Source organism: Uranotaenia lowii, chromosome 3 (assembly GCF_029784155.1).
Source record: "Uranotaenia lowii strain MFRU-FL chromosome 3, ASM2978415v1, whole genome shotgun sequence".
NCBI classification, from domain to species: Eukaryota; Metazoa; Arthropoda; class Insecta; order Diptera; family Culicidae; genus Uranotaenia; species Uranotaenia lowii.
In genome coordinates, this window is record NC_073693.1 from 365,481,200 (window position 1) to 365,553,288 (window position 72,089).

A 72,089-nucleotide genomic window follows, 5' to 3' on the forward strand; every position below is an offset into this window, starting at 1 on the left:
CTGCTGCTGGATGCGACAATGATTATTAGTGAATCACTTTTTGATACGAATTTGATTGGTTGAAAAGCCGGCGCCACAGCGCCCAAAAGTCAATGCATGGCGACGTGCCGTGCGTTCCGGTTGGATGAATGTTAGAATAATGTCAATGGTTTCGATTCCACCAGCCATCAAAAAGCACACACATAAAAAAAGAGTGAACGGAGTTCAGTCAGCTGTAAGAAGGAAATATGACACACATGAGCGGATATGAATAATGAATTGACAAGCTGACATTTTAAAATAGTAAGTACATTTCGGCAAAGGCAAGCTTCCGCGGGGGCTTATTTCATTTCAATGCGAGATGAATTCATGCTTGTTTTATGCTACTTTCTACCAACCTATTCTACTAGGTACATACAAAGTAGTTAGCTCTGGTAGACTGTTCAATTGCCATAGTGATGTAAACGAGGCAGCGGCAGACTGTGGATGGCAAGACAAAAGCTGTCCGGCCAGACGAATCCTATTGGTGACGGGGAGTGTTGCCAAAACCAATAATGTATGACAATTTTTAAATTTTTATGAATCAGGAAATATGTCATTTCACATTTTATTCTCTGTTCATCTAAATGGTGATACGGTCAAAATTTGGTCAATATCAACTGGACGTATTTCTTTCAATTTTGCCTTTAAATGCAAAATTGAAAGAAATACGACGATGCTGACGAAGTTTGACTGCGTGGTAATGGACGACGAAACCTACGTCAAAGCCGACTACAAGCAGCTTCCGGGACAGAAGTTTTATACGGCAAAAGGAAGGGGAAAGGTAGCAGATATTTTCAAGCACATGAAACTGTCAAAGTTTGCGAAAAAAATTTTGGTTTGGCAAGCCATCTGTACCTGTGGCTTGAAAAGCAGCATTTAGCAAGAAATTTATTTGAAAGAGTGTTTGAATAAAGGTTTGCTGCCTTTCCTGAAGAAACACGGTTGTTCCGTACTGTTTTGGCCGGATTTGGCATCTTGCCATTACGGTAAAAAGGCCATGGAGTGGTACGCCACCAACAACATGCAGGTGGTTCCCAAGGACAAGAACCCTACCAACACGCCAGAGCTCCGCCCAATTGAGAAATACTGGGCTATTGTCAAGCGGAACCTAAAGAAGACCAAAAAAACTGCTAGGGTTAAGCGTAAGGCCCGGCAATTCGGATTTGGAAAAGCGGAAGCCTTGCTGAATATTTTTCCTGAATTTTATACTAACTAAATTTGAAAAAGAAATTTACTTTGATTTTTTAAATAAACGATTTCACCGATTTACACGCGTTCTCCATTGACCAAAATTTGACCTATTACCCTTTAGTTTGATAAAACATAGCTATTTAAAATTCACGATTATTGAAACAAATTTAACTGTTTTTTGGCTATTGTTATTTTAATCTATAGTAGTTTAAAAATTAGGAAAAAAAGCTATCTCAAAATTTTAACACTTTCCTGTTCTTTAATTTGCTGTGGTCCAAAGTTACAGTTGTTTAATCTTAAAAAAATGGATCTGGAAACATTCATTTTCAGTTTTGAATAAATACTAAAGTAACAAATTAACTGCAAAACTGTATCAAACTCATGATCATTTCTTATCAAAATATTGATGTCATCTGCGTAAGCAAAAACTATTCTAAATTTATTGTTCCAGAAAATGCCATCAACATATTGATAAATCATTCTTATGAGTGGTTCGACGTTGAGTGTGAATAAAGCCATGCTTAATGGACATCCTTGTCTTACTGAACTACAAATTTGGAATGATGAAGTTAATAACCCATTCACTTAAACCTATGATGTTGCATTTAGATAAAGTCTTTTCAAAAAATTTATAGATTAAACTGGAAATCCAAAGTGATTCAAAATCTTCCACAAAAAATCATGATCAACACGATCAAAAGCCTTTTCTAAGTCTATTGTAAGTATTGCACATTTCAATTTTTCATTATCATTGACTTTGAGAAAAACATATCTTAAGTCCAATAATTTTTCAACACAATCTGATTGTCCATGATCTATTAATTCTGTTAATGAAGGCCGAAGACGCAGCATTTTAGTCAAAATTTTGTAATCTGTGTTTAACATGCTAATTGGTCTTTTATTGTGAATATCATACTGATCTCCTTTTTAAGGTACTAGGGTGATAATTCCTTCTGTAAATAAAGCTGGTGAATATTGACCATCAAGGAAATAATCGTTAAAAAGTTTCAACATTTCTTCTTTAACTTCTTCAAAGAAAATATTTTAAAACTCATAATTTATTCCATCTGGTCCTGGGGATGTTTTTGAAGATGCGCTTCATAACTAAAAGGGCGAGTTAGAATGTTAACCGATGCCTCATCTAGCTGTTTAGAGATGCAATCCAAAACGCCTTCTCTATCTTCAACAACTGTTGAGATTTTTTTTAAAGTCTCTGCAAAATGCGCATGAACAAATGATTTTAATTGTAAAGAATTATCAATTATTTCGTCATTTATTCTTAGTTTTAAAAATTTTGATGGATCGTGTCTCTATTCAAAAAGGATGTAAGCTAGACCAAAGAGATTTCATCTGAATGAATAGTACTTGCTTAATAATCTATGCTGCTCCAATTCAATAATTTTGGATTTAACAAGCTTCATTTCATCAAGGGGTCCTGAATTCTGTTCCTCAATCATTTCCTTGAGACAATTGTAATAGAAATTCTTTGAATCATGGGACTGTTCATTAATATTGAAATTTTCAAATTTAAATATTTTTTTTACATTTTTCTTGCAATCATTTTTCCACATAAAGCTCAAATTTACATAGGAATTTCGTAGTTTTAACTGCCTGTATATATTTTTGAATTTTTCTTTGACCGGATTATAATTCAATGACGAAACATTCATTTTCCAGAAACCACGTCCAATGAATTGGTTTTCAAAATTTATAGAATTATATTTCAAAACTATACCATGATGATCTGAAAATGGCAGAGAAATTGTTTCTATGTATATTGATAATAGAGGAAAAAATATCAGAAGATCCATAAACTCTATCTAATTTTGATTTGGAAGAACCACGACAAAATGTAAAGTGAGTTTTTTCTTTTTTTCAATTTGAACTCAAAATCGATCAGTGAGAGCGATTCTACTAGTGTTTTCAATCCGTAGCATAAGTTTATGACTAAGGAGTTGCAATCACTTTTCAATTAAAGTCTCCAAGCATGATATTTTTACTAGCGCTTTGTAAATAAATGAGCATTTTACCAATGATAAAATGAATTATCACGTTCTTTCCTAACATTTGTACCAGAATGGGCATAAACGTTGATAACATTCATTCCCTCAATTTCAACCGAAGTTATTCTGCCATTGGAATTTAAAATTGGGTTTCTGAATTCAAAATTTTTAAGTATCAGAATAGCTGTTTTTTTTATCCTCACTGATGTTTACAATTGCAAAATGGGTTGTTAGAAAGCTAAAATCTTTGAAAGACACCTCTTGAACGCAAACAATATCAATATCATGGTTCCATATAAATTCTCTTAAAATAGATTTTTTCAAATCTGAATTATTAGAATTTAAATTAAGTGCTACAAGTTTTCTGACTAAATTCATTTTTTAAAAAAATAGACTTAATAAGCAAAGATATCAAAAAATAAAAGAAATGTTAAAAGTTTTTAATAATTAATTTTCCAAATAAAAACTCACTAAGAACAAGGTTGAAAAGCAAAGAAGAAAAATTAAAAAAAAAACTTTATTTAGATCGTGTTTTCACTACGATCTTCGATAGCTTTTAAGACAGTATTTTTTGGTCGTCTTCTTTCCCCTTTTACCCCTTGCGACGACGTTTATTCGCGACGCTTCCCCCGTGGAGACGAAAAACAAACCCCCCAAAGGAAAGAAAATTTATTTTAAAAAATAGATGTCATGATTTTTCAAGTTCAGATTTTTCAACAAAAAAATGTATAAATTTATTTAGTGTGGGCAATTGTAATAAATTTATGTTTTTTTTAATTTGATAAAAACCTATTCTCATGCCTACAGAATATTCTAAAAATAATTTCGTGAGAATTGGTTTAGAATCTGTGATAAGATTCGAAATCAAGCTGCAGAATCAGGATCCAAGATCAGGCATCATGATCAGGAAGCGGGATCGAAATTCAGGATCCAGGATCCAGAATCAGTAGGGACTAATGGGAATGCTTGAACCCATTTCAAATTGTACATAATTATTTCATGAGTGAAACATTTTAAAGTGATCAATAAAAATAATCACAAGTCACATATTGTTAAATTTTTCAAACAATTTTTTTTTTAGATACCAGGTTTGTTGTTTTTTCCTATTTGGCAAATTTTTTTAGAACATTTGATTCATGGAAAAAAACCAGTATCGAGATACAGCTAAGGAATCAAGTATCCCCAGGGATCAAGTATCATCATTCTTCCCTATTCATTAACAATCTAAGAATCAGGTACAAGAATCCAGAAACCGGATCTGAACCTGGGATCAAGATTCACGATATGTGTCTATGATAAGGATTCAGAATCAAGATTTAAGATCCGAATAAAATTCCGAAATTGAGGATCATTATTCGGATCAGAAAACATGATTATTTAGGATACAGATAGTGGTCCAGATTCATGGTAACGGCCCATGTATAGGGGAGAGTGGGGATACTTGATCCCCTTTTCTTATTTTCACCATATCTTTTTGGAAAAATTTAGCAACTCGACGTCTTTGATATTTTCTGACAGCTTGTAACTTCAAGTTTCTATGCTCCAAAAATTAGAACGATACTTGAACCCGTTGATGAACTAGAAGCATTTTCGTGGGAGTAAAAAAACTGCGATTTTTCTGAAGTTAGGGGAGACTTGATTCCCCATTGAAGGAGACTTGATGTTTTATTCAGGAAGCCCTAATCCTTGTATAAAAATCAAACAAAACTCCAAGATAGAATGTTAATTAACTATTTTGGTCATGTTTGTTCTCATTTCACAATTTATACCAAACATAAGAAGAAAACTCTATAACTTTGTCTCAACGCTAATAACATTGCATACTGAAAGGCGCTATTTTTTATTACTAGGAAAAAATTAATTATTTTTGCTCTTTTCTTCAGACAATTGTTTGATAAATATTAGTATTTGGATAAATATTAGTAATTTCGTGATCAGCAATCATAACGGACAATTCAGAAGAAGAATATGCCGTTTGGAAGAGGGATCAATTGTACCCAACTCTAGGGGATCAATTATACCCATAATCAAGATTTTATAAAACTTTTTCTGAAAAAAGTTGAGAGTTTTCCATTGCTTTGAAAATATGGCATTATAAAGTTCATTTTACGCTCGAACGATTGATACATTGGAACAAATATTTTTTTCATAATTTTCCCATGTAAGGAACATTTTAAAGTGATGAAAAAAGATCTTCAAGTTACATTTTGTGAAATTTTTCAAACAAAGTTCAATTACTCAAACAATTATTTTGTTAAAATATTTTAAACTACAAGCATTGTTATTTTGCCCATTTTGGCACATTTTTCTAGAACATTTGATCTTCGTAAGACATTCCAGTTTCGAGATATAACGAAGGAATCAAGTATCCCCAGGGATCAAGTATCCTCATTCTCCCCTACAGAATCAGGACCCAGAATCAGGATTGAAATCAGGAATAGGATCACATTCTATTCTGGGTACCAGGCTCAGGATCCGAGATCCAACTAAGATCTCGAAACGAGCGCAGAATCGGATTCAGAGTTCAGAATAAGGATCGAGATTCAGAATTCGAGATCAGATCTAGAACGAGGCTCCAAAATGAAGATCCAGATGGATGCGAGAGTCAAAGATCGTGATAAGATTCAGAAAAAGGAACAAGATCAGCATCACTTTCGTCACCGACCGTGGCCTAGAGGATAGCGTTTAGGTCTTCTAAGCCAGAGGTCATGAGATCGAGTCTCGGTCACGGTACTCTTTCTGTGAGCTGGTGGTAGTCGTGATTATAGGATTCTTACAAATCTTGATGCAGAGATTCACTCAAACACGTCTTTCCCTCACAAGAATAGATCAATAACTAATTTTGTTTTGTTTGATTTGCCCTGTGTAGCCAAAATAACATAACAATATTAACTCTCATCAGCATTAGATTTCATTACCCCAATCAGCACTAGGAGTGTCAATTTGACACCACAAGCTCAAATAGTTATAACTTTTGGCGTGTTCAACCGATTTAAACAAAACTTATATCAATAGAAACCTCGTAACGTCAGTAGAATATGTTTAGAACATTATATATATAGCTAAAGTTACTAGTTTTCTCGTTATTCAGCATGAAAGAAAAAAAATCCGAAAAAACATGTCTCACGAAAACTGCTGTAGTTCATATATTACAAGTCCAAAAAAATATTTGCCTTATGCGTATGAAAGCTGAAGTAAATGCCTACATCATGAAGACAAAAAATATTTTTTTAAATTTTTTTTAATGAATTGGTCACAAAAAGTTCAAAAAAGTGGTCTAAAAAACCTACTTTTCATTCGATTGCTTGTAAATACTGTTTGAGCGATGGTAGAGTTTTGAAAAAAATATGACTACGAAATCTATTAAAATTCCAACGTTTTACTGTCTTTAGATTTTTGATGCAACAAAAATTGAAATTACTGGAATTTTCCAAAGTTCACTACTTTGCGCGATTTTTTTACAAACTGAAATTTCATCTATTTTTGTGTTCCACCGTCAGGTTGTACCCGGATTTTCAGTGCTTTTACTTTGTTTGGACCAATCAAAAGTATATGCATTGGAAAGCAAATTGAATCTACATTCTAGTGAGGTGCAACAAATCACGCTGTGAGATTTCACAAAAATATAAAATTTATAAACGTAAAATCATTCCTGAATTTCTAGAACTACAAGCAGCGAGTCCAGCAAAACGTGTTTGTTTGCTCTCCGAGTAGGTACGTTGGGTGGTGATTTGGGCAGAGAGCGAAGCCGACAGACCAAGAAATGCACAACACGCATCATTATTTAACTTCAGCTTTCATATGCATAAGGCAAATATTTTTTTGGACGTGTAATATATGAACTACAACAGTTTTCGTGAGGCATGTTTTTTCGGATTTTTTTTCTTTCATGCTGAATAACGAGAAAACTAGTAACTTTAGCTATATATAATGTTCTAAACATATTTTACTGACATTACAAGGTTTCTATTGATATAAGTTTTATATGAAGTTCATAATAATTCAAACGACTTAAATAGATTTTACTTTTGTGGTGTCAAAATGACACCCAAAGTCGGAAAAAGGAGTTTTTTTGTACAGGCTTCCAGGGTTCGTCCATAAAAACAGTAAAGATGCAATATTGAAGAACTTTTGAATTCATTTAGGGTCCCCAAAGAAATTTTTGTATTTTGAAGCTTCTGAAAAAAGTTACAAGCCTTCAAACCTGCAATGGTGTCAAAATGACACCCTAATGCGGATGAGGGTTAAATTTGATTTACATTCTGCATATCCTTCATCTAATCTCTTCACTTGATACGTGAGATATTTAAAAAAAATTATAATCAAGTAGGTCTTGGAATTTACTTTTCGACATTAAATTCAATGCTTTGAAGTAGTAATTTTCGATACTGTTTGTTTCCAGTGTCAAAATGTTCACTTCTCATCACCGAATTACAAAAAAGAATTCCAGCAACCCTTCGTGTGCCGAAAATGGCCCCGATGAAAACTGCCATACTCGTCCATGAGGATGAGAGTTATACAACATGCATGAAACATGTCTTCATTGAAATTCCAGTCAAAAAGCGACATAAAATACCGGGAGTTATTGGTTTTGAGCTCCTGGTTTCCCCATATTTTCGTGAATAGTTCAAATTCCAACCAAACGAGGTCCGCCAAAAACTGGACCAGGAGGACGAAAATATGTCGGTGATTCAGTTTCGTCAAAATACAACTTGAAAAAAAAAAAGAATAAATGTGATGGCATAAGGGGAGAGGCACACTATCGGTTGCCAATCGATGATGTGTTGAATATTTGATTGAATTTAATTTCTGAATATTGATTAAACCGCAGTATTTACATGATATCAATTAAGGCATCAATTTCCGCCTCCCTCGTAGCCACAACGATCAACTGGCGGAATGGGAGCAGAAAATCGGAAACGCGGAAGGGTTTGTCCATCACTGGCAGAAATTTCTCAGCTCCTGGAAGCTGGAGCATATTTTGCCAAAATTGAAAATATCGAATTCGAATTCAACGGATGCTCTATGCTAGTTTTTCGGATGTGGACGAACAACGATGGCGGCCAATTAGACTTTCGTGATAACGCGATGGCTTCTCGTGTTCACTTGAGGTCATGTAAATTAATTCGAACGATAAATGATGTTGATTTGTTTGTTGCGAGTCGAACGGCCGGAAATTTATTGTAAAGTGTATTTACGTTTGATTGGTGGTCATGCTGATCGGGTTTTCATAAAATTGTGTTTATTTGGGTCGAAGTTTGCTGTAGGGTGTTTTCGAATGTATGCATTTTCAAAAGAACTCATTTGTACTGTGGCTTATGCCAGAAAGATAGAACTTACAAGTTGTCCTTTTTGAGGCCGAAAAGAAAATTTCAAAAAATCAAGAAATCGAAAAGATCATAGGAAAACCGAGATCAGTAGAATAATCAAAAAAATAAGGGAAATAAAAAATAACAAGAAAACTTAGGAAACCAAGAAAATTATGAGAATGAAGAATATCAAAAAAATTAAGACAATCACAAAATTTGAGAAACTTATTTTACTCAGGAAGAAAAAAGCCGGAACAAATTTCAAATCGTTCAAGAATACAATCAAAAATACATTTTTTTCAACTTGATTTATTACAAAAATAAAAACAAAACCACTTTTATTAAAAATTCAAATAAATTCAACAAATCACAAATTTCAAAAAAATAACGAAAAACTAGAAAATTAAATAAAATCAAGAAAACCCAGAAAATCAAGGAAATAACAAAATCAAGAAAATCCAGAAAATCCAGAAACCAAGAAAATCAAAAAAATCAAGAATATCGAGAAAATCAAATAAATCAAGGAAATTACGAAAATTGAAAAAAAAATCAAGAAAATAAAGAAAATCAAGAAAATCGAGAAAATCATGAAAATCCAGAAAATCAAGAAAATCTAGTAAATTAAGAAGATCAAGATAATCAAGAAAATCTTTAAAATCAAGAAAATAAAGAAAAACAAGAAAATCAAGACACTTACACAAATCAAGAAATCTCAGAAACGAAGAAAATCTACAAAATCAAGAAACCAAGAAAGTCAAGAAAATCAAGAAAAAATCTATAATATTAAGAAAATAAAGAAAGTCAAGAAAATCAAAAAAATCAAGCAAATCAAGAAAGTTAAGAAAATCAAGAAAACAAGAAAATCAAGAAAATCAAGAAAATCAAGAAAATCAAGAAAATCAAAAAAAATCAAGAAAATCAAGAAAAACAAGAAAATCAAGAAAATCAAGAAAATCAAGAAAATCAAGAAAATCTAGAAAATCAAGAAAATCAAGATAATCAAGAAAATCAAGAAAATCAAGAAAATCCAGAAAATCAAGAAAATCAAGAAAATCAAGAAAATCAAGAACATCAAGAAAATCAAGAAAATCAAGAAAATCAAGAAAATCAAGAAAATCAAGAAAATCAAGAAAAACAAGAAAAACAAGAAAAACAAGAAAATCAAGAAAATTAAGAAAATCAAGAAAATCAAGAAGATCAAGATAATCAAGGAAATCTAAAAATCTAGAAAATCAAGATAATAAAGATAATGAAGAAAATCTAGAAAAATCAGAAAACCAAGAAAACCAAGAAAATCAAGAAAAGCAAGAAAATCTAAATAACCAAGAAATTAAAAAAAAAACTAGAAAATCAAGAAAATTAAGAAAATCAAACCAGAAAATCAAAATAGAAAATCAAACAAGAAAATCCAGAAACTAAGAAAATCAAAAAAATCAAGAATATCAAGTAAATCAAGAAAATAAAGAAAATTTAGAAAATTAACGAAATAAAGAAAATCATCAAGAAAATCTAAAAAATCCAGAAAATCTAAAACACCAAAAAAATCTAGAAAATTTAGAAAATCAAGGTTGTTCAGTCCGACAAGCGGACTGAGAAATGAGAATAGACGCGAGAGTAACACACCGAGAGAGCGAAACGGTTGCTCTCGCTGAAAGCGTCGAGAATGTTCTACGCGATTCCATCTGGCGCAAGCACGTGGTTGTGTGCTTGCTCGTCAGCCTATTTAAGGGCGCATTCTTTATGCGCCTAGGAGTCAGTCTATATCAAACCGTCAGACCGTCGAGATGGGACGGAGAAAAAGTGTATATAAAAAGTGTATATAGTAGAATATAAGTAAATAGAGAAATATAAGAAAGTAAACCGATACAAGTGCTTCTTTCTTCTGGTGCTTCGCTCCGATGCCTTGCTCCCGGGTCCAGCTGCCACAATCGGCTCTTTTCAGAGCCCCCTATCCAGAAAGAGTTTTGGATCTCGGTCAACCAGGCGACCGAGATCCCCCCCGAGCCTTGGCCGCCAGGCAGCGTCAAGAGGACCTGCCTCCACTGATGGGACAACCATGCGTGGTTGTCTCTTTAGGTCCAATCCCACAAGGGGAGCGGACTATCAGTGGTAGTTTCCCAAGCGCTCACACCGACCCGGCCTTGGCCTCCAGGTACAGTCCGAGGACTTGCCTCCACTGGTGAGACAGCCACCAGGGGTTGTCTAGGAGAGGCTCACTCCCACTAGGGGAATGAGTCCCACCAGTGGTCGTTTTGCCAAGCGCCGGACTCACAGTCCACCAATGGCTTTTCATGGCCACAACAAAGGTAATCAAGAAAATCTAGAAAATCTAGAAAATCAAGAAAGTAATGAAAACAAAGAAAATCAAAATACTCACATAAATCAAGAAAATCAAGAAAACTAAGAAACCAAGAAAATCAAGAAAATCAAGAAAATCAAGAAAATCAAGAAGATCAAGAAAATCAAGAAAATCAAAATAAATCAAATAAATCTAGAATATCAAGAAATAAAGAAAATTAAAATAAATCAAGATAATCAAGAAAATAAAAAAAGAGAAAAAAAACTAAATAGAAAAAATCAAGAAAACCGCGAAAATCAACAATATCAAGAAAGTCAACCAAATCAAAAAATCAAGAAAATCAAGATAATCAAGAGAATCAAGAAAATCAAGAAAATCAAGAAAATCAAGAAAATCAAGAAAATCAAGAAAATCAAGAAAATCAAGAAAATCAAGAAAATCAAGAAAATCAAGAAAATAAAAAAAAAGGAAATCAAGAAAATCAAGGAAATCAAGAAAATCAAGAAAATCATGAAAATCAAGAAAATCAAGAAAATCAAGAAAATCAAGAAAATCAACCAAATCAACCAAATCAAGAATATCAAGAAAATCAAGAAATGCAAAAAAAAATCAAAAAATCAGAAAACCAAGAAAATAAAAAAAAATCAAGAAAATCAAAAAATCAAGAAAATCAAGAAAATCAAGAAATCAAGAAAATTAAGAAACCAAGAAAAAAAATAAAAATACAAAAAAAAATAAAAATACCAAAAATTAAAATAAAAACTAAAAATACAAAAAATCAAGAAAATCAGGAAAAATAAAAAAAAATTAACAAAATCAACAAAATCACCAAAGTCAACCAAATAAAAAAAAATCAAAAAAAATCACAAAATCATTAAAATGAAAAATCATGAAATAAAAAATTTAAGAAAACGAAACACATTTGAAAAATTAATAAAATCAAAAAAAATAAAAAAAAAACAAAAATACCATGAAAACAGATAAATTAAAAAATGAAAAATTGAATTGAATAGCTCAGTTGGCAAGCCAGTTGCTTCCTGAGCCGATGTCCGCGAGTTCGAGGCCAAAAATTAACATCAAACACAGTTTTACCGGATAAGTTTTTCAAAAACTGTCCGCCATCTGCAACGTTGATATAAAGTCGGAATGCCATAAAGATGGTAAAACAACTATAACCGAAACAAAAAAAAACATGAAAAACTTGAAAAATGTCTTAAAAATTATCGAGTTTATCGATGAAACGTAAAGTCCTTTTAAGTAAGAGCATCTTGAGATTATGATTTTTTTTTAAATATTTTTCTACAGTGAATACTGGTGCTCAATTTAATTGAATCAGAACATCTCTCACTTTTTCTTTTGGCTGTAGACCTATCGATCCAGAATATTCAATCAAAACATCTTCTTAGTCCACTATCCTTTTCAAATGATGTTCAAGATAACATGTTTCTATTCACTCAGTCATCAAATGATAAAAAAAAAAACAAAGAACACCTTAAACCATGTTATAGCTAAGCCAATAGCCTTGGGCAATAACTTCGAACCAAATAAATCAATCAGCCCAACTCCTAATGTCAGAAATCTGTTCGTTAATCGGTTCCTCCAATTGCAAAATCTCGGTCTCAGGCGCCATCAAAAATGGCTCCCCTTGAAAAACCATAAGCAAATATTTACCCCCCCAGTTTCTAAATTGGATCCCACAAGGGAACAAATCAAAAAGCGATTTGCACGATCTCGAGAGTTGGTTTATAAACAGCATCCGGGGCATCTACACCGCCGTTTTCGTTGCCGTCAACATCGTCTTTTCCAACTCCGGCAAATCCCTCGCGTGTGTATCGTTTCAGGGCATCCCGACCGATCCTCATCCTCCTCTCTTCTTAGTCTTCATCCGGCACCGGAAGCTGCTGGAATGAAAATGTAAACAATTTTTCAAAGCTATCGAAATCAATTGGTCTCTTTCGAATCGCCGGTTCTTCACCATTTATCTTATCCCCAAATGGCGTTTCCTTCGTTCGTTGTGTACGATCTGTATTTTTTTATTTCGATTGATTTTCTTTGCTGTGGTTTCAAGATGCTAGCAAAGTCACAACTTTTGGAACGGTGAAGCTTGGAAACGAATCAACCTTTAAGAGCTTGCGGGAAAAAAATTTAAAAAAAAATTAAAACAAAACAAAAATACAAAAATGATAAATATTACAATAATGAAAACATATTACAAAAACAACAAACAATAAAAAAAGTAACTCAAAAAAAAAATAAAAAAATGACAAAAATTACAAAAATTACAAAACTTTAAAAAAAAAATACAAAAACAAAAATTACAAAACTTTAAAAAAAAAATACAAAAATTATAAAAATTATAAAAATTACAAAAATTACAAAAATCTCAAAAATTACAAAAATTACAAAATTTACAAAAATTACAAAAATTACAAAAATTACAAAAATTACAAAAATTACAAAAATTACAAAAATTACAAAAATTACAAAAATTACAAAAATTTCAAAAATTACAAAAATTACAAAAATTACAAAAATTACAAAAATTTCAAAAATTACAAAAATTACAAAAATTACAAAAATTACAAAAATTACAAAAATTACAAAAATTACAAAAATTACAAAAATTACAGAAATTACAAAAATTACAAAAATTACAAAAATTACAAAAATTACAAAAATTACAAAAATTACAAAAATTACAAAAATTACAAAAATTACAAAAATTACAAAAATTACAAAAATTACAAAAATTACAAAAATTACAAAAATTACAAAAATTACAAAAATTACAAAAATTACAAAAATTACAAAAATTACACAAAATTACAAAAATTACAAAAATTACAAAAATTACAAAAATGACAAAAATTACAAAAATTACAAAAATTACAAAAATTACAAAAATTACAAAAATTACAAAAATTACAAAAGTGACAAAATGACAAAAATGACAAAAATGACAAAAATGACAAAAATGACAAAAATGACAAAAATGACAAAAATGACAAAAATGACAAAAATGACAAAAATGACAAAAATGACAAAAATGACAAAAATGACAAAAATGACAAAAATGACAAAAATGACAAAAATGACAAAAATGACAAAAATGACAAAAATGACAAAAATGACAAAAATGACAAAAATGACAAAAATGACAAAAATGACAAAAATGACAAAAATGACAAAAATTACAAAAATTACAAAAATTACAAAAATTACAAAAATTACAAAAATGACAAAAATGACAAAAATTACAAAAATTACAAAAATTACAAAAATTACAAAAATTACAAAAATTACAAAAATGACAAAAATTACAAAAATTACAAAAATTACAAAAATTACAAAAATTACAAAAATTACAAAAATTACAAAAGTGACAAAATGACAAAAATGACAAAAATGACAAAAATGACAAAAATTACAAAAATGACAAAAATGACAAAAATGACAAAAATGACAAAAATGACAAAAATGACAAAAATGACAAAAATGACAAAAATGACAAAAATGACAAAAATGACAAAAATGACAAAAATGACAAAAATGACAAAAATGACAAAAATGACAAAAATGACAAAAATGACAAAAATGACAAAAATGACAAAAATGACAAAAATGACAAAAATGACAAAAATGACAAAAATGACAAAAATGACAAAAATGACAAAAATGACAAAAATGACAAAAATGACAAAAATGACAAAAATGACAAAAATGACAAAAATGACAAAAATGACAAAAATGACAAAAATGACAAAAATGACAAAAATGACAAAAATGACAAAAATGACAAAAATGACAAAAATGACAAAAATGACAAAAATGACAAAAATGACAAAAATGACAAAAATGACAAAAATGACAAAAATGACAAAAATGACAAAAATGACAAAAATGACAAAAATGACAAAAATGACAAAAATGACAAAAATGACAAAAATGACAAAAATGACAAAAATGACAAAAATGACAAAAATGACAAAAATTACAAAAATGACAAAAATTACAAAAATGACAAAAATTACAAAAATTACAAAAATTACAAAAATTACAAAAATTACAAAAATTACAAAAATTACAAAAATTACAAAAATTACAAAAATTACAAAAATTACAAAAATTACAAAAATTACAAAAATTACAAAAATTACAAAAATTACAAAAATTACAAAAATTACAAAAATTACAAAAATTACAAAAATTACAAAAATTACAAAAATTACAAAAATTACAAAAATTACAAAAATGACAAAAATTACAAAAATTACAAAAATTACAAAAATTACAAAAATTACAAAAATTACAAAAATTACAAAAATTACAAAAATGACAAAAATTACAAAAATTACAAAAATTACAAAAATTACAAAAATTACAAAAATTACAAAAATTACAAAAATGACAAAAATGACAAAAATTACAAAAATTACAAAAATTACAAAAATTACAAAAATTACAAAAATTACAAAAATTACAAAAATTACAAAAATTACAAAAATGACAAAAATTACAAAAATTACAAAAATTACAAAAATTACAAAAATTACAAAAATTACAAAAATTACAAAAATTACAAAAATTACAAAAATTACAAAAATTACAAAAATTACAAAAATTACAAAAATTACAAAAATTACAAAAATTACAAAAATTACAAAAATTACAAAAATTACAAAAATTACAAAAATTACAAAAACTACAAAAATTACAAAAATTACAAAAATAACAAAAATTACAAAAATTACGAAAATTACAAAAATGACAAAAATTACAAAAAATACAAAAATTACAAAAATTATAAAAGTTACAAAAATTACAAAAATTACAAAAATTACAAAAATTACAAAAATTACAAAAACTACAAAAATTACAAAAATTACAAAAATTACAAAAATTACAAAAATTACAAACATTACAAAAATTACAAAAATTACAAAAATTACAAAAATTACAAAAATTACAAAAATTACAAAAATTACAAAAATTACAAAAATTACAAAAATTACAAAAATTACAAAAATTACAAAAATTACAAAAATTACAAAAATTACAAAAATTACAAAAATTACAAAAATTACAAAAATTACAAAAATTACAAAAATTACAAAAATTACAAAAATTACAAAAATTACAAAAATTACAAAAATTACAAAAATTACAAAAATTACAAAAATTACAAAAATTACAAAAATGACAAAAATTACGAAAATTACAAAAATTACAAAAATTACAAAAATTACAAAAATTACAAAAATTACAAAAATAACAAAAATTACAAAAATTACAAAAATTACAAAAATTACAAAAATTACAAAATTACAAAAATTACAAAAATTACAAAAATTACAAAAATTACAAAAATGACAAAAATGACAAAAATGACAAAAATGACAAAAATGACAAAAATGACAAAAATGACAAAAATGACAAAAATGACAAAAATGACAAAAATGACAAAAATGACAAAAATGACAAAAATGACAAAAATGACAAAAATGACAAAAATGACAAAAATGACAAAAATGACAAAAATGACAAAAATGACAAAAATGACAAAAATGACAAAAATGACAAAAATGACAAAAATGACAAAAATGACAAAAATGACAAAAATGACAAAAATGACAAAAATGACAAAAATGACAAAAATGACAAAAATGACAAAAATGACAAAAATGACAAAAATGACAAAAATGACAAAAATGACAAAAATGACAAAAATGACAAAAATGACAAAAATGACAAAAATGACAAAAATGACAAAAATGACAAAAATGACAAAAATGACAAAAATGACAAAAATGACAAAAATGACAAAAATGACAAAAATGACAAAAATGACAAAAATGACAAAAATGACAAAAATGACAAAAATGACAAAAATGACAAAAATGACAAAAATGACAAAAATGACAAAAATGACAAAAATGACAAAAATGACAAAAATGACAAAAATGACAAAAATGACAAAAATGACAAAAATGACAAAAATGACAAAAATGACAAAAATGACAAAAATGACAAAAATGACAAAAATGACAAAAATGACAAAAATGACAAAAATGACAAAAATGACAAAAATGACAAAAATGACACAAATGACAAAAATGACAAAAATGACAAAAATGACAAAAATGACAAAAATGACAAAAATGACAAAAATGACAAAAATGACAAAAATGACAAAAATGACAAAAATGACAAAAATGACAAAAATGACAAAAATGACAAAAATGACAAAAATGACAAAAATGACAAAAATGACAAAAATGACAAAAATGACAAAAATGACAAAAATGACAAAAATGACAAAAATGACAAAAATGACAAAAATGACAAAAATGACAAAAATGACAAAAATGACAAAAATGACAAAAATGACAAAAATGACAAAAATGACAAAAATGACAAAAATTTCAAAAATTACAAAAATGACAAAATTTACAAAATTTATGAAAATGACAAATATGACAAAAATGACAAAAATGACAAAAATGACAAAAATTACAAAAATAACAAAAATTACAAAAATGACAAAAATGACAAAAATGACAAAAATGGCAAAAATGACAAAAATGACAAAAATGACAAAAATGACAAAAATGACAAAAATGACAATAATGACAAAAATGACAAAAATGACAAAAATGACAAAAATGACAAAAATGACAAAAATGACAAAAATGACAAAAATGACAAAAATGACAAAAATGACAAAAATGACAAAAATGACAAAAATGACAAAAATGACAAAAATGACAAAAATGACAAAAATGACAAAAATGACAAAAATGACAAAAATGACAAAAATGACAAAAATGACAAAAATGACAAAAATGACAAAAATGACAAAAATGACAAAAATGACAAAAATGACAAAAATGACAAAAATGACAAAAATGACAAAAATGACAAAAATGACAAAAATGACAAAAATGACAAAAATGACAAAAATGACAAAAATGACAAAAATGACAAAAATGACAAAAATGACAAAAATGACAAAAATGACAAAAATGACAAAAATGACAAAAATGACAAAAATGACAAAAATGACAAAAATGACAAAAATGACAAAAATGACAAAAATGACAAAAATGACAAAAATGACAAAAATGACAAAAATGACAAAAATGACAAAAATGACAAAAATGACAAAAATGACAAAAATGACAAAAATGACAAAAATGACAAAAATGACAAAAATGACAAAAATGACAAAAATGACAAAAATGACAAAAACGACAAAAATGACAAAAATGACAAAAATGACAAAAATGACAAAAATGACAAAAATGACAAAAATGACAAAAATGACAAAAAAGACAAAAAAGACAAAAATGACAAAAATGACAAAAATGACAAAAATGACAAAAATGACAAAAATGACAAAAATGACAAAAATGACAAAAATGACAAAAATGACAAAAATGACAAAAATGACAAAAATGACAAAAATGACAAAAATGACAAAAATGACAAAAATGACAAAAATTTCAAAAATTCAAAAAACTGACAAAAATGACAAAATTTAAAAAATTTATAAAAATGACAAATATGACAAAAATGACAAAAATGACAAAAATTACAAAAATAACAAAAATTACAAAAATGACAAAAATTAAAAAACAAATGAAATGAAAAAATGAAATGGAAAAAAAAAAAACAAAAATTTATATAACGCCAAAATTGACATCAAAAACTAAATTTTTGATTATAACCCAGATCTGCTTGAATGACTTTCAAGAAAAAATGACAAAAATGACAAAAATGACAAAAATGACAAAAATGACAAAAATGACAAAAATGACAAAAATGACAAAAATGACAAAAATGACAAAAATGACAAAAATGACAAAAATGACAAAAATTTCAAAAATTACAAAAATGACAAAAATGACAAAATTTACAAAATTTATTAAAATGACAATGACAAAAATGACAAAAATGACAAAAATGACAAAAATGACAAAAATGACAAAAATGACAAAAATGACAAAAATGACAAAAATGACAAAAATGACAAAAATGACAAAAATGACAAAAATGACAAAAATGACAAAAATGACAAAAATGACAAAAATGACAAAAATGACAAAAAATGACAAAAATGACAAAAATGACAAAAATGACAAAAATGACAAAAATGACAAAAATGACAAAAATGACAAAAATGACAAAAATGACAAAAATGACAAAAATGACAAAAATGACAAAAATGACAAAAATGACAAAAATGACAAAAATGACAAAAATGACAAAAATGACAAAAATGACAAAAATGACAAAAATGACAAAAATGACAAAAATGACAAAAATGACAAAAATGACAAAAATGACAAAAATGACAAAAATGACAAAAATGACAAAAATGACAAAAATGACAAAAATGACAAAAATGACAAAAATGACAAAAATGACAAAAATGACAAAAATGACAAAAATGACAAAAATGACAAAAATGACAAAAATGACAAAAATGACAAAAATGACAAAAATGACAAAAATTTCAAAAATTAAAAAAACTGACAAAAATGACAAAATTTAAAAAATTTATAAAAATGACAAATATGACAAAAATGACAAAAATGACAAAAATTACAAAAATAACAAAAATTACAAAAATGACAAAAATTAAAAAACAAATGAAATGAAAAAATGAAATGGAAAAAAAAAAAAAACAAAAATTTATATAACGCCAAAATTGACATCAAAAACTAAATTTTTGATTATAACCCAGATCTGCTTGAATGACTTTCAAGAAAAAATGACAAAAATGACAAAAATGACAAAAATGACAAAAATGACAAAAATGACAAAAATGACAAAAATGACAAAAATGACAAAAATGACAAAAATGACAAAAATGACAAAAATGACAAAAATGACAAAAATGACAAAAATTTCAAAAATTACAAAAATGACAAAAATGACAAAATTTACAAAATTTATTAAAATGACAATGACAAAAATGACAAAAATGACAAAAATGACAAAAATGACAAAAATGACAAAAATGACAAAAATGACAAAAATGACAAAAATGACAAAAATGACAAAAATGACAAAAATGACAAAAATGACAAAAATGACAAAAATGACAAAAATGACAAAAATGACAAAAATGACAAAAAATGACAAAAATGACAAAAATGACAAAAATGACAAAAATGACAAAAATGACAAAAATGACAAAAATGACAAAAATGACAAAAATGACAAAAATGACAAAAATGACAAAAATGACAAAAATGACAAAAATGACAAAAATGACAAAAATGACAAAAATGACAAAAATGACAAAAATGACAAAAATGACAAAAATGACAAAAATGACAAAAATGACAAAAAATGACAAAAATGACAAAAATGACAAAAATGACAAAAATGACAAAAATGACAAAAATGACAAAAATGACAAAAATGACAAAAATGACAAAAATGACAAAAATGACAAAAATGACAAAAATGACAAAAATGACAAAAATGACAAAAATGACAAAAATGACAAAAATGACAAAAATGACAAAATTGACAAAAATGACAAAAATGACAAAAATGACAAAAATGACAAAAATGACAAAAATGACAAAAATGACAAAAATGACAAAAATGACAAAAATGACAAAAATGACAAAAATGACAAAAATGACAAAAATGACAAAAATGACAAAAATGACAAAAATGACAAAAATGACAAAAATGACAAAAATGACAAAAATGACAAAAATGACAAAAATGACAAAAATGACAAAAATGACAAAAATGACAAAAATGACAAAAATGACAAAAATGACAAAAATGACAAAAATGACAAAAATGACAAAAATGACAAAAATGACAAAAATGACAAAAATGACAAAAATGACAAAAATGACAAAAATGACAAAAATGACAAAAATGACAAAAATGACAAAAATGACAAAAATGACAAAAATGACAAAAATGACAAAAATGACAAAAATGACAAAAATTTCTAAAATTACAAAAATGACAAAAATGACAAAATTTACAAAATTTATAAAAATGACAAAAATGACAAAAATGACAAAAATTACAAAAATAACAAAAATTACAAAAATGACAAAAATTAAAAAACAAATGAAATGAAAAAATGAAATGGAAAAATAAAAAAAAAAACAAAAATTTATATAATGCCAAAATTGACATCAAAAACTAAATTTTTGATTATAACCCAGATCTGCTTGAATGACTTTTAAGAAAAAAGTTAAAAAAGGTTTCCATTTGTTCGGTGCTAAATTTTTTATAAACTAAGGGAATTTATACAAAATTTAAAAAAAAATAATGAAATCCAAAAACATATAGGTCATTTTTAAGCAGAAGTCAAAGGGGTTTTCAGTGTTCAAATTCTCCCAAAATCAGTTTAAAAAAAAAATCTCCATGCATTGTCGAAATTTACAATAAAAGTTCAGAGGCTAGAACAAATGGCTTTCGTATTTTGAAATTCAAATAAATATCCAGGACAAAACTTTAGTTCTGCAAAAATAAAATCAGAGGCCAGAATCAAAACCAACAGGTTTTTAGGTTTGTTTTCAAAATCAATCCGATTAATCCAATTTTTATCACTTACAGTTTGTTCCCAAAAAATAATGACTAAATGGAGTTCAAGCCAATATATTCAGTTATATTTTTAACTAATTTCAATCGCTAGCTGGTAGAGACTTGAACTTTATATTTAAAATATTAGTTTTTCTAAAAGCTATCGATTTTAAGGAAACATGTTTGACAACATCGAAAACAATCTTAGGTTTTAGAATTGTATCTCAAATAATGTATTTTTCGTGACATAATTACCGTAAAAAGGTGCGTCGTGCAACAGCAGGGTTAGACGCAACATTTGTACCACAACACTTATTCAATTTTTATTTCAATAAAATGTAATTTAATAATAATTTAATGATAACAAAAAGATGATGACATGGTTTCCCACATCGTGAGATAGTTTTTTATCATAGAAAATTCAAAAGATCGAGCAAAAGATTGACAAATTTGTACATTTTTCGATGCCGTAAAAAACTTCACCCAGTATGACGGTTTGGCTTAATGATATCACCTATAAACTTTATATTGCTTTTATAACCCTATATCAACACTGTTGGTGTTAAAAATATTTTTCGAATAATCATCAATTTTTTTAAAATAAATCTTTTAATAATTTAGTTACTAGCCTGAGCTAAAATACATGAAAATGCAAATTAAAAATTCACTTTTCAAATCTCGTTTCCATATTCTGAAATATAAATCGTTTTGCATCACGCGATTGTTAAATTAAACAAATCCATCCATCCAAACATTATTTTTTATAATTTCTGCTAGTAGAAATTTTTGTAATATTTTTTACCCCTTAATGTATGCAGCACACTCATGCTTTTTCTCTAAAAACACTTTTGACAGAAGAATAAAAAATTAAATTCGAACAATACCAAAAATTATTGCAATTCGGTTGTTTTTTTCTCCTGATCAGGTTATGACATCACAAATATTTAAAAACCCAGTGAAGTTGAACTGTGATGCCACAGTTGACGGTATCTACTTTTGCTGAAAAACTCAAAAGCAAACTGCAATCCCCTTTACATTATTACGTTTTGATCAAAAAGTAAGGTTGTGACGTGAATTCACGCTAGAATTGATTATTGTTTTAACCAGCGTGCGACGATTACTGAATCGGTTAATCCGAAACAAAAGATAGCAAAGATAAACCTCGTGATTACGGTAACTTTGACTTTAAACGAAACGCTTCGCCAAAACGACGGGACAGTAGCGAAGTGATGTTCGAAGATGGAAGGTGAGCTGTAGACTTCAAACGTTAAAATTACATAAAATCTCCCTTTTTTCTCTTTTTTCCCCGAAACAGGTCTATGGCGACCGTTGGCAATAGCCTCTCTAATACTAATCCTCGTAGCTGCAGTCTACGGTGGTGACGATGATCAGGCACTTTGTTCCGGCAGGGATGATTTCAGCTACGTGAGAAATCCGGAGTTTTGTGCCCGATATTTCATTTGCATTTTCGGTTTCGCTTATCCGTTGCGATGTAGCGGATTGTTGTGGTTCGATGAGACGACCCAGAGTTGTAGGAACGCTACGTTGGTGAGCTGTGACCTGGAAGATGGACCGAGTACACCGGCTCCAACGCCAGGTATTTGCGAGGGTGCTAGGGACAGTGAGCTGGTGTTGCATCCCGGGTTTTGTAATACCTACTATTTATGCATTGGGGAAGTTGGAACGGCTGTGGTTTGCCCCTTTGGAATGTGGTTCGATCAGGAAAGGGGGATTTGTGCGGACGCTAGAGATGTGAGCTGTCCTCATGGGCCAACCGGGGCAGCACGATGTCGATTGGAGGAAAATTTCGAGCTAGTACCGAGTGAAGAATATTGCTATCGGTTTTATCAGTGCGTCAACGGATTTCCTTATCCGATGATTTGTCCAGATAAAATGTGGTTTGATGAAGATAGGGATGTCTGTGATTGGGAAGATAACGTCGAGTGTAGTGCTGATCCGGGTGAATCGGTTCGACCTCCTACAGCCGATATTTGTGCTTTCACTCCAAACGGATTGCAGAGGGCTAATCCGACAGCGTGCAATAAATTTTATGTGTGTGTTGGGCAAGTTGGGTGGCCTTTTGTTTGCCCTAGAAATCTTTGGTATGATTCAGTTGCACAAGCTTGTGTAACATCAGCGACAACCAACTGCCCTTTGGGCCCTGAAATACCTCCACCGACAGTAACGACTCCATTCACGCGTTGCGAAGACGTACCAAATCTGTCTTTTGTAGCTAGCGACGAATTCTGCTACCAATACTTCCAGTGCAGAAATGGAGTTCCGTTCCGTTTAGTTTGTCCAGTTGGACTGTGGTTTTCATTGGAGGCTCAACGCTGCTTAGACCGTGATCAAGTGGATTGTGAACTAGAACATCCACCTCAAACTTCTGACCCTACACCGGGTATTTGTTCCGGTATAACGGATGGTGTTCTCGTAGAACATCCGCTACACTGCAACCAGTATTATTTGTGCGTCAATAACAATGGGATTCCGACTCTCTGCCCTGTTGGTCTGTGGTTTAATGAAAAAACCCAATCCTGTGATAACCCACTGTTTGTGGACTGCCCGCATGCACCAGTGACACCCGCACCAGACCCGTTTGCCATTTGCAATAACGTGTTTGACTACCGATTCGTGAGAAGCGAATACTATTGCTACCGGTACTTCCAATGTATTCGAGGCACACCGTACCCCCTCGTTTGCCAGGAAGGTTTATGGTTCGACATACAAAGGCAAATTTGTGATAGCCCTACAAATGTTCAGTGTGATGCTATTGAACCTCCCGTCACTCGACCGCCGAATTTTGATGGAGCTTGTGAAGGCGTTCCCGATGGACGTCTGGTTCCGCATCCCGGTTTCTGCAATGAATACTTCCTGTGTGTTCGCGAAACTGGTTGGCCATTGATTTGCCCAGTTGGACTGTGGTTTGACTTTTTTGGTCAAACCTGCTCTTTAGCTGGAACTGTAGGCTGTGATGCAGCACCGGTTCGACCGACACCCGAAGTGGATCGCTACGCAGTTTGCCAAGGAATCCCCGACAATGCCTACGTCCGCGATCCGAACTTTTGCTACCGTTACTTCAAGTGTGTTAGTGGTTCACCTTTCCCGATGATCTGTCCTAACGAGCAGCGTTTTGATGAGCGTCAACAGCGCTGTAGACCTGCTGCGGATGTTGAGTGCCCTGTTGAAAATGAACCTCCGCGACCTCCAGCTACACCCGGTATTTGCAACGGTGTTCCCAATGCTATACAGGTAGCAAACCCAAGGGCTTGTAATCAGTTCTACACCTGCGTGAATCAGGTAGGATTCCCGCAAGTATGCGGGCCAGGTCTGTGGTTTGATGAAGCGCAACAGACGTGCTCACCACCGGAGATTACCATGTGTGATCTTGGTCCTCCGATTACCACCACACAAGCTCCACATCCCTGGGCGCTTTGTGACGATGTTCCAAACTATTCGTTTGTCCCAAGCCCTAACTACTGCTACCGGTTCTTCCAATGTATTGAGGGAGCACCATACCCTATGATTTGTCCCGGTAACCTATGGTTCGATCGTGATCGACAGATGTGTGCTGACCCTGATGACGTTTGGTGCCTCGTGAATCCGAATCCACCGGTTGTCCCTCCAACGCCCGGAATTTGTAACGGAGTAGCTGACGGACGTCAGGTGTTGAACCCACGAGCCTGCAACCATTTCTACATGTGCGTCGATCAGGTTGGGTACCCTCTGGTATGCCCGGCCAACCTTTGGTTCGACGAAGAACAACAAATTTGCTCCCCACCCGGTAGTGCCTACTGTCCACTGTCTCCTCAAACAACGACTCCATCGCCGTACGAACGCTGTCAGGGAGTCCCAGACTACGGAATGGTGCGAAGCGATTTCTACTGTTACCGGTTCTTCCAGTGTATCGATGGAGCGCCGTATCCTATGATATGCCGACCAGGCCTCTGGTTCGACTTGGAACGGCAGATGTGTGACCTGAGTAACAACGTTCAGTGTGATCTACGACCAGGTGACGAGGAACCAATTATTCCTTCACCCAACATTTGTGTGGACATTCCCGACGGTAGATTGCAACGGAACTGGAACTTTTGTAATCAGTAAGTTAAAGATTTATTTCCAAAAAAACGGAAACTTCACAAATGTTTTTTTACAGGTACTACCTATGCGTATCGGAGGTTGCCTTTCCGCTAATTTGCCCCGACGGACTGTGGTTCGATCAGAACAATCAAGTGTGTGACCTTCCGGAGAATTCCTTCTGCCCTTTGGGGTCTCCAACACCTCCACCGCCTACCGATGATCGCTGTGCCGGCGTGGATGACCTCGCATTGCTAGGGGATGACGAGTTCTGCTACCGCTACTTCCAATGTCGAAGCGGAATTGCCTACCCGTTGACCTGCAATGTGCTGGAGTGGTTCTCCGAGGAAACCCAGAGTTGTACTCTGTGGCTCAACGTCCAATGCGATGGAGAAGATCATCCGACCGAGAATCCCCCAACGGAAGGCATCTGTGAAGGTGTTCCAAGTGGAATTCAGGTCCAGCACCCCGAGTTCTGTAACCAGTTCTACGTTTGCAATAACAACCAAGCCTTCCGAGTGCTCTGCCCTCCGGGACTTTGGTTCCACGAACCGGATCAGACCTGTTCCAGTCCGAGGGATGCAGATTGTCCACACGGACTCTCGCCTACGGTTTCGCCCGTTGAAGATGTGTGCGTAGGAGTGGCCGATGGAGTTCGGGTGCCGGATCCTCGGGATTGTTCGTGGTTCTTCACTTGTTTTGGGGAGAGTGGTTTCGCAGAACCATGTCCGGAGGGTCAACTGTTTGACGGTTATCTGCTACGCTGTGTCTCCGCCGAGGAAGCCCAGTGCCCGGACACGGTTGTGACGAAATCAACTCTAGTTCGATAGAAGAATTGCTGATGTGTAACAAAATCGAAAAATGATTATGAGTTGCAGCTAGCAAGAGTGATAAATAGATAAAATAAAAATCAACGGTAATAAATTTTTGTTTTTCTATCAGCCGTTTCCCAGCTTATCAAACGAACAGCTGATTTCTCATTGTTTACAGGGTGACAAAAAAGTCCGGTCACACTTTTTTGGGGTCGCCTGTAGCCTACACGTTGCATCTCTCTGGTGCCATCTATACATCAAATGAAAGGGCTAACTCTGCTGCCCAAAGTGGCAGAGTTTCGTTTCTGTGCAGTTTGTTTACATTGAGTTGTGAGCCATGGCAGAGTTAAGGGCAGCTGTTATCGCTGCTCGGTTTGGCGCGCAGATGACGAGATTATTTTTTCGGACGAGAAGCTGTTCGATTTTATTTCGAAGGATGAATGGCCTCCGTCGTCTCTGGATCTGAATCCTCTGGATTATTTCGTGTGGGGCTACATGATGTCGAAGCTGAACGAGTATAAAATAACAAACTTGGAGCAATTCAAGCGAGTTATCACGAAAATCTGGGACGAGATGCCGATGGAGTTGCGCGCCGCTTGCGACGACTTTCCGAGATGTCTGAAGCTGGTTCGATCAGAGAAAGGTGGTGTAATTCCGAAAAATCGTCTGTGAAGTATCTTTATGAGTTACTGAATGAAGCTATGAAAGCCAAATTCAGATTTTCTTCTTTTTCTTTGAAATATTGAGATTTTGCTGTGTGACCGGACATTTTTGTCACCCTGTACAAGTTTTTTGGCAACCTCTGGTCCGCTGAAAAACAACAACATTAAGCATGTTCAGTGACCGCGCAGTATCTTATTGTGTTTCACGCCAAAATAAAATGCTAGTTAAACGATGTGTGCCACAAAAACTTTTTTTTCAGGTTGATATGAGTTTCTATAGGTTCATCGCATTTGAAAGTAATAAAAAATGCGAAATTTCTACTGAAAACGAACAAAAAAAAGACTTCAAATCATTCAACAAATCTTATCTTCACAGTTCAAAATCAAAATAAACTGTGATGTTATGATTTTTCAAAATAAAAAACATCAACAAAGCGGACCAACGTCTGTCTCAGGAATTCTCTAAACCAAGGGAAAAAATTCAGAGCTTTCTGGTGGTCTCGGAAAGAAACCATTTCGAATCCACGGGAAAAATCAAAACTCCCTGCAATTTGCGGGAGGGAATTGTTTCGAAATCACTGGACGGTTTGACAGTTGTTTTCCTGAGCTGTTTTGCTGTCCTGAAATCGTTCTGTAATTTCAGCTGTTGAAAATACAGGACATAATCATCCTGCACACAGGAGCAAAGATTAAGTGTGTAATTTCCTTTATTAAAAATCTCAATCGAAGTCAATTACTCCTATTCACAGTGGTTCTCTTTCTTCTTCAAAATAAAGACTTTCACTCGACTGTCTATTTTGAATGCTGCTTTTCACCTCTTCCAGTAAGGTTTCTCGTTTCGTGAATCTAGTAAGACTCAATGGAGCTCTTCTGTTCCACTGATTGTGGTGTAAGGTTGATACGGTTCAGCTGCTGGATTGAAAGACCAATAGATCTTAAAAATTCCTGACTTATTTTCCTAGTTTGTTCGAGTTCAACTGTTTACAAAAAGGTTATTGAACCGGAGTTCTTGATCTTGGGTTCCTCTACAAGACGTTACTAGGAACGTGGATGTTCTGTGGCAAATGAATTTGGTTTCGGCATAATATTTTGAACATCTCCATTCTCTCATGGATCGAATTCCAATTCGTTTGCATAGTGACTTGATGAACTCCTGTTTGTTTGGAAGCCGCACATTGTAGATGAGAACCACGAAAGATCTTGTTGTTGAATGACGTTGGTTGATTTTTTTCGGAGAACGAAATTGAACTGAAATTGATCCAAAGCCTGGTTTAAAAAATAAGAATGATTACGTTATTCTCTTTTTCTTACCATATACCCGAATCTCTTCGGAATAATAAAACAATTAACACCAAAACTATCAAATTTTCTTCAACGTTTTCTAAAATTCCCACGTGTTTTAACACTTGAATACGTAACATCATCACTTTGATCGCAAGGCCCTCCTATCGTCGTTTCGAGCTTCAAATCGCCAATCCTCATAAACAAAAATCTTGATTTTAAACAAAAAAGTGTCCAGTATCACATCAACAAGTGGAAAAAGTGTTATTCTGTAGAAATTCGTGGCCAACTAATCACCATAGTAGTAGTAAAATTTGCTTTATTTCTCTGTTTTATGGTTAACATTTAATTTTGACATTTTTGTTGGTCAGCCTAAATGGCTCTGCAACCCTGTATCTTAAGTGCTTGGATGATTTTTGATTTTTAATTTTCAATAATGACTACAAATTGTTTTCACCTTTTTGTGATTTTTTTAAAGAATTTGATAACCTACTTAACTAATATATACATAATTTGATAATGGGCTTGTGATATAGCTCAGTTGGCAAGTCTGTTGTCTCCTGAGCCGATGTCCGCGAGTTCGAGCCCAAGAGTAAATATCGAACACAGTTGTACCGGATAAGTTTTTCAATAACGATCCGCCAGCTGTAACGTTGATAAAGTCGCGAATGCCATAAAGATGGTAAAACGACTATAATCGAAACAAAAAAAAAATATAATTTGATAACCTAGGAAGTAACCAGCTCGCGAATAATCTGGTGTTCTGAATCTTGGCAACTTGCCTTGAACCTAAGGATAGTCTCACTGAATCTTTCGTCAAGAGGTTGGATTGAGGCCAGATTATGAACCTCAGATGTACGAGTCCTCGGGGGTGAGTTAAGGATAATACGGAGGAATTTGTTCTGAACTCGTTGGAGCTTAATGTGGTGTGTTTTAGCGCAGCTCTCCCAGACCGGCATACCGTATTCAATAACGGGAAGTACTATCTGCTTATAGACAGCAAGCTTGTTTTTCAAGGACAATGTTGATTTTCGATTTTTTAAGGGATATAACGATTTCAGCAAAATGTTACATTTAGTAACGATTTTTTCAATATGTTGTCTGAAAATCAACTTGCTGTCCAATGTAACACCCAAATATGTGAACTAATCACCATGGCACACTGCTTGCTTAGATACTTCATTAGATCTTCGCTTCAAGAATTAAGTTTCTCAAATTGCACACACTCAAGCAAGCAAGACGCGTGAAAAAAAACATAGTCAGCGGTTGCTTTGATTCAAGACCATCCTCGCACGATTCCGTTGAATGTGCAACAAAGATCGGAAATCCCTAAATTTACCACTTCAAACAGATTGCACCAAAAGTCTTGGCACTAGCTTTTCGAAAGTGAAGCGAAAGCTAAAGAGCAAATTGAATGAATAAGTGATTTTTCTTCGATGATCGTTTTTTTTTGTTCTCGTTATATTCTCATGCCACTCCAGTAAAGAATCTTTTGCGATGCTGAATGGCGTCGGTTTGGAAAATCCTTCGACATAATGTAGGAGCAAATAGAGCGGATAAGCGAGTTAGCTGGCTGGTCACGGTATGTGGCGAAAGTTTTTCTGCATTGAGACGGTTGATAGTTGTGTTTTTCCACCCGGTTCATCTTCTCTTCTTAAATCTTTGGAAAGATGTTACGGGGAGATGTGAGTCAATCGAATGACGGGTGATTGAATGTTTTCCCCGATGATAGTGCTAATTTTGTGGTGCAACTCGGTTAGTCCGATTTGAATTTATAGAATTTTTGGTGATAACTTGAAAGAGTGAGTTGTACGATTTAATATAAATAAAAATTATATTTAAAAAAAAACTAATATCCTGATTGCTTAAGTATGAGAAACGATACCACATTTTTTCATGATTTGCCGGAATATTTAGCAATTTTTCGTTGCAGTCATCTGTGGACATTTTATTTCCAAGGTGATTTTATATTGTTGACTCCAGCATGGCGTTTATCCACAATGTGACACCGTTGTTAAAAAAAAAAGTTAAGAGAATAACAAAAAAAAAAAAAATTTACCTAGAAGGTACAGATAAGCAAAAACTTACTCGCAGATAAAGCAATGACTATTATTGATATTGAACAAAATTTAATCTAATCTAAATTTCACATGAATTAAGCTATTTTGCATTATCAATAAGCTTGTCATTTCCGCTGTAACGTCAGCCGCTAACTCGAAAATTCAACTACACATGCTGAATTTGTTTTTATCAATCCAAGATTGATTCCATAATCGTTAAAATTGAACGAACGAGCCTCCGTTTTATTTTATTTTTTTCACATTGAGTGTTTCTCATAAAATTTCATTAAAAACGGTTTTTTAAAACAAAGCAAATTCCGGAACTCAAGAAGTCCGAATTTGATCCCCTCAATTGGCAATTCCTTCTAACCACTTAACAGTTTTGTTCTAACTCGTTCAATTATAAAGCAAATTAGGGCTAATGGCAAACATAAACCGCCAAATCCCGGAATAGAAGGGCAAGGTAGCTTCTTCAAACAAAATTTGCGCGAGAGCGTTCCCGGACAACAATTTCTCTCAATCGATATGACGTTGGTTTGCGCTAGAACCTTTTGCCTAACTTTTGGCGCTTTGTTAAATTTGCGGTCCAGCAAACAGTTAGTCGTCGTCGTTGGTCGTTCGATGCGGAAAAGGTCATCACACTGAGAGACCCCAATCCGCCAGTAGTTGTTGGCGAAAATGTGCTTTCCTGTGAATGGCTCAGAACGAGCGATCTAATTAAAAACTTTTGCAATTAATGTGTCCTATCATCTCCTTCTCGTGTAGAATGTACATATGATCTTCCTCGATTGGAGAGAAAGAAGGCTTTTTGCCCAAACACACATTCTGGACTGGATTTTGTGTCCGTGAGAGGGACAACTTGGATAGTGATAGCTGTTGGTTGAGCGCGAAGGATCTTCGAAGTCATTTGCGCTAAGCAGGTTGGCGTTATGGCTGATTAAGTTGTTCTCTCCTCGGAATTTGTCTATTTGATGAAGCCCGGAATCGTGCGAACTGTTAATTATCTTATCTCCCAAACGATTACCCTGGATACTCAGCCTTTGATTGACGTTTATTCTTATTCTGAAAGATAAAATCGCCGAGGGAAAATCGTTCTTTTATTTGAAACGTTTCCTCAAAAAAACTAAAAAACAATACAATTTGGTGTACATTATGTGTATAGAAAGTGAAAAAAAATTAATAATAATTAAAGAAAATAAAATAATTTCAATAAAACTACCTTTTATTTATACAATTGAAAGAAGAATAAAGACCAAAATGACAAAAATGACAAAAATGACAAAAGTGACAAAAATGACAAAAATGACACAAATTACAAAAATTACAAAAATGACAAAAATTACAAAAATTAAAAAAATTACAAAAATGACAAAAATGCCAAAAATGACAAAAATGCCAAAAATGACAAAAATGACAAAAATGACAAAAATGACAAAAATGACAAAAATGACAAAAATGACAAAAATGACAAAAATGACAAAAATGACAAAAATGACAAAAATGACAAAAATGACAAAAATGACAAAAATGACAAAAATGACAAAAATGACAAAAATGACAAAAATGACAAAAATGACAAAAATGACAAAAATGACAAAAATGACAAAAATGACAAAAATGACAAAAATGACAAAAATGACAAAAATGACAAAAATGACAAAAATGACAAAAATGACAAAAATGACAAAAATGACAAAAATGACAAAAATGACAAAAATGACAAAAATGACAAAAATGACAAAAATGACAAAAATGACAAAAATGACAAAAATGACAAAAATGACAAAAATGACAAAAATGACAAAAATGACAAAAATGACAAAAATGACAAAAATGACAAAAATGACAAAAATGACAAAAATGACAAAAATGACAAAAATGGCAAAAATGACAAAAATGGCAAAAATGGCAAAAATGACAAAAATGACAAAAATGACAAAAATGACAAAAATGACAAAAATGACAAAAATGACAAAAATGACAAAAATGGCAAAAACGACAAAAGTGACAAAAGTGACAAAAATGACAAAAGTGACAAAAATGACAAAAATGACAAAAATGACAAAAATGACAAAAATGACAAAAATGACAAAAATAACAAAAATGACAAAAATGACAAAAATGACAAAAATGACAAAAATTACAAAAATGACGAAAATGACAAAAATGACAAAAATGACAAAAATGACAAAAATGACAAAAATGACAAAAATGACAAAAATGACAAAAATGACAAAAATGACAAAAATGACAAAAATGACAAAAATGACAAAAATGACAAAAATGACAAAAATGACAAAAATGACAAAAATGACAAAAATGACAAAAATGACAAAAATGACAAAAATGACAAAAATGACAAAAATGACAAAAATGACAAAAATGACAAAAATGACAAAAATGACAAAAATGACAAAAATGACAAAAATGACAAAAATGACAAAAATGACAAAAATGACAAAAATGACAAAAATGACAAAAATGACAAAAATGACAAAAATGACAAAAATGACAAAAATGACAAAAATGACAAAAATGACAAAAATGACAAAAATGACAAAAATGACAAAAATGACAAAAATGACAAAAATGACAAAAATGACAAAAATGACAAAAATGACAAAAATGACAAAAATGACAAAAATGACAAAAATGACAAAAATGACAAAAATGACAAAAATGACAAAAATGACAAAAATGACAAAAATGACAAAAATGACAAAAATGACAAAAATGACAAAAATGACAAAAATGACAAAAATGACAAAAATGACAAAAATGACAAAAATGACAAAAATGACAAAAATGACAAAAATGACAAAAATGACAAAAATGACAAAAATGACAAAAATGACAAAAATGACAAAAATGACAAAAATGACAAAAATGACAAAAATGACAAAAATGACAAAAATGACAAAAATGACAAAAATGACAAAAATGACAAAAATGACAAAAATGACAAAAATGACAAAAATGACAAAAATGACAAAAATGACAAAAATGACAAAAATGACAAAAATGACAAAAATGACAAAAATGACAAAAATGACAAAAATGACAAAAATGACAAAAATGACAAAAATGACAAAAATGACAAAAATGACAAAAATGACAAAAATGACAAAAATGACAAAAATGACAAAAATGACAAAAATGACAAAAATGACAAAAATGACAAAAATGACAAAAATGACAAAAATGACAAAAATGACAAAAATGACAAAAATGACAAAAATGACAAAAATGACAAAAATGACAAAAATGACAAAAATGACAAAAATGACAAAAATGACAAAAATGACAAAAATGACAAAAATGACAAAAATGACAAAAATGACAAAAATGACAAAAATGACAAAAATGACAAAAATGACAAAAATGACAAAAATGACAAAAATGACAAAAATGACAAAAATGACAAAAATGACAAAAATGACAAAAATGACAAAAATGACAAAAATGACAAAAATGACAAAAATGACAAAAATGACAAAAATGACAAAAATGACAAAAATGACAAAAATGACAAAAATGACAAAAATGACAAAAATGACAAAAATGACAAAAATGACAAAAATGACAAAAATGACAAAAATGACAAAAATGACAAAAATGACAAAAATGACAAAAATGACAAAAATGACAAAAATGACAAAAATGACAAAAATGACAAAAATGACAAAAATGACAAAAATGACAAAAATGACAAAAATGACAAAAATGACAAAAATGACAAAAATGACAAAAATGACAAAAATGACAAAAATGACAAAAATGACAAAAATGACAAAAATGACAAAAATGACAAAAATGGCAAAAATGACAAAATGACAAAATGACAAAAATGACGAAATGTTGATAATGATTTTGTGTTTGGTAAATCAAAAGAAAATAACTCTCTGGGTTCGGGATGAATAAACCTACCTGGTTTAAAATCCCTGAGAAAAAAGAATAAAAAAAAAAATATAACTCTCTGGAGCCACCATTTTTTCACATTTTGTTTCCTTTAGTATGGGTAATTATTTGTCCTATTATCTCAAGTTTTATGAAATCTGTAATATTTGATACTTACATGCAGCTTAAATTATAAAATTTTAGCATTTCAAAGGGTATGCTGAGCTCAAAGATACGGCTATCAGCATTATTAAAAATCAATCTCAAAGTATCGTCTTGGGAAAAAAAACTGTGAAAAATGGAAAACTGCTCCCTGTTTATTTGCTCCGTCATGAAACCGAAAAATAATAATAATAATAATAAACACATCTGCAGCAAACCACAAGAACGCTTTTTGACGGAGTAGCAGTCCTCGAACTCTCATCAATCCCCAAACATGCCAATTCATCAGTAGCGCATAATTCACACCAACTTTCGGCTATCCGTTCTTTAATCCTAAAAATAAACTTCACTAAAAATCATTCATCCCTCTGGCGTTACCGGGATTAAACCAGAGAAGAGAAAAAAGAAACACTTCATCGGCAGCGAAAAAACCCAAAGTCATCAGCTTATTGACAGCTTTGTGCAAATTTCCAGCCCACGGGGAGTGGAAAAAAATAAACAAAACCAACACACTCATTCCGAAGGGCCACTTGGAAATTGAAATTTCCCTCCTATTGTTTTATCGCAACGCCACGTTTTTGTGTGCTTTTTTCGTTTTTTTTTTCTGTCTCTCACAAACCACCCCTATTCACCAAAGGCAACCTTTTCACATGATTGACGATGATTCATCATCATCATCATCATCAGACCGATGATGATCACCGTGTCGTAGTAGCCGTAGATTTTTTTCCCCTCCTCTAGCATTTATGCTCGTGTTGTTCTTGGTTTTGTTGATAAATAAACGAGAAAGCCTCACGTCATCCCATTCAATAAATCCGTCGATTCACCGTTTGCCTTGATGGGATGGACGAAACGAACGGATCTTTCTTTTCATTTCAACGGCCAACAACAACGAAGGTTCATCCCGACGAAAAATTCCGCAAAACTCCACACTGTGGAACAGAAACCATGCTTTGAAACAAATATTTTCGTTGTGGATTAATAAAAGTCCCGCTCCTCGCCCGGCAGCAGGAATTTCCGCGTACGGGTTCCGCGAAGTATTCATTTTTCAAGCGAATGTCAATATTATGGCGGGCCGGGGATAGCCCAACAAGTCTGGCAGTTCCACAAGGTTTTGTTTTACCGAGAACCCGCCCGGGAAAGGAGTTTAATGATGTTTCCCTTTGGCACCCGGAATAAATATTAGCAGAAGGGATTTTGCCGCGCGTAACCCCACGTAGATGAAGCTGTTATTGTCAAACTAGTAATATTTGCGTGGACTACTAAGAGCAAGTTCACTGATGTTGGGAAAAAGTGGTAGAAATTTTGACCCTTACGACACATTTTGAAAATTTTGCCATGCAAATACATTTTCAAGATCTGTGGCCTTCTAGTTTTTATACAACACGTGTTGTATTTTCGCATGCTGTGATGCAAAAATAGCAATATTTGTATCACATACGGCTGAATTAGAAACAGTGTTATAAAAAATACAACGCCCCAAGATCTTGAAAATATTTGTGCAAAATGTCAAAATTTCTACCACTTTTTCCCAACACCAGTGAACTTGCTCTAAGATGGAGTAAAGTTCCTAGCCTACTTATCTATGGAAACTCAATCAAACGCCTTTTTTTATTTGCTTTGTCGACTTCATGAGTATACAAAACTGAGTCGATACCATTTCGGATGAAAAACACAAATCCTTTACAGGGTGACAATAAAGTTCCTGTGCTTTTCTTTTAAATGCCTCAAATCCGTGACCCTGCTTAGTAAATGATCAAATCAAAATCCTGAATTACAAGCAACATTTTATTGAACCTATGGTAACAATATCAAATGAACAAAAATTCAAGATTGCATCGAAACTCTCTCTAACAATCTCAATACATTCCTTCAGTCAGTTGCAAATGCTTCCAACGATGCTCGCTGGTACTTTTTTTTGTAAATGTCGTTCTAGACTTTATCAGTGTCATTTTTCGGTCGTCTCCGGCACCACATCGTAAAGCTGGGATTTTTTTTCTGCAAGATGGTTAACATGAGATGTTCCTTTAGGTATAGATCTGTGAGTTTGGCAGGCGAATATTCTTGACCCTGAAGATCCACAAGCGAAAAAACAGCTTTTTTACAGATGACAATGCACAATGCACACTGAAGCTGTGAATATATCTGGACAGAGTTTCAACTTTGTGAGAGCTGTTGACCACGGCTATGCTGGGAAAACGATTGCATTTAGAGTAAGGTTGCCAGATTGCCCGGTTTTATCCGGATTTGCCCGGATATTTCATATATAATTTTAAAAAAGTTCGGTCCGGCCCGGGTGCCCGGATTCCATTGGAAAAGCCCGGATTTTGCCCTGATTTATTCTCATTTTCATTCTCAAATCACACTCTAATAAACAAATTGTGTTATGAATTGTTTTATTTATGCGCCCAAAACGAGATTTTCTGAGCAAGATTTATAAAAATACTCATGAAAGGTTTGATTTGATTTTTAATGAGTAATTGCTAGGTTTTGACCAAATTTGTCCGGTTATTGCCAGGATTTTGATCGATCATTTTGAAATTAAATGCCCGGATTTTGCCAGGGTTTTAAATAAAAATAGCCCGGTTTGTCCGGCCCGGATACGTGCTGAAAAAAATCTGACAGTTCTTATCGTGTCAATCGTTATGAAACATTGACTGATTTGCAACTTCCACAGATCGTCAGCCACCTCAAGTACTAGACATCAATTTTTCCATTTTTTTCCTCCTTGTAGGGGAAAACTGTACAAGACGCACCAGTTAAGCATAATCGCTATTTACAGCGATACCCATCATCTATGAACCAAATTGAAAGTTCACGACGGTTCAGGGATCACATTTACATCTTATCAAAAAGAAACAATATGTTATAAACACGATTTTGGTTATTTTTTTGTGAAAATCTTAAACAACCAGAAAACAAACCGCGGGGTAGAACGCCAAAACTAGTGGACAGAACGCACCGTACCGAATAGGTGGTGAGAAATGGAACAATGCTTTTACGGAATATAGTAATTGAAATATCAAATTTTTTACTACATGTTCATCGTATTTTTACAAACTAACCATACTTTGGCAAAAAATCATTTATTATTGATTAATTTAACAAAAATTTTGCTTTTCAAAATTCACTTTTTTATATCCTTATAGGTAAAACGCCTTCAGGTAGGCAATGAAATTCAATATCTTGACTGATATCGCGGCAAACATGGCGGCAGATAATTTTTGCGAGTCAAATAATGGTGCACCTTTTTAACTCAAACAAGGACGAAATTTGTTATAATTATGCATTCTTATCGTAATTTGGGAGTCAGCAAGTAAAAAGAAAGACATTTTTTTTTGACATTTGGTTTTTCTCAAAAGTTAACAGCACACAAAATTTGAGCCTAAAACACGTGGTTTTACGGGCATTCTGCCCCAATTTTGATAAGATTAATTTAAGTTAAAATTTGTGGGAAGTTAGTGAAATATTATAAAATATCAAAAGTCATTCGAAAGTGCATACGAGTGTTATAACGAAAAGCTGAAGTTGGATCAGAAAGCGCAGACTGGTTTACTATAAAACCTTATATGTTAATCATGAAAAATAACAAGTTTTAGGCAGAATTTATTAATCCTTCTATTTCTAAGAATTAAAGTCGTTTTTGTGAATTTTTCATCTAAAAAATTATGAAAAAGCTCGTTTGCTACAATGAAAAGGAAGAAAAACACCATTCGGAGCCAAAGGATAGTGTATTTTTGAGAAAGAATGGGATGGGCCATTTTACCTCGCTGGTGCGTCTTGTACAGTTCTCCCCTATAGTTGCTGGAAATACAGGCGAGACTTATCATCGAAAAGATTCTGGCTGGAAACCTGCCAGGTGCCCGCTAAAGAGTTCGTTTTACTGTCCATTACGATTTTTCTAAATACCTTCCCTCTAGCGATTGAACTATTTTGCTCATGATTTGACCACCGTATTTTGTTTATTTTACCAGCCGAAAGCTTTTCTACCTTTTAGAAAAAAAAAAGTTTATTAGTCAACTAGGTGAACCAGTCTGAAAAATTGACTTTTTATCACTCCCACCATTGGTATTCTAAGTTATGAATGTGTATAAAAACATAAAAATAAAGGCGGCACAAGATGTGTGGCCCACGATTCCCCACAAGCTATGATTTGCAAATTGGTTGCGTTTGTGTGACTTGTTGATGTTTCATTAAAAATTCCTTTTCCACGTGAAAGAACATGACAAAACTAAGATTATAATCGTATGAGCATATTTTTGTCATGAACTTTAGGTTCCCCGTCGATACAATAGCCGAGGAGATTTTTTATATAACTTAAAAAGTAATTTTAAAATCTTATAATATCTGGTTTTTTAAAGGCTCCCAAACAAACATCTTTCCTGATAAAATGATAGCATTTAGGGGCAAATGGGTTGTTTAATGTGAAAGTTCAACTTTTTTCTTGGTTTAGGTTTAGTTTAAGTGTTATTTTTGTGGTCATTTGATGATAATTTTTGGATATGGAAATAAAACGATCATTTTCCATGAAAAAGCCCGTGTAGAAAAAATGGCTTAAAACCTTATGAAAAAAGTTAAGTTTGAAGAAAAAATTAACATGGGAACAGTGCGTGGATTTAGGAAAATGATGGTAAAATTTAATTTGCTTTCGAGGCCAAAAAATATTGAGAAACGTATAAACGTTATAATAAAATTTTTGCCCCTATATGCACGCAGCAACATTGTCCGAGAATATTTGATTTTGAAAGAACACGTTGAAAAATTCAATTGAGTCCAAAAAAAAAATTACTGTTATCGATGTTTTGAGCCTTCTGAGCTAAAAAGCATCAAAACAATAAATTTGAGATACGTAAAAACCATAGTGATTAAAGTTACCCCGAAACTCGAGATCTGGTTTTGTAACAAACATTTAATTGTAGACACCAATGTCGTTTGAATTAACTGCTATCTATGATCATGTTTAATACTCCTCACCTCGGTAAGTGTTTTAAATAAAGCTTTTAGGTATCACGAAAAAAGGAATCTCTTAAAAAATATTCAAAACTGAATGAAAAAAGTGATCAAAGTTCCCCCAGTTTACGGTACTAATTTGAATTAAAAATTTTGAAGTCTTAGATTATTATTCCTATTTATTATGAACCAACAAACAATTCTGAGTTTTTCGGCTTTCGATATAAATTCTTTCTTCAATTATATATTTCAAATTAAACTTGTGAATTAAAATTAAAATTGAAATTATGAAACTAATTGAGATTTTTCAATTCTCGATAACCATTGTTAAATTTTCATTAGTTTCAATTCTACATAAGAACAAAATGTTAAAATTTTTATCTAAATCTCAAATTTTATTTGTAATATTAAATACTTTCTTTCATATTCCGAAATGATTAGTTTCCAAGATGGAAAATGCATCTAGTTTAAGTTTGAAATGCAATAGCAAGATTTGAATCAGGATTTTGTCCAAATGTGTCTAATCTGTGATTTAAATTCGATCATATCTGATTTTAAGGTTTATAATCGAATTTTTAGAATCCAAAACAATGTTCATGTTAATTTTGACAAAATTTGTTCGAAAAAATCGGAAGCAATCTACATTATTTTAATGACTCAATTTAAATTTCTGTTTGATTTTGAAAATAACGTGAAATTTCTGTTTAAATCTGGGCAATCTGGCAAGTTTAGTATAATCTTGTTGAAATTCGATATTCGATTCTAAATTTAAATCAACAAGTGTGAAATTTGTTGAAAAACTGTAGCAGAATTGGGATAAAATTTCGGGGTTTAGTTACTATTTATTCATTTACGTCGTTCATAATAATTTGATTAAGAATTTGAAATTTGGAGTTTGTAAAAAAAACAGTTCGCTTGACATTTTTGGACTCTCATGGATCTCGCAAACCCCCAAGATAAAAATAAAACCAGAAAACTCAAGTAATGAAAAAAAAAATTAATAAAATCAAGAGAGTTTAAAAAATACTGAAAAAATAAAGCAATCCAGAAAATAAAGTAAAACAAGAAACAAGAAAATCAAGTAGGATAAAGAAATCTTTTTAATACAAAAGAAATCAATAAAATCAAGACAATCAACAAATTAAAAATAAACAATAAAATCAAGCAATAAGAAGAAAAAGAAAAAATCGAAGGAAATCTAGAAAACAAGAAAATCAAACAAAATATATATAAAATCAACAAATCAGTGAAAATGTATAAAAAAATAAATATTAATTAGAAAAATCAATTAATTTAATTTAAATCAATCAATCAATCAACAATCAAAGTAATAGCAAAAATATTATCGAGAAAAAATAAAATGAAAATCTTCAAGAAAATCAAGAACAACAATGAAATTCAAATAAACAATTTCAAAATAATCAAGACAATCAATAAATTAAGGAGGGCCACGGTTCAAGAAAAGAAGGAAATCTTTAAAATAAGATAAACAATCTAGAAAAGGAATCATAAAATCAGTATAAGATTTGAAAATTGACATCAGTACAAGATAGGATCAGTACAAGATTTGGAAAGATTTTGACGAGATGAGAAAAGGTGTCAAGAAAATCTACCGCAGGAGAAAATCGCTACGGACTGGAGAAGTTGCATTATTTCGAGAAAAAAAAGAGTTGCAAACGCAAGCTGAACACTTTTGTCAATCTTTTCTTGAATTAATTGTTTACTTATTAAATGAAAATTTTTTAAATAAACATTGAGATATCAATTGCAATAAATTTATAAAGTACATAAAAAATCATGAATTTCGTTACACCTCCTCTTTATCTTAGCTCGGAGGCGCATCTTGTTTTGAAATTCATGTCAACTGAAAAATTAAAGAAAACACAAACAAGAGAATCGAGGTTATCGAGTTGGCAAACACACCTGACCAAGCGAGAGAAATATATTTCTCCAGAAGGTATATGTATGTAGTAGATTCACCTTCACAGAACACCTTGTCCTGGACCAATGTTCACCTGGATAGAAACAAATTGGTAACACATAGAAACAAAACAAGTGGAACGAAGTGAATGGAAGCAGAAACAAACGAAAAGGATTAAGCCAAGAGAAATTCGCTGCAGTGCACCTGAAATGTTTACTTTCCGAGATGCATACAAACATAGAGGTATAGAACCAAAGGTTTGAATGTTCACTGAGTGCCGGGTGTTGGTGTGACGATTGCATTTCTGCCTCAGATTTTCTTCAAAACTTTTAAAGGAGTTAAAGGATTTATTTGAATAGTTGGGTTAAGGTATTGATTCAAGTTTTTCAATTAATTGGTTTTTATTTTTGTGTTTTAGACCTCGTTAAGGCACTTAGGTTATGAATTCCTCACATGGGTTTTTTTAATTACTAAAATTGAAGAAAAAAGTTTACCGTGACACTTAATCCAGGTAGAAAATCGATGTTAAACATTTCATTGCCATGACGACACTAGGGTATCTTTCCATCGACCGGCTTCATTTTAAATTTACAATACCCAGACCGACTTTTGCACAACGAGACGATCAGTAGGCCATCTTAACGCTCCATTTACTTGCGAAGAAAACTGTGGAAAGTTCAACAGTAACAACAAAAGTCAGTACACTGTGGCGCCTACTTGGATGGGAAAAGTTACACCTGATAAAACACGAATACTTTTCAAACACAGCCTGCTGTCTTCTTTTCCTTAACAACAACAACAACAAGAATCGTCAACAAACACTCCTCGGAACACCAGGAACCTTAACGCCTACTCATGTTTCTTCGGTTTCTGTTTCCTTCCCCAAAAACCAGAAACGATGACCGCCCAACAGGTGAGAATCTGTTTGGAACTTTAAAAACCTAACCTTACCTTACGTTTGTGCTGCTGTCTGCTGCCGCCTAGCAAGAAGATTTTTCTCGGATAATGATAAAAGCGTCAGACGTCGTCGTCCGGATGCTTTGGGAAAATAAATAAAACAACAACCGCAAAATTATCATTTGAAATGTCAGGGGCAGCTTAAACAGAAACCTCCCTTTTGCATCTTCCTTTTATCGATTGAAATTGTACCAATGCGGTCAAAGTTCTCATTTTCAAATCAGGAACTAAAATTCGTCGGGTTCTCTTTTAGCATTTTGATTCCAAATTCAAACCCCAAAACTAAAAAAAATCGTTAGTTGGACTCCGAATTTCAATTTCAAGAAGTCAAACTGAAATCTTTTGGCAAGTTCTAATGAACAATAAACAGAAATTCATTGCTGTTGGCCAATGAAAGCTGCAGAATGACTTAGAAGCCAACAATTGGAGGATTTGTTTCGTTTTGCGCTCAACTGTATCCGGCGGATGTTCCACGGAACAAATCATCATCGTCTTCTTCCCTGTCGTCGCCTCAACCGTCAACTTTAGACGGATCGCGTGGATTGTTGCTGTAAAGGCGGGATTGTTTTGGGATTTTCCGCTTTCCCAACTACAGGTAACAGCAGCAATCTTCCGGATTTTACCTCCGTCATAAATAGGTATTTCAGGCGTCGTTGTTGGATCGGAAGATTCACTTTGTTTTGCTGCCGTTCTCTGGAAGTTTGTTCAGCCGAGGTAAATAATTGTTGTTTACTGCTCAGGAAACTGGAAAATGAGTAAACCTAAGCCAGGTTGGATAGAAGTATTATTACTCAAAGTCAATTGGCATCAGAAGGATCGACTTTTAAAAAACAAAATTTAATGAATACAAAATCAATAAAATCTCATGATGATTTAAAGTGGTTTACCAAAATTTGAGAAACAAGAACTTTCTATCAAACTTAGTAAAATTAAAAAATAATGAAATTTTATTATTTCCATGAATTTAGCGAAACGTTTCATTTTTATGAAATAATTGTTTTCTAATTAAAATTTCGGTGATCTCTGATTTCCTTAAATTAATGAGTTTTTTTTTTAATTTCTACTTATATTTTATTCCTTTATTTTCTAAAATTTCCTGTTAATTTTATTTTCTCGATTTTCTTGATTTTCTTGATTTTTTTAATTATCTTGAATTTCTTGATTTTCTTGATTTCCTTGATTTTCTTGATATTCTCGATTTTCTTGATCTTCTCGATTTTCTTGATCTTCTCAATGTTCTTGATTTTCTTGATTTTCTTGATTTTCTTGATTTTATTGATTTTCTTGATTTTCTTGATTTTCTTGATTTTCTTGATTTTTTTGATTTTTTTGATTTTCTTGATTTTCTTGATTTTCTTGATTTTCTTGATTTTCTTGATTTTCTTGATTTTATTGATTTTCTTGATTTTCTTGATTTTCTTGATTTTCTTGATTTTCTTGATTTTCTTGATTTTCTTGATTTTCTTGATTTTCTTGATTTTATTGATTTTCTTGATTTTCTTGATTTCCTTGATTTTCTTGATTTTCTTGATTTTCTTGATATTCTTGATATTATTGATTTTTTTGATATGCTTAATTATCGTGATAAGTTTGATTTTTTTTATTTCCTGGATTATCTGAGTTCTCTTGGTTTTCTTGAATTTCTTGATTTGCTTTATTTTCTTGATTTTCTTGTTTTTCTTGATTTCCTTGATTGTCTTGATTCTCTTGATTCTCTTGATTCTCTTGATTCTCTTGATTTTCTTGATTTTCTAGATTCTAGATCAATATTCTTGATTTTCTTTATTTTCTTGATATTCTTGATTTTTTTCTGATTTTCTTGATTCCCTTGATTTTCTTGATTTTCTTGATTTTCTTGAATTTCTTTACTTACTTGATTTTCTCAACCTTGGTTTTCTGGATTTTCATTATTCATCGATTTTCTTGATTTCCTTGATTTTCTTGATATTTTTGATGTTTTAGACTTTCTCGACTTTCTTGATGTTTTTGATTTTCTTGATTTTCTGGATTTTCTTGATTTTCTGGATTTTACTGATTTTCTTAATTTTCTTGATTTTCTTGATTTTCTTGATTTTCTTGATTTTCTTGATTTTCTTGATTTTCTTGATTTTCTTGATATTCTTTTGATTTTCTTGATTTTCTTGATTTTCTTGATTTTCTTGATTTTCTTGATTTTCTTGATTTTCTTGATTTTCTTGATTTTCTTGATTTTCTTGATTTTCTTGATTTTCTTGATTTTCTTGATTTTCTTGATTTTCTTGATTTTCTTGATTTTCTTGATTTTCTTGATTTTCTTGATTTTCTTGATTTTCTTGATTTTCTTGATTTTCTTGATTTTCTTGATTTTCTTGATTTTCTTGATTTTCTTGATTTTCTTGATTTTCTTGATTTTCTAGATTTTCTTGATTTTCTTGATTTTCTTGATTTTCTTGATTTTCTTGATTTTCTTGATTTTCTTGATTTTCTTGATTTTCTTGATTTTCTAGATTTTCTTGATTTTCTTGATTTTCTTGATTTTCTTGATGTTCTTGATTTTCTTGATTTTCTTGATTTTCTTGATTTTCTTGATTTTCTTGATTTTCTTGATTTTCTTGATTTTCTTAATTTTCTTGATTTTCTTAATTTTCTTGATTTTCTTGATTTTCATGATTTTCTAGATTTCCTAGATTTTCTTGATTTTCTTGATTTTCTTTATTTTATGATTTTCTAGATTTTCTTGATTTTCTTGATTTTCTTGATTTTCTTGATTTTCTTGATCTTCTTGATTTTCTTGATTTTCTTAATTTTCTTGATTTTCTTGATTTTCTTGATTTTCTTGATTTTCTTGATTTTCTTGATTTTCTTGATTTTCTTGATTTTCTTGATTTTCTTGATTTTCTTGATTTTCTTGATTTTCTTGATTTTCTTGATTTTCTTAATTTTCTTGATTTTCTTGATTTTCTTGATTTTCTTGATTTTCTTGATTTTCTTGATTTTCTTGATTTTCTAGATTTTCTGAATTTTCTTCATATTCTGATTTTTTTGATTTTTATGATTTTCTTGATTTTCCTGATATCCTTGATTTGCTTAATATCCTTGATTTTCTTGATTCTCTTGATTCTCTTGATTTTCTTGATTTTCTTGATTTTCTTGATTTTCTTGATTTTCTTGATTTTCTTGATTTTCTTGATTTTCTTGATTTTCTTGATTTTCTTGATTTTCTAGATTTTCTTGATTTTCTTGATTTTCTTGAATTTCTTGATTTTCTTGATTTTTGAAAAATAATAAAATTCTTGATTTTCTTAGTTTTCTTGATTTTCCGGATTTTCTTGATTTTCTTGATTGTTTTGATTTTCTAAATTTTCTTGATTTTCTCAATTTTCTTGGCGCTCTTGATTTTCTTGATTTTTTTTTACTATCTTGATTTTTTTTTTATTTTCTTGTTTTTTTTTATTTTCTTGATTTGCTTGATTTTTTTATTTTCTTGATTTGATGATTTGCTGAATTTAATGTTTTTATTTTGCATGATTTACTAAATTAGTAAAATTTTAAAAGTAAATTGTGTAATGGGTCCGTGTAACGGGTTATTCGCAAATTAAAATTTCTCTCTGAAGCCATTGGATGGTTGTTGTCTTCATTAAATAAGAAAAGTGCTATCTTTAGGATTCTGTTAAAACTTTTTTCTTTGAGTTTTTTAACAATACATGTGTATAAAGAATCTAAAACGATATATTTTTCTTGAATAGAATGTAGGTATTTGAGCAATTTTATGAAAATAAGTAAAATAAATTTGAATTGCAAATAAATGTTACTTTTTATGTTGTTCTGTCATTATTTGATCTTAAATGTAGTGGCTCCATAGAGTTGAAGTTATCTTCCGAAATGTAAGCAAAAATAAAATGCTGCACACTTAACATTAAAATGACTTGAAACTGACTATATTTTGATCACATTACATAAAACCTTTAAAAAAAAGTACATATATTTTGAAATATAACTGAAGAAACTTTGAATGAAGTATTGATTTTATTAACATTTAAATTCTAAGACAATTTAAATGTTTATAACGAAAGAAAATATACATTTTTTAAAGAAACGATCTAAATATCTATATACGGGTCAAAGAATCCTCAAAAGTGTCCTACCATGATTCGATTTTCTGACGATTCAAACTTCCATCGCAATAGATTTCGAAACCCTTTTCCGGTTCGCATCATCAATTGCCACAATCTAGAGCTAAATTTGTCCCACTCAAAAGTCAATCAAACCAAATAAAACCTTCTCGTTGAGGATTCGTACCCTTTTTTTTTGCTGTCCTTTTTTTTTGGCGATAGGTGAGAATAAGAAATGGGAAAATCTTTACACTCTCCATTAGATATGTATGCACATTGCGGTACATGGACGAGTACACACTTTACTGCCTGATGCCTGGCAGCAGAATCGAAAATCAAACTCTTCTGGGATCGTTTTCCTCCCTCATTCTCAGTCTCGGTTCGGTCGATTTACGGTGGTCGATCCGGGGACCATTTGACTGCATTCCGGCTGCAAAGCGCCCCACTAACCGACTGACTTTCGAAGAGATTCGGTTGGCCTCGCAAATGGCCAACAGTTGCAGCAGCATAGTAGGAAGGTTCTCATCCCATTTTGGTGTTGCTGCTGCTGACAGTTGGGAACGGAGAAAGGACACAAAAAAGAAAAAAACACCCGGTGGAGTTGCCCTCAGTTGAGCTGAGCCAAACCAGAGAGCAAAGTCGATTTTCCCACCAGTCACCCGAGTCACATTATCGATGAAAATTTAATCAGACTTCAAAGTCTCCGGGAGAAACCCACATACACACAACCTGACCGAGACGGAGTCCTGCAGAATCTTCCTCCACTCTAGATGCTTCAGCCTTAAAACTTCCAGCAGACTCCGGAAGGTGACTTGTTTCTGGCATTGCACACCACACCACATATAAGGGAAAACGTTCAGGTAGGTTCCGTCTTTTGGATTCGCCTTCCCTGCCACCTTCAGGTTAGCTAGTCTGGTATTTCTCGTTTCGAGAAATTGAGAGAAAGCTTTAGGTGCTTGGGAAGGACAATTTCGAGGTCCAACCAAAGGAAAGCGGTCCAGCTTAAATTTAGAAGACGGTGTCAGTGAACATCAATCTTGGGACATAGTGTAGTTCAGACTTAGAGCACAGATAAAGAATATCTTGATTTGAAATATTTAAAATTTCATATTTAGAATATTTTACGATAAACATTCAGATTCTTTATTCTTGAATTCAGAATTCATAATTAAATCCATTCTTCATACAAATCTATTTCATTTGACATTCAAAATTTAATATTTTTATTTAGAATTTTATGTCATTTATGAATTAGCTATTGGTCCGCGGTCCGCGAAAATTTTATAAAATTTAAACTTTTTCATCGTAAAAAGGATATGAAACTACCAAAAAGAGTTCAAATGTGATGGGTGGGATAAAGTTTTAAGGTGTTAAGGGGGGGGTAGGGTCTAACATTTTCAAAAAATCGATTTTTTTATTTTTTTATTTTCTTATTGTAAAACATTTCAAGAATGTTGTGTCAAATTTTCAAGTCAATTGAAGCAAAACTGTAAAAGTTATAGGCCTTTATCTCCTCCTATCTAATACTGCAAGAAAGCAAGAGCAGAAACTTCAAATGCGTTTTTCTCGAAAGCACATTTTTAAAGTCCGTGGACATCGTCATTTGAAACCTACTTATCCGATTCTTTTCAAATTTGGAACATATTTTCTATATATAAAATACCAGACCCCAACGTTTTTATTTTTTGATTTTTTTATTTTGGGGAGATTTTACAGGTGAAAAATGGCGGATTTTTAAGTGAAAAATCGTAGTTTTTACTTCAAACAGCCTCAAAAATTTCCTAAAAATATTTTTAAGTTAAATAAAAACGTTGGGGTCCAGAAAAACATCTATTTAAAATATTTTGCTCTGATTTTTTGACTTCAGACGATTCTGTGCTAAGATACAGTGTCCACCGCAAATCCTGTTTTCTAAAAGGCATCCTCAAAAATGCTCCGTCACCGGCTCATTTTTCAATATTTTTCTACGAAAAAATTACTAAATGTTCTTTTAACAATGCTTTGTATAATGCAAAAAATTTGAATACATTTGTTTGAACGATAGCTCCAGAAAAAAATCGTGAAAATGGTGTTTTTTTATACCCGTTAGACCCTACCCCCCCCTTAACGGGATGTTCCGCGATTTTCTCGTGAAATAAGTTTAATTCAATCAGAAATGTTGCAAAACAGGTGGCTGCGTAAGCAATGTGATGAAATTGTTCTTTGTGCTTGGTTAAGTTTGGGTTCTCAAAAAAAGTGCTTAATGTGAGGAGTGTCCGGAAAGTAGTCACTCGAATAAAACTGATATAGTGGGGTTAAAAAAGCTTTTGGAAAAATGTGTGCTCGCAAAAGGTGGTTTTTTATGTCTAAAGGGTGTCGTAGAAGTGAAAAATGTGGAAAATGAAAAACTATAATCAAGAGAGTTTAGAATGCATTGCAAAAATAGGGGGAAGGTTCAAACTTATTATTAGGTTATTAAAATTGATTAAGACAGTGTTCAGTAAAGTGTTGGTTAAATCCAGGAATCTATCAAAAGCCATCATTGGCTTCACGTTTCACTTGTAGCCGTATGGAAAGGAAGAAAAATTCCACGTAAAGAAAACGGGGGGATTGGTTTTCCAGGTTGCTGAGATTTGGGTCGGTTTTACGCGTTTAACATATAAAGACGCTTGAGTCCTGCATACGGTTCGACAGAGGAAAAATATCTTTTGAAATGGGTACATCCGAAGTTTTGTTTAATGGGAAGATTGAGAGCTAAGGTAAAAGTTTGGCGCCTAGAAAAAAGGATTTTGTGCGGGGAAAGGGAGGAGAAGTGTACTTTCTGGAAGATTACCGAAGAAACACTCCGAAGAAAAAACCGTCAAACGATAAGTATTGTTGTAGCAAATAAATAAATTAAATGTTTTGATTGTTTATTTTATTTTCCATAAATCTTATTTACCAAATAGGATGTGCTTTTACAATTGGACAGATTTAAATAAGCACTATTTGTCGAAAAAAATGACCAATCCAAATTTGATCTAATGTTTTGCATTGAATCACAAATTTTCAATGTCTTTTAGAAATATTGAAATAATAAAAATTACAAGAAGATTGAGGTTGGATTACTAAGTATTCGAAAGTTTTTTTTGAATTACTATTTACGTAAAACTGATTGTATATGTTGTATGGAAAACTATCGATTTGAGTTAATTTCTATTATAAGGGTACGTTTAAAAAAACCTTTCGAGCTCAAACAGGCCTCGGAAGGTTTAATGTTTTACTAATATTTTTTGTTTCTCTTCTTTATTTTCAAGAGCGAGTAAAGGCGCTTTATCCTTGGTCGATGACCAGAAATGATTGTACACTGAAATCCAAAACAATTCAACTAAGAAAACTTATATTTTTAAGATACGTTTATTAATTTCATAAATGCTTTTGTTCAGGTTTTGTGATTTCTGTGTACGAAATAAATTATTTCCAGCCGCTAAAGGATGGTCCTAGTGATTGGAGTAGTCAATTAACATTAAACATGGTTTCTTCATCAAGAAGCAATTTCTTAGCATGCTTCCAACGATACTGCCCATTTGAAACGTATGGTACTGGTGGTCCACGTTTCTTCTGTTCCTGTGTTCCAGATGTCTCTGCGTTCTCTGCTCCACGGTAGGCCCAACCACTTTATGTTTTTGGCCATTTTAATGTTTTTATGTTAAAATAATCAAAAACATGAACAAAGAAAAGAAGAATGATAACAATCTTGTGTTATTCTTTGGGACTCAGACATAAGTTCTGGCTGTGGAAGTACGATTAGTGATTAGTGATTAGTGATTATGAATTAGCTATTGGTCCGCTGTGCGATAAATGGCCTCGAACGAAGGGTGACAGTCTAACAACCAGCGAACCACGTGATGGCGCCTACCAAAACAAACAAATTCCTTTCCCCCAAACGACTAACTGTTCACTTAGCAACTTCAAAGCTGGCGTCGAACAAACTCCAAGTGACTCAAAGAATATTTAAATAAGGTAGTGCCGAGGATTTTTTTTTGTGACCTCACAAAAGCGATAATATCGAATATTTCTACGAGAATGGCAGGAATTTTGAAGAAAAGCGCGTTTTAAAACGGAAATGCATTCCAATTTCATTGTGAATGTACGGCCTCTAATTGATTGTGTTACGAGATTTGTTTGTCCTTCAAAGATTGCATTATGTGCTTTTTTTCTTAATTTTATTATTGAATGCATTATTGTCTTGATACTAAAACCACAGAGAACAGACGTACAAGCTCAACCAAAAAATCGTCAAAAAAGTGTGTAATATTTCAAATGCTATCACCAAAAAAATACGTTAGAAATTGACTATCAACAGTGACATCTATTGCGCCGTTCAAAAGTTACAAATCAACCTTAAAGGGCCCAGTTTTTGAAAAGGCGTAATCGTATATGAACTCACAAAAAATCAATCCAATTTCTCAGAAAATGGACGGCTTTAATTTACTGCTAAAAAAAATTAAATCAGAATAACTTTTAACTGGACGAAATTTCACTCTCTTTATTTTTGCACTACTATGACAGTTAAGATTACTGACAGCTTTGATATAAGTTTTCGAACTTCTTGAACAGTAATTTATGTTAGAAAATGCATCACCTATGTCCAGTCAAATACAAGAACATTCTGGATGATCAGTCTAACCCAGCAGTACTGATTCTAGGCATCTCAAAGCGGGTTACTTTCACATATCACTTTAGCATCCAGCTGTTTTAAACTTAAACTTAAAAGAGATAATAACTTTTATGATTTTGTTTTCATGCAACATGATGAACGTATTACGAAACTTCAACAGCGATTTTCTTGAAGCATGCTAAGCAGCTCATACGACCTATAGAAAACTGACTGAAACTTAGTCATTTTTTCTTAGCTTTGTTTTAACAGTTCTCTTTGGTGTGTTTGGAGAAATCTGGTGGCCCAGCCAGAGGTGCCAGGTCGTTTTGTCAGAAATCAGGACACCACGAAGAAAAAATTCAGGATTTTTCAGGACACCACTAAATTGGGGAAAATAACATGCTGTTCTGCTTAAATTGCATAGCTTAAGCCGAAATGTAGGTGCCTCGAACTATGCAACTGAGGCGAGAATAACCTTGGCTGGTCTGCAGTTTATATCGAAAAACACCATTCAAATATCATTTGAACCGAAGCATTGTTTAAACTGGTTGAACTATTTTATTGAAGATTTGTTTGATGTTCTTATCATTTAACAATAAATTTATTTATAATTAAGATAATTTTTAAAAATCAGGACAAATCAGGACAGTTTAAGGGCCATTTTAAAAAAATCAGAACAATTCAAATGTTTTTTGAAAAATCAGGAAGGCCTCTCGAAAATCAGGACAAATCCTGAAAAATCAGGACACCTGACACCCCTGGGCCCAGCCAAAAAACAAAAATTGATTCAAAAATTGTGTTGGGATTTTTACTCAAGTTTCGTGGGCTAGCTTGTACGTCTGTTCTTTGTGCTAAAACGCGCAAAAATGGATAAAAATCAGCTTTAAAAAGATCTAGCTGGTTAATATTGAGTGTTCAACTGATTGGCATGATTTTATCCAACCGGTTCACCATATACAATTCTTTCGTAGAACAATTAATATCGATGAATGATTGTTAACTCATTTTACTAAAATACCAAGAAAAGATTGTGGTTTGGTTAGTAAAAAGTGTTTTTTTTTACTTTCTGTAATAAGGAGCTTAAATTGAACTGACTTGAACATTTTCATGAAATATTTTGAACTAATTCTAAAGTTTTGCAAATTTCAGTTGGGTTAATCCTCTATTTTCTCGAACTTCAATAGTATATTTTATTGAAAAATTACTCTAAAATCCAACTTTTTTAGTACCGATCTTGAAGAATAAGAATCCTCTGGAATAACATGCTTACAAAGCGGAAAATTTCTCCGAGTTATCAACGAAAAAGACAAGTTTCCTTGTAAATTTAGAGATTTTTCGTTATTGTGACGTCGCAGTCTGTACCAATACTAGAGCAGGGCTGCCTTGGCACAACCTTCTTTAAACATTCCTCGCAATTGACTACTTTTTGTCACTTGCATATAAACTTGCCTGACTCAGTCACCCAAATCAACAATTGGATGGCTGTTTTTTGTATACACTCAACATGATTTTGAAATTTAATATATGGGATTTTTCACGTAAACCAATTTTTGTTTTTTTTTTTGCTAAGGTCTGCCGACGGAATTGACGGAATTGGCTTAGGAAGGGAAGATTTTAAAGGCTGCTGCTGCAGAATGTTTGTTAATATTTTGCTTTCCGGTGGAAAAAGACGGAATGGCTTTGGACGCGCAGATTAAGACTGTTGCTGCTGTTTGTTTTTTTACTATTTGGCTTCCCGGTAAATAAAGACGGAATGGATTTGGAAGCGTAGATTTTCAGGCAGCTTCTGCTGATTGTTCACTTTGATTTGGCCTACCGGTGGAAAAAGACGGAATTGGCTAAAGAAGCGCAGATTTTTAATACTGCTGCTGTTGGTTGTTTGTTTTGATTTGGCTTTCCGGTGGAAAAAGACGGAATGGCACGGAGACGGAGGGCAGATTTTGAAGGACTGTTGCGGCTGATTGTTTGCTATGATTTGGCCAACCGGTGGAGAAAAAAACCGATTTGGCTTAGGAAGTGAAGATTTTTAAGGCTGCTGCTGCTGATTGTTTGTTATGATATTTCTTTCCGGCGGAAAAAGACGGAAGACTTTGGAAGCGCAGATTAAGACTGTTGCTGCTGTTTGTTTGTTTTAGTTTGGCTTCCCGATGGAAAAAGACGGAATGGGTTTGGAAGCACAGATTTTCAGACAGCTTGTTTACTTTGATTTGGCCTACCGGTGGAAAAAGACGGAATTGGCTAAGCAAGCGCAGATTTTTAAGGCTACTGCTGCTGGTTGTTTGTTTTTGTTTGGCTTTCCGGTGGAAAAAGACGGAAATGGCTAAAAAAGCGTAGATTTCTAAGGTTGCTGCTGGTGATTGTTTGTTAGAATTTGGCTTCCCGGTGAAAAAATACGGAATGGCTTTGGAAGCGCAGATTTTAAGGACTGTTGTGGCTGATTGTTTGCTATGATTTGGCCATCCGATAGAAAAAGACGGAATTCTCTTAGGAAGTGCAGATTTTTAAGGCCGCAGCTGCTGATTGTTTGTTTTGATTTTGCTTTCCGACGGAAAAAGACGGAAAGGCTTTGGAAGCGCAGATTAAGAAGGTTGCTGCTGTTTTTTGTTTTGATTTGGCTTCCCGGTGAAAAAAAACGGAATGGCTTTGGAAGCGCAAATTAAGACAGTTGCTGCTATTTGTTTGTTTTGGTTTGGCTTCCATGAAAAAATACGGAATGGATTTGGAAGCGCAGATTTTCAGGCAGCTTCTACTAATTGTTCACTTCGATTTGGCCAACCGGTGGAAAAAGATGGCATTGGCTAACGAAGCGCAGATTTTTAAGGCTGCTGCTGTTGGTTGTTTGTTTTTGTTTGGCTTTCCGGTGGAAAAAGAAGGAATGGCTTTGGAAGTGCAGATTTTGAAGGACTGTTGCGGCTGATTGTTTCCTATGATTTGGCCATCCGGTGAAAAAAAAACGGAATTGGCTTAGGAAGTGCAGATTTTTAAGGCTGCTGCGGCTGATTGTTTGTTATGATTTTGCTTTCCGGTGGAGAAGACGGAATGGCTTTGTACGCGCAGCCTAAGATTGTTGCTACTGTTTGTTTGTTTTGGTTTGGCTTCCCGGTGGAAAAAGATGGAATGGATTTGAGAGCTTCTGCTGATTGTTTAATTTCATTTGGCCTACCGGTGGAAAAAGACGGAAATGGCTAAGGAAGCGCAGATTTTTAAGGCTGCTGCTGTTGATTGTTTGTTTGATTTGGCTTTTCGGTAAAAAAACGGAATTGGCTAAACAATTCTTGTGAGTGAAGTCTAAGTGAATCTTTGAATTGAGATTCATAAGAATCGTAAAATCACGACACCAGCCAACATAAAATCGTAAAAGAAATCATCGTCAAACTCATAACTCGGGAGAAACTCAAATCGGAATCGTAAATGTGTAAACTGACCATTCCACAATATCGTACATATTACTTAGCTGGCCAGAAGGGCCAGCTTCTACTGCCCTCGAACTCCTGGTCAAGCCACGGGAATTCTAGTGAGGGTGGGCTCACATGCGGCCTCTTTTGCTTGGTTAGCAGAGCAGAGGTTGCGGAGAACCTCGGGTCGGCTTCTCACAATAGGGTACTGATCGGAAGTTCAAAAGGAAAACACAATATGCTAAATTTTCAGTCCTGTATATTATAATAACTTACTTGTGTGTCGTGTGTGGGTGTGTGGTGTGTTTCTACTACTGCTGCTACTAAGCCGGCCGGCGTTTTCGGTGATCCTGATCAGGTTCGTGGTCATCAACAGGCCAATAGGTTGATGTTTCAGCATAAAATGGCGACGAAGGTTATGTCACCCTCGTGGCGGCGATGAAACCCTCCAGGCTCTGGATGGTGCCCGCAGCGCTTGCGCTCCGCAGGCTCCTCAACAGAGCGTTGGATCCTGAGGGACACGTCCGAAATCTTACGCACCCGTTTGAAGGGATCGAACAGTGCCCTCTGGGATCAAAACGACGACCTGAGCGTAGGAGGCTGTTGAGCTGATCGTCCTTGTGGTTTGAACGAATTCCTGCTTGGTGTGCTAGAATTTCCCCGCGAAGCTAACACTCCGTGCCAGCTTGCTCGCTCCTCGGAAGATCAGTGGAATCGGACGAAAGGCTCACTGGCTCATTTGACTCAGCCAATTTGAAGCCTCGGCGAGTAGAGTTCGTTGGATAAAACTCACCGGCCCTTCATGCGGTGTGCCAATCCGTTACTTATATGTTAGCTCAGTAACGAAAGGACGGAAATAGATTGTGAATCACCGGTCCCTTTGCCTCGGGTCAAATGGTGCTTTGTTGGTCACAAATCTAAGTTCCAAACTTCTGGGTCTTGATTCCCGGCTCTTTACGAATCACTTTTAAACTTTTCCACTAAATATTAGATATTTACTAATTCACGTGGGCTTCTCTAATAACTTCGAATGCCCGATGTGCACACTATGGTGACTGGAAGTGGAAAGAAGTAATTGAGCCTGTTAGTACGATGATAAGCAGCCCATCCTAACTGGCATTTCCGTTCCACTTTCTTCTTGACGTTTTTAAACTGTTGGTCGTTGTTGGTTGTTTGGGTTATTGTGTAGTGTATTTTGTTTCGTGTCATTAGTGTAAAATGAATACTTTCTATTCATTATTTGGAGTGATCGCTACTGTGTTAAATTTGTGATTACTGTGTTTTAATATTTTAATCTTATACTAACTAAGGTCCGTTTCAGTGATTTAACAGTTTTTGTTCTTATTAATGAAGCATATATTTAAATAAAAGCGGGAAAAATTGTCGATATTTAATCGATTAATATTATATCTTCTAAGTAAGCACTCAGATTGAGTACTCTCAATACTTGCTCTCGGTGGTTTCTGATTGGCCAAAATACCCCAATGGTAACATACATCCGTCGTAACAGATGTTCAAACATTATGAAATACAATTAAGTTACGATTGTAGAATAAAGTCGTATTTAGTGCGATCGCTGCGAAATGAAATCGTATAACAATCGCATCACATTCCGATTTGAGTTGCACCCATATACGAGTTTGACAATGATTTTTTTACAATTTCTGTTGGCTGGGTATCGCCTAGCTTGGGACAAAAGGTGTTAAAGGTTTGTAGATTTTTTTTTGAAAAGAATCCTTTGAAAGCGTGGAATTGCGTGAACTAACATTCGATTCTAGTGTAGCAACTGAACTCATTCTCAGCTTTCAAATTTCAAATTGTAGGAATCCAGTTTCAAACTGTTTATTCTTCCCATAATTTTTCAACAGATATTTATAACTAAAAGTCGAAAGTTCGTTTAGATTGACCATCGCTGGAGCTCATATTGCTGCAGAACATTTATCGTATCAGTTGTTTCTTGAAGAAGAAAACAGGCTTTGCTCCAGTCCAGATCGCCTCCGCCTTTCGTAGTTATTCCCACCACTCCACCACACTTGACGATGACAATTTCGGTCCGCAGAAATCCTTCTCCGATTTGAAACCGAATTTTTACCGGTCTCCCCACCAGCCACTATTGAGGAGGGCAGGAATTTAAATTTTCATCACATTTCTCAATCGAAGTGTGCCGTTCCCGTTGCTTGTATGGGAATGGGGACATTGTTGTGACATTGTTGTCTGTGTATCGGTGTTTTCTTTTGCGATCACACTGACAGTTTCTTAGAACGTAAAGAAGAAAAAACAAGCTTGCTTTGCTTGTTCCGGATTTATCTATTTTCTTTGCCTTTCAACAATCAGATTTTTGCAGATGTTGTTTAGAAGAACACAGGACGGAAATGGCTTTCTGACAGAGTTCGTTTTTCTTGTGCTTTCTTGCTTTTCCGCAGTTCATCGTCTCAAGGATTATGTGCGAAAAATGTTGCAACAACAGCAACGAGTTGAATAGCTTCTGTGGATGAAAAGTATCAATGAAAGAATGTTTTTTCCGTTTTTTCATCGGCACGACAACTGTTCGTTTGCGGACGATTCAATACACAAATTGCTCTATTAATTCTGTTGTTAGAAAATATTTGGCCTCTACTAGCGATTTCGAGAAAAAAATTCCACAAAAAAAACTCTCTTCGAATAACTGTGAAAAAGTCAACGTTCATAAGTTTTGAACCCAACTTAAATATAACTTTGTTTCTTCAAGATGATAACGTCATCACTCCGTTTATTGATAAGGTCAAATTTATTACATTGTACCCTTACAATATGAGCTATTCGACCTTTTCGTGACTTTTATCTTTGTGTTGTTTCATTTATCAAATTGCTAAATAGAACCTTCCGAATTTCATATAAAAAATATCTGAATAAAACCTCCGAGAGACACTCGCGGGAGAATAACAATTCGAAAGGGCATTCTCTCAAAACAAAATAAAAACCCATCAACCCATCTTTGTTGCTTTCACCCGTTTTTTAAAGCCATCCCAAGCAATTTTCTTAAGAGCTCTAAAGCTATATCGACCTCAAGAAATACCTTGGAGTGGAAGGAAAAAAAACCGGAACGCTGAAACAGAACTGCTGCTACATTTCTTTCGAGAGCAGTACGAGTACCTAACCGATTTCTGGAATCTGCTCTCGTTTGCCGCCGGTGGGAATTAAGATTTCCCAAAAGTGCATGAGCATACAGTTTTCCGTTTCTTGATATTTTTTCTGTTTTTGCTGCCCAGTCCCGGTCGCTTTTTTTCCACCAATCACCTAGACAATCATATTTTCCACTATAATAGAACAGCCGAACGGCATCAGCCAGTAGTGGCAAAGAATTGAAGTGGAAAGCATTTTCGATTCTTCCTCCTCGGGCGATGCTTTTTCTTGGAGTGGTTACGGTTCTTTGAAGTAAAAAGTATTGATACCTATCACTAGTTAAAGCTTGTGAGGCTAAGCTGTAATAAAGTGTTATATCAGTGTACCCAAAATAAATTGGGTTCAGGTTGTTCTAGATTTGATCTATTAAAAAAAACAAGAAAAATCTAAATTTTAAAAAATGATTAAAATGACAAAAATAATAAAAATAAAAAAAAATGATAAAAATACCAAAAATGACAAAAATGACATAATGAAAACATAAAAAAAATAACAAAAATAACAAAAATAACAAAAATAACAAAAATAACAAAAATAACAAAAATAACAAAAATAACAAAAATAACAAAAATAACAAAAATAACAAAAATAACAAAAATAACAAAAATAACAAAAATAACAAAAATAACAAAAATAACAAAAATAACAAAAATAACAAAAATAACAAAAATAACAAAAATAACAAAAATAACAAAAATAACAAAAATAACAAAAATAACAAAAATAACAAAAATAACAAAAATAACAAAAATAAAAAAAATAACAAAAATGACAAAAATGACAAAAGGACAAAAATGACAAAAATGACAAAAATCACAAAAATGACAAAAATGACAAAAATGACAAAAATGACAAAAATGACAAAAATAACAAAAATAACAAAAATGACAGAAATGACAAAAATGACAAAAATGACAAAAATGACAAAAATGACAAAAATGACAAAAATGACAAAAATGACAAAAATGACAAAAATGACAAAAATGACAAAAATGACAAAAATGACAAAAATGACAAAAATGACAAAAATGACAAAAAATGACAAAAATGACAAAAATGACAAAAATGACAAAAATGACAAAAATGACAAAAATGACAAAAATGACAAAAATGACAAAAATGACAAAAATGACAAAAATGACAAAAATGACAAAAATGACAAAAATGACAAAAATGACAAAAATGACAAAAATGACAAAAATGACAAAAATGACAAAAATGACAAAAATGACAAAAATGACAAAAATGACAAAAATGACAAAAATGACAAAAATGACAAAAATGACAAAAATGACAAAAATGACAAAAATGACAAAAATGACAAAAATGACAAAAATGACAAAAATGACAAAAATGACAAAAATGACAAAAATGACAAAAATGACAAAAATGACAAAAATGACAAAAATGACAAAATGACTAAAATGACAAAAATAACAAAAATGATAAAGGTGACAAAAATGACTAAAATTACAAAAATTACAAAAAAGACGAAAAAGACTAAATTTACAAAAAATACAAAAATGACAAAAATGACAAAAATCACAAAAATCACAAAAATCACAAAAATCACAAAAATGGCAAAAATAACAAAACTGACAAAAATGACAAAAATTACAAAAATCACAAAAATGACAAAAATGACAAAAATGACAAAAATGACAAAAATGACAAAAATGACAAAAATGACAAAAATGACAAAAATGACAAAAATAACAAAAATGACAAAAATGACAAAAATGACAAAAATGACAAAAATGACAACAATGACAACAATGACAAAAATAACAAAAATGACAAATATGACAAAAATCACAAAAATTACAAAAATTACAAAAATCACACAAATGACAAAAATTACAAAAATTTACAAACATAACAAAAATGACAAAAATTTCAAAAATTATAAAAATCACAAAAATCACAAACATTACAAAAAAAAATGAATTACAGAAATTACTGTGAACTCTAATAAAAATTTTCAATCTTTTCTGTAATCCATGCTTTTTCGGAAAATTTTTATATGTTGTGCATAACTTCAGGAGTAAAAACGATCTGAGCGTTTTCGAGACCTTCAACTTGGGTATTTTCAAAAATTAAACAATTTTCTTATTTTTCTTATTTACACAAGTGTTTTAAATTTTTTTTTTATTTGTCAACACTGTCTATAGAAACAAACTACTCGTACAAGATCTGTATTAGAAAAGCCGTTAAAAACTGTAACGCCGATCGCTCCCTAGAAATGATTCCGAAACGTACCGGAAACATCCGCCAGCTAAGCTTTTCAGTTATTCAAGCATTCAGCCATCATCGTACATCGTCTTGGTCTTGGCTTGGCTCTTCATCGTTTTGGTTCCTTTTTTTTCTTCATTCTCCCGAACGAACGTTCCCAGTTAAATCCATTGTCTGTGAGTATTGTTGCAGATAGAGGACTATGAACAGAACACACTGAACAGGAAAGAAATTGCAGCTTCTTAAGCAGCAAAAGTGGATTTTGCCTTCTGGTTCTACCACCTTCTGCATGCCGGTCCGAGATCCTCCCTCATCCTACCGCGGCACAGGTGCTCAACCTGCTGCTACTTCAGAAGATACCTGCTACTCCTCGAAATGATTTATACCCCAATGGACCGAATGTTGGAAACGGAAGCAAAAATACTTACCCGCTTGAATAAATCGGTAGCACTCGGTAAAATGGTAAAAGAAATAAGAAAAGAGGAAAGGGGTAAGAGTCTGGCTAACAGCATCCGAATCATGTGCGGAAGAAAATCGGGCCAAGCACGTGTTGGGATACGCTTGCTTGCCTGTGCATTTGGCAGGGATCATGTCCGGATGCGGAAACTAAACGAATTTGATCAGATTTGGGTTCAGTTTTCGCCCAGTCAGCTCAGTTTGTTTACCGTTGAGAGTGAATTCTGCCTGATGCAATTGATTTTTCTCTTCTCTTGCCCACATTTGGCAGCAGCGCATTTTAACACCAGGAATCACGGTCGAAGTGCAGTATGGCGGAATAAATATTTAAATCAATCTCTTGTGAGTTGAACGAGCGGGATTAAATTCTAATCATTTGTTTGCAGTTAATTCAATCTGAAAAGCTAACGTAAATGAAAATAAAGAAGTAGTTTCTCTAACATTTCTAGCAAAAGATTCATACAGATAGAGAATTTCGAAATCTGAATTCTGAATTTAATTTTAAATTCTGAATCCAATCTGAATTCAAAATTCTAAATTCTGAATTTTGATTTCGAATTTCTTAATTTTTACTTCTTATGTTTGTATCTGAATTCTGAATCTGAATTCTAAATCTGAGTTCTGAATCTGAATTCTGATTCTGAATTCTGAATATGAATTCTTAATCTGAATTCTGAATCTGAATTCTGAATCTGAATTCTGAATCTGAATTCTGAATCTGAATTCTGAATCTGAATTCTGAATCTGAATTCTGAATCTGAATTCTGAATCTGAATTCTGAATCTGAATTCTGAATCTGAATTCTGAATCTGAATTCTGAATCTGAATTCTGAATCTGAATTCTGAATCTGAATTCTGAATCTGAATTCTGAATCTGAATTCTGAATCTGAATTCTGAATCTGAATTCTGAATCTGAATTCTGAATCTGAATTCTGAATCTGAATTCTGAATCTGAATTCTGAATCTGAATTCTGAATCTGAATTCTGAATCTGAATTCTGAATCTGAATTCTGAATCTGAATTCTGAATCTGAATTCTGAATCTGAATTCTGAATCTGAATTCTGAATCTGAATTCTGAATCTGAATTCTGAATCTGAATTCTGAATCTGAATTCTGAATCTGAATTCTGAATCTGAATTCTGAATCTGAATTCTGAATCTGAATTCTGAATCTGAATTCTGAATCTGAATTCTGAATCTGAATTCTGAATCTGAATTCTGAATCTGAATTCTGAATCTGAATTCTGAATCTGAATTCTGAATCTGAATTCTGAATCTGAATTCTGAATCTGAATTCTGAATCTGAATTCTGAATCTGAATTCTGAATCTGAATTCTGAATCTGAATTCTGAATCTGAATTCTGAATCTGAATTCTGAATCTGAATTCTGAATCTAAATTCTGAATCTGAATTCTGAATCTGAATTCTGAATCTGAATTCTGAATCTGAATTCTGAATCTGAATTCTGAATCTGAATTCTGAATCTGAATTCTGAATCTGAATTCTGAATCTGAATTCTGAATCTGAATTCTGAATCTGAATTCTGAATCTGAATTCTGAATCTGAATTCTGAATCTGAATTCTGAATCTGAATTCTGAATCTGAATTCTGAATCTGAATTCTGAATCTGAATTCTGAATCTGAATTCTGAATCTGAATTCTGAATCTGAATTCTGAATCTGAATTCTGAATCTGAATTCTGAATCTGAATTCTGAATCTGAATTCTGAATCTGAATTCTGAATCTGAATTCTGAATCTGAATTCTGAATCTGAATTCTGAATCTGAATTCTGAATCTGAATTCTGAATCTGAATTCTGAATCTGAATTCTGAATCTGAATTCTGAATCTGAATTCTGAATCTGAATTCTGAATCTGAATTCTGAATCTGAATTCTGAATCTGAATTCTGAATCTGAATTCTGAAATCTGAATTCTGAATCTGAATTCTGAATCTGAATTCTGAATCTGAATTCTGAATCTGAATTCTGAATCTGAATTCTGAATCTGAATTCTGAATCTCAATTCTGAATCTGAATTCTGAATCTGAATTCTGAATCTGAATTCTGAATCTGAATTCTGAATCTGAATTCTGAATCTGAATTCTGAATCTGAATTCTGAATCTGAATTCTGAATCTGAATTCTGAATCTGAATTCTGAATCTGAATTCTGAATCTGAATTCTGAATCTGAATTCTGAATCTGAATTCTGAATCTGAATTCTGAATCTGAATTCTGAATCTGAATTCTGAATCTGAATTCTGAATCTGAATTCTGAATCTGAATTCTGAATCTGAATTCTGAATCTGAATTCTGAATCTGAATTCTGAATCTGAATTCTGAATCTGAATTCTGAATCTGAATTCTGAATCTGAATTCTGAATCTGAATTCTGAATCTGAATTCTGAATCTGAATTCTGAATCTGAATTCTGAATCTGAATTCTGAATCTGAATTCTGAATCTGAATTCTGAATCTGAATTCTGAATCTGAATTCTGAATCTGAATTCTGAATCTGAATTCTGAATCTGAATTCTGAATCTGAATTCTGAATCTGAATTCTGAATCTGAATTCTGAATCTGAATTCTGAATCTGAATTCTGAATCTGAATTCTGAATCTGAATTCTGAATCTGAATTCTGAATCTGAATTCTGAATCTGAATTCTGAATCTGAATTCTGAATCTGAATTCTGAATCTGAATTCTGAATCTGAATTCTGAATCTGAATTCTGAATCTGAATTCTGAATCTGAATTCTGAATCTGAATTCTGAATCTGAATTCTGAATCTGAATTCTGAATCTGAATTCTGAATCTGAATTCTGAATCTGAATTCTGAATCTGAATTCTGAATCTGAATTCTGAATCTGAATTCTGAATCTGAATTCTGAATCTGAATTCTGAATTCTGAATCTGAATTCTGAATCTAAATTCTGAATCTGAATTCTGAATCTGAATTCTGAATCTGAATTCTGAATCTGAATTCTGAATCTGAATTCTGAATCTGAATTCGGAATCTGAATTCTGAATCTGAATTCTGAATCTGAATTCTGAATCTGAATTCTGAATCTGAATTCTGAATCTGAATTCTGAATCTGAATTCTGAATCTGAATTCTGAATCTGAATTCTGAATCTGAATTCTGAATCTGAATTCTGAATCTGAATTCTGAATCTGAATTCTGAATCTGAATTCTGAATCTGAATTCTGAATCTGAATTCTGAATCTGAATTCTGAATCTGAATTCTGAATCTGAATTCTGAATCTGAATTCTGAATCTGAATTCTGAATCTGAATTCTGAATCTGAATTCTGAATCTGAATTCTGAATCTGAATTCTGAATCTGAATTCTGAATCTGAATTCTGAATCTGAATTCTGAATCTGAATTCTGAATCTGAATTCTGAATCTGAATTCTGAATCTGAATTCTGAATCTGAATTCTGAATCTGAATTATGTATTCTGAATCTGAATTCTGAATCTGAATTCTGAATCTGAATTCTGAATCTGAATTCTGGATCTGAATTCTGAATCTGAATTCTGAATCTGAATTCTGAAACTGAATTCTGAATCTGAATTCTGAATCTAAATTCTGGATTTGCATTCTGATTCTGAATTCGAAATCTTTAGAACTTAGAATTCAGACTTCAATAAAAAAAAATGATTCATTTGTGATATTTAGCAGCTTCCTCGCTTCCAGACAGTTTAAACTTTAACGTGCATGTGGCCATCTGGATGTGGTTTCAGGAAGCCACGTGCTTGAAATATTTCATGCTTTTGTTCAATGTTGCCAAAATGTTTGAGTTTTTAAAATTTCTTTAAAAAAAAAATTTAAAAAAGAAAATCTTTGAATTAACGGTCTTACCTATAAATATTTGGGTTTCTTCGAACCGCGGTTCTTTTTCGAACCGTGTCGTGGCTCTTTTTTAAATCACGATAATTGTTGTTCTACACTGCAAAAATTCCACACATTAGGGGTATGTATCTGCCTACATAGATTTTTGCAATTTGCCACCCACATAAAAAATATGTGTCTCACATAGCCTAAAGAAATATTTCAGCCTTATGTGCGACACATAAAAATTACAAAATCACACATATAGATAAAAACGCCTAAAGATAGGCTGTAATTCGGGTGTTTAAAAATGAGATGGAGTATTGTGATTTTTTTTATTACCAATGATTAGAATTTTGGATTGATTAGACTTTTGAGCACACAATTTATATATTTAAAACGCCAAACTGTTGAAACCTTCCGGAGGATCATGATACGCGATTTGTTTAACGAATCCGTATCCAGCGTTCCACTTTGGTTTGGCCACCCACGATCTGCGCCAGCCGCCAACAGTTGCTGTGGGAGAGAGATAGAAATACATTCATGCACTTTGTAGTTTTCGCATGATAAACAATCTTTTCGGAGTATTTTTTAATGTAAATTACTTACCTTATGTGCCAGGATAAGCTGAATAAAGTTTCCATAATTAGCACCACGTGTTTTTTTTTCTCAATCGCAGCCATTTTGCAAGTGTGAAATTTTTCAAAGAAGATGATCATAAAAGCTATGTGTCAACTAATGAACATCATATTTCGATTCACTATGAGTTAAAACTTTAAACATAAAACTTATTTGAATCAAATAGTTGAAGATATTTATGAGCTTATGTGTGATGGAACATAAACAAAAAGTGTTGATTTTTTGCAGTGTAGAGAACGAACAAATGACTTTCTGCTGTTCTCCTCTTTTCAGCTAATGTTAATCGTTAAGTGATGGGAGAACAACCAAGAGCTGCTTATTCGAATCAGCTCTTATTGAAAAACACGATTCTTTCGATTCGGAACGGCTCTCCACTCTCCAAACTTGGATTTTACTGCGGTAAACCAGTGTTAGCTTTGCTCGACTTAGGTAAGCTGGGTCACTACATTGTGTTCAGCAGCGTGTCACGGTTCATTTTCGAACCGCAGTTCGTTTTTTAAGGTTTTGACTGGTTTTGATCGATTTCAATTGGCTTCATAAAATGCCCATCCGTTTAGTTTCGACCCGTTTCGACCAAAACATTGGTTGAGTGAACATTCATTTATCGATCGAAAGATCGAAACCGATTAAAACAATTTGTTTTTCATTTATCTGGCAACTTTCTACAGGGTGGGTTAGGGATTTTATTTACGGAACGCACGCTAGAAATTATTAAACCATTTACGATTCAAAAATAACCATTTTTGACCTTTTCCCAGGAAATGCCATTTTATGAGTTTTCCATGAGAACTCATAAAATGACTTTTCGGGGAGAAGTTGAAATATGGTTATTTTTTAACCGTAAGAAAGATACCATAGCAATTAGAAAATGGTTGTTTTTTAATCGTAAGTGCAGTTTTGCGTGATTTGTAAAATTAATTGCAATTGTTGAAAGAATTTGGGAAAAAGATTTGTCAGAATATTTATTCCATTTCTTTTACGTTACACTTATAAATTATAGCCCATTATAATGTTTTGTTTGCACTAAAATTGTTTGCAAGATAATGTTTTGTTTGGTTACTAAAAGCAGCCAAATCACCCGGTAGAGAAGTTCCCCCAACGAGCGCTGCGGATGGCCAATGCCATAATTAATAGTTTGCAATCCGTTAACGAGAGGGGGATCCATTCATCCACGCCCGGTGGGAGATGTTTTTCGAACATTCCGGCCCGTTCCAGATTCTTCCGGATGGTGAGAAAAATGATCCCTTTTGAACTTCTTTGAAACCATTTCTTTTTGTAGCGTTGGACCGGTGAATGAGTCCTCGTCCTTTTCGATTTTGTTGGTGGTTCAAACGGAATTGAACCGGCGTCATCCAATCGGTACCCTGAAATTTTTTTGTATATGATGAAAATTGAAATAACCACTCGAATAATTCAAATCACTTGAATGATATTTAAATCACTTACCTTTCCCCATTATTAAATTCGATGTTACTACGATTCCTAGAACCGATTTATTGGAAAATAGGATACACTTCTGCGGAGAAAAAATTTTGCTTTAAGGGCGTCCAGCTGCAATGTAAACCGCTTTCAAAATGGCGATACAGAGAACAGCAAATTACTCAACCATTTTCTGGTTTATACTCGAAAACTACCAAAATGGTTAAAATCCTTCCAGGAAAAATTATTGAAAAATAACCATATTGGCGGTTCTTAAGTAAATATCAAAAAATGGTTATTTAAGAAACATAAATGGTTATAAAAATTCGAGCGTGTACGATTCCTAGAACCGATTTATTGGAAAATAGGATACACTTCTGCGGAGAAAAAATTTTGCTTTAAGGGCGTCCAGCTGCAATGTAAACCGCTTTCAAAATGGCGATACAGAGAACAGCAAATTACTCAACCATTTTCTGGTTTATACTCGAAAACTACCAAAATGGTTAAAATCCTTCCAGGAAAAATTATTGAAAAATAACCATATTGGCGGTTCTTACACTCTTAGCCACTACAACCCAAAATAAAGTTGTAATGCCGCAAAATCGGATGAAACTGGCTCCCGACGAAAATAAGTTCAGAGGGGTTTTCCCAAACTTGAGAATGAACGTCATTCTCGCAACTTAATTTTGGGGTGTTGTCATTCGGCAGGGATTTTTCGTTTCAAGAACCTTTTATCAAAAGGGATTATACATAGTTAAAAAGGGAAATTTTATTAGTAAGGATCAAAATTTTTATTTTATTAATGAAACCATGTTTCAAATCCTGCAACCACGGCAGGAATAGAGAACGCAATTTGATAAAAATTGAATCTTTCGGCATCGGAAAGCATGTATGAATTAATCCAGGATCGTTTGTTGAGTTTGTAGAACGGATAGAAGTTTTCGGTTCAATCTGAACAAATCTCGTATACCTGAAATGAAAAATGAAGATAATTTAGAAAAGCGATAACAATAAGCAAGCAACTACTTATGAATACTATTTCTCACCTTCGTATTGTAATTGGAACTTGTGAAAGCTATTCTAAATCGTTACTGGGAATGTCTATTTAGGATGGAACGGCTTTGGGGAAATCTTCCCGTGGTTTATTCTGTCACTGCAGTCTGTTCCGGGTAGCTTCTGCATAGTGCTATTTGTTAAGTTGGAGCTCCCTTCTACAGTGGGTGGAAGTACAGATTTCCCGAATAGTTTCTTCCTCCTTATGGCCTGCTGGTTTCCTTCCGTATATAGGTTAGATTTTTTAGTTACAAATCCGCCTGCAGCAGTGTCTTATACGAAGAAGATACGTCCGGAGAATAAACGTTTCCTGGAAAATTCTCTAATAGATGAAAGAAAGCATATATTAAATTTTAATAATAATACTTACAACCTGTAGTCCAGAGTCAAGACATTTTTCTCGATAGCGATCACTTAGTTGTTTGGTAACACAACAAAACAAACCAAAAACAAAGGGAAATTTTTTTGGGGCGGTCAGTTCGGTATACGAACTTTCTTTTTGGGGTATTGACAGCAACCCAAAATTAAGAACGTCAGCTAAACTTTGTTTTGATGCCCTGGCGTTCTTAATTTTGGGTTATTATTGTTCTGAGTGTAAGTAAATATCAAAAAATGGTTATTTAAGAAACATAAATGGTTATAAAAATTCGAGCGTGCGGGTCTGAAAAGAACGATGAAATATTTCAGTGGAGGCAAATTTTACGATGATTTGCTGGCTAAACATTTTCCTTCAACGCACAAACGTGCATCCTCCATAAATTTAGTGTGATAGTGTGCGAAGCAACTGATGGTAACAGTCTATCAACGAAAACAATGACAAAGTGACACCACCCATCGACCCACCACCCACAACAACAAAAAGCATCGAACGATTTTGGTCAACTGTGTATGTGTGCGTCGTGTTGACGATTACACCGCTGTCAGTCAGTCAGATTGCAAAACTTTTTTCACTTCTCTTGCCAAAGTGGAAGAAAAAAGTCTATATTTCTCGAAATCGAAAGTAAGCATCGGTTTGATTATTGAAAACTATTGAAAAATGTGCCAGTAGTGATTGTGTAGTGTGTAAGCAGCGGATCAGTATTCTAGTCGGGCTCATCTTCGAGCCATCGATTTCATAGCCAAGGAAAAATAATTGTCATCCATGGTGCCATTCCCCCAACAACATAAATTTAATAGTTTTGTCGAATTTGAGTTCTAAAACTCCTGTAACATAATCAGAAGTTCCTTTCATTTGCTGTAAGCAAACACGCGTACAATTCGCTTATCGGAAACGAAACAGAACCGGTTCAGTATTTTTTTCTTTCCCGTACGCCGAAAGTTGTTATCAGAACTTCCACAAAACGAAAGCAAGCAAGCGAGCTCCTAGGCTAGAAACGGGGGAGGTGAGGGCGAGCATGCAAATTAAAATGGGCCTTTTGTTGTGAATTTTCCGATAAAGAACCATACGTACGAACGACTAAAGGCAGCAAGTTGATTGCACAATTTTGAACAGCACACAAAAGTCACCACAGTTGAAAAAACATAACGTCGGAATAAAGACACGTTTGTTTCCAAATTCTGACGTCGTGGAAGATTTTTCGGAGAAAATTTAGATCATGCTCCATCATCGTTTCGGTTCATCGATTTTGATAGTCTGGTTAATTTAAAAAAAAAAAACAAACCGCTTAAATCGCCGTTGAGATGTTTGCGTCTCTTAAGAACAAAATTCGCGAGGAAACCGGCAGTGATGTCTCGTCCTTACCGCCGATTGGTACCGGCCAACGACTACAGCGAAGTCGAGGTGAATCGCTTACCTCGATGGCCTCAATGGACGAGCTAGGTCTCCTAGAACAAAAGGATGCCGAACTGAGTGCCACCCGGATTCAGCTACAGGAAGTCTCAATTCAAGCGAACGAGTTACGAGAACACATCCGGCAGCTTGAGGAAGAAAAACAACGGCTCGAGGAGGCCAACAAGTTGCTGGAGGAATCGATGAAGGTGGCCCAAGTGCAAAAAGATTTGCTCTGTGAGGAGCAGGACAAAATTCAAAACCTGCAGCAATCGGAGATATCGAAGCTTAAAAGTATGCTTCTGTTCCGGGAGCAGGAAGCAGTCGACCGGATATCGTACCAGAAGGCAGCCGAGCAGCAGGCCGAAAGCTACAAACAGGAGCTTAACCGGCTGAGGGGACTGGAACCCATGGTGGAGGCTATGCAGGTAAATGACATTTCTTTCAGGACATACACCGTCTTAGCCGATTAAGGCCAATGTCATCGTTCAACCCCCATTTTTTTATTGTTAAATTTGAATTATTTCTTAAGGTTGTTCAAATGGAGATATATTTATTTTTTAAATTCATTCAAAACTATATGAGCTCTGAAACAATGATTATAATTTAATCCGGACAGGAATGCCATAAGGATGTTGAAGAGTCGTAAATTAAAAAAAAAATTCTATTGCATCAATAGTCGAAAATATGTCCAGGTTTTAGAGATCCTGATAGTTTTGGAATATAAAATAATATCTTTATTATAATACTGTAGAGTCCAGTTAAATCATTTCCCGATTTGGAAACGTTTATTCTTCTATCAAATACTAAGCTTATAATTTTCACGTTTTCACTCCTAAACTGTCAAATCACTTCCTTCCTCTTTTCCAATGCCGTCTTTGATTATACATAAACTTATATTTGTTATTGAAGTAGACAATCACAACACTTATCATCGAGGGGCGATCCTACAATCCCCCCTTTACTTTTTTTAAGACCAATGTTCTACGTAAACATAGAAATACATTGGTTCCTATTAAATGGGCTGTATTTTGTAATAAAATGTACTTTATGATCATCATGGATCGCTGTAGTTAAATTCTCTGTATATTCAACAGTACAATGCCATATTCATCGAGCATTTACCAAATGAGTCACTTTATACATTCGCATTTAGATTGAATATTCTACAGGAGTATTGTTCATGTTTCTCTGCGAAATTACACTAGATTTCAGCTAGCATTTACACAACAGTACAATGCCATTTTCATCGAGCATTTATCAAATGAGTCACTTCTACAGGAGTACTGATCATATTTCTCCCAACTTCTGCTAATTTGCACTAGATTTCAGCTAGCATTTACACTATTCTTTCCTTTTTTTCTTTTGAAAAGATCTCTTTCTCCGATTTGAGCAAAGGAATTCTCAAATTTCGCGTAACATATCTTAGATAAATGTCATTTTCAAGTGCGCACACATAATCACCAGATATATTTCAAAATGTGCTTGCTCATATAGCTCTTTGCGCTCACGCAAAAACAATTTGAAGAACTCGTCTCCCCGTTTGCACTCACGCAAACATCACACATATGCGCTCACGCAGTACTCCGTATGCGCTCACGCATCTAAGGGCATCTCATCTGCGCTCACGCAATTTTTTCGCAGCAGGAAATAGTTTGCGCTCACCCAAACAACTTGTGCTCACACAAGAAACTTCCCAACAGCACATGATTTGCGCTCACGCTAACAACTTGTGCTCACACAAGAAACATCGCAACAGGCGATTTGCGCTCACGCACACAACTTATGCTCACACAAGGAACTTTACTTTCAATATACCTACTAAGGATGCAATCATCATCCCATGGAACTGACATTCAATCATAAAAATCCCTCGAGATCTTCGCATTGTTTTCACAATTACCAATTTGTAGTTCACAGCAGGTCGCAAGGAATGAAAAATAATGTGTACTGCAACTGCCGGTACAGGTACAGCTACCACACCACCTAGGGAAAAATCGAATAAATCTGATTTCTTTGGGTGGAAGATTCGTATCAGTAAATCATCAACGTTTTCACATCCCATCCTCGTCGCCAATTTGTAGAGTCCAGTTAAATCATTTCCCGATTTGGAAACGTTTATTCTTCTATCAAATACTAAGCTTATAATTTTCACGTTTTCACTCCTAAACTGTCAAATCACTTCCTTCCTCTTTTCCAATGCCGTCTTTGATTATACATAAAATTATATTTGTTATTGAAGTAGACAATCACAACACTTATCATCGAGGGGCGATCCTACAAATACCACTATGAAAACCTCAAATGAAAATTATCTTTGGTTCAGACTTCTGTTAATATTTCTAAGAATTATCAGAGAAATAATAAACAGCTCTCAGTACAGTTGAAGACATCGACTTCCACAAAATTATATTTCATCTAATTAACAGCCTTCAGAAGTACCTCCCGGTTGACAAATAAGCCCCTTTTATGTAAACGTCCTTATTTGAAACGACTTATATCTCGCAGGAAGTGCATTCAAGCATCAACAGTGATGATGAGAAAGTAAACTTCAGTTAAAAGTGACTGCTTCCTCGGAATTATTTGATGCGGTGTACTCGCAGGTTTTCGGTTGATCTATGCAATGCATGTCTCGGTTGACACGACCACTTGGTCATAGAAGACAGCTAAAAATAAAGGACAAATTCATTGGCAAGTTGGGAGGAGAGCTTGAAGTTCAAAGCTGAGTCAAGAGGACAGCCAACAAGTTGAGAGGAAAGCTTGAAAATGCAATGACTAGTTGAGAGGACACCCCAAGCATATTGATAAGAATATCAAATGAGTTGAGAAAACAGGTCAAAATATAAAGGCAAGTTGAGAGGACAGCTTGAAATTCAAAGATGAGTTGGGAGGACAGCTTGTAATTAAAAGGTGATTACAAGACAGGTTGAAATTGAAAGGCGAATCGAGAGGACAGTTGAATTATCAAGTGAGTTGAGAAAACAGCTTGAAAACTCAATGGTGGGTCGAGGGAACAGCCTGAGCATGTTGATAAGAATATCAAGTGAGTTGAGAGGACAACTCTAAATTTGTAAGCAAATTGAGAGGACAGTTTGAAATTCAAAGGAGAGTTGGGAAGGCAGATTGAAATTCAAATTCGATTTGAAAGGGCACTTTGAAATTCTAAGGCGAGTCGAGAGGACAGCCGGAATATCAAATGAGTTGAGAGAACAGCTTTTTTCTTTATTTTAAACGGTTTTGAGAAGCCAAACTCGTTTT

The 72,089-nt window shown here is 32.8% G+C and overlaps 2 protein-coding genes across 2 annotated transcripts in view; both read left to right on the forward strand.

Moving 5' to 3' along the window:
- The first annotated feature begins 22,628 nt into the window (after positions 1-22,628).
- Positions 22,629-26,296, forward strand: LOC129754051 (uncharacterized). The gene is made up of 3 exons (XM_055749910.1): positions 22,629-22,635; positions 22,705-25,489; positions 25,546-26,296. The coding sequence occupies exons 1-3, from the start codon at positions 22,629-22,631 to the stop codon at positions 26,294-26,296; spliced, it is 3,543 nt and encodes a 1,180-aa protein (XP_055605885.1).
- Positions 26,297-67,941: 41,645 nt separating this feature from the next.
- The window catches only part of LOC129756766 (trichohyalin), a 9,381-nt gene continuing 5,233 nt past the window's right edge, over positions 67,942-72,089 (forward strand). Inside the window, exon 1 of the mRNA XM_055753759.1 lies at positions 67,942-69,259. Coding sequence (XP_055609734.1) covers positions 68,744-69,259 — 516 coding nt within the window. The 5' untranslated portion in view covers positions 67,942-68,743. The remainder of the gene's footprint in view (positions 69,260-72,089) is intronic.

Bases quoted from the DNA above. Each gene is read 5' to 3' on its own strand.
- LOC129754051 (XM_055749910.1), top strand. The intron at 25,490-25,545 runs GTAAGTTAAAGA...GTTTTTTTACAG, and splicing joins AACTGGAACTTTTGTAATCA to GTACTACCTATGCGTATCGG.